Consider the following 70,131-nt stretch of genomic DNA (forward strand, 5'->3'; position numbering starts at 1 on the left):
TTGAGTGGAGGATGTGTGACATTACCTAGAACCCAGGGAAAGATGAAGCCACCGAAATATGGATTCTGGAGCAAGGACAGAGCTTCCACAGTGGAACTTTACACAGACAACAAATTTCCCTTAAATTGTTGTAAGCAAAAGAGAACGTGTTTGTCAATCCATGCAGAACCTCAGAAGCTAGTCTGTGACCTCTGACTAAAAGGAGACTTCAGAGCTGTGGATGGATGCCTGTGGCCATATGGTACCCCAGCAGGCATGGGGACTGAACATCCAAGGTGCACAGATGGGCCTGAGGGAACAATGTGGGGACATGTCAGCAGGGCAGATTCAGCTCTTCTGCTTGTCTTGTGACTAAGCCCACAGCGTCACATCTTCAGGTCTTTATATATATATATATATATATATATATATATATATATATATATATATGACAATTTAAATTTTTATGCATAAAAGTTGATGGAAAACCATTACTAGTTTAGAGATATTCTGATTGAGGGTCCCATTATGGGGATAACAAGAAACCTGGCACTAGAGAAATTCCCAGGAACCCACAAGGTTGACCTCAACTAAGACCCTAAGCAATAATGGAGAAGGTGCCTGAACTGGCCTTACCCCGTAGTGAGATTGATGAATATATTAAATATCACCATAAAACCTTCATCCTGCAACTGATGGAAACAGAGGCAGAGACCTGCAGTGGAGCACTTAGTTGAGCTCCCAAAGTCCAGCTGAAGAGTGGGAGGAGGGAGAATATGAGCAAAGAAGTCAAGACCATAATGGAGACACCCACTGAAACAGTTAACCTGAGCTAATGGGGGCTCACCAACTCCGGTTGGACAGGGAAGGAACCACCATAGGACCAAACTAGATCCTTTGAATGTGGGTGACAGTTGTATGGCTGGGCCATACAATTCAGTAGCACCAGGATTTGCCCCTGTTGTCTGTACTGGCTTTCTGGAACACAATCTCTTTGGATGGATACCTTGATCAGCCTGGATATAGTGGGGCAAGGCCTTGATCCTTCCTCAGAGCAGTTTGCCTTTCCCTCTCTGGGGAGTGGATAGGGGTGCGAAGGTGGGGGGGAGAAGGTGGAGGAATTGGGAGAAGGGGGTATTGGGAACTGGGATTGGTATGTAAAATGAAAAAAGATAGTTTGTTTTCTTTTTTAAAAGAAGTATTTAAAAATAAAATAAAAAGCTTAGAATTTAAATTGTAAAACATAGTAAGTCTACTTATTAAATACCATTTTCTAGAATACAACTTTCAAACATATAACATACTTGTTTGATCTCAGTACAATGGATTCAAGACCAGGTATACATGTTACATGCATCAAGGCTAGATTACAGCTTATCACAGTCGCCACCATCTTTGTAGTCGACAGCATCATCTCCACGCTTTCTTTCAAGCGCGTTTGTGGACTCATTGGCTGTATTTTGTGATACCGTAGTCGTAGTAAAAAGAATGTTTTTGGACCCAATTAATGACGGATTAGCCAGAACATTCTGAACCGCCGTTGCTGTGGGAATTGAAGCTTTCACAGCTGGGGACCGAGAAGAAGGATCTGTACTGTAAACCTTTGTCCTGTGAGGGACATTGGGGTGCCTACTTTAGTTGAGACAGACATGGTTTGTGGAGTTTGTGTGCCTAGTACGGGAGTACTCGGTCTGCTAGAAACTGAACCAGCACATCACCCATGGAACGGTTATTCTTCCTGCAGGAGTAGGTGCCTTTTTCTGTAATGACTGAAACCTGTAGATTGGGATAGTAGAGCAATAGATGTCAGGAAACAATCTAGGATCTGAGTATGGCTTGATCAATGGCAAAGGGGTTTGATTTCTTTGTCTTGCAATATCTAATAAAAGATCTATCCTGAGAGGGGAAGTGAGAGGCTGGTTGACCCGGGACTGGATTGCCAATCCCACATCATCTGTATCAATAGTAGCTTTCTTAGCATGGCTGGGATAAACTTTAGCATCATCTAGAATTGTGGTCACATATCAGAAGGCAAGCTCCAACGTCTGATTTATAACTCTCGGTGCATATTCTGTAATCCCCAGTCCCCTCAGGAACTGTACCATCGTCTGTGCTTCTTCCTGCACGCTTGTGGGAGAAGACATCCCGCCAGACTCCGTGCTACCCGGTGATCAGACCTCTTGGTTAAGTCACCCACATTAATGCACTTCAGTCCTGATCTTGAGGCAAGTTCTTTGCTAGTGTGGTTTTCAGTGTGATTTTTCCAGCCCCTGGTGTACCCATGAGCAGGATGTTTGGAGGGTTCATAGTCCTCCTTCAACCACAGTTGGCACCTTGGCTCACATGCCCAGCATGCTCTCCAGGTAGGAGTCGGAGAGCCTTATTGTCCTTATAATAGGTAATGAGACCATCCTAGATTAAGATCCTTTTCTGTAACAGTTTACTGTCCTGGCTGCAAAGTCTTTAAAACTCCCCTTGCTCATCAGGATCAATCTTCCTTCCCCTTGCGCCTGGGTGTTCTGGGACAGTTTCAGCCAGAAGATGGCGGTGTGGTTCTTAATCTTTCCTTCAAGAAGTATCTTATGGACCTCAGTCTAGGTTTTAGAACTGCCTACATTCAAGGTTGGTTGTCTCTCCCCATTCAAACTTCTCTGTACACAGCCTCACAGAGACACTTCTAGGGTGGTCTCCTGGGTGATTTCAAATCTAATCAGGCTGACAATGAAGATTGGCCATCATAAGCATTCCCCTTGTGTGCCTGTCTCTGTCTCTGCCTGTCTCTAACTTTGTCTCTGTCTCTCTTTGTGTGCCTGTCTACTTAAAAACTTTCTCCATGAATTTGATGCCAGGGATACACTGTATCAATATCTATCCATACAACTGGACCTCTGGATTTAAATCAACTGCAGATTCCCTCGATTTGGGAGGCTGACACTTGAGAGAGAGAGAGAGAGAGAGAGAGAGAGAGAGAGAGAGAGAGAGAGAGAGAGTCTGTAGTCAACTTGGACTATACAGCAAAACTCTGTCTTAGAAAAACCAAAAAGGGGTTGTAGATTCAGCTCACTTGGTAGAGTGCTTGAAACCTTCAGTATTCAGACCTTCATAAAACTGAGCTTGGTGGTGGAAGAAGTTCAAGGCCAGATTTAGTTACATGAGACCTTGTCTCAAACCTCTTTCTTGGAACCAGCACTTGGGGCTCTAGTAGTGTTGAGACAGGTGTCCCTGGCTGGAGAAATCCCTGCTCTGGCGTTCATAGCAGCGCTGCCCCAGGCTGAGCCTTTAGCCGCACTTCCCACCATCCTGGGCTTAGCCCGGGATACCCTGCACTCCTCCCTTGCTACTGCAGCCACTCTGTCTTTGACTACTCTCCTCTCCCATGATCCCCTGCAAGTCACTCATGTCCCAGATGAGAGGAGGAGTTTGCTGCATTCTGTATTTTTTTATCTGCCACTGCTGTCCTGTCTATCTGCGTCTCCCCTCGGGAGTCCCACCCATCTTTCAAGTTCACATCTATCATAGCATCTGTCTAGTGGAGGAAGTTCTCCACTCACCCAGCTGTGCACATGCAAGGACTCGGTCTTTTCAAATCCTCTTTTTTAAAATATGCAAAATTGAGAAATTGTTAAGGAAGTGAATGATTTAAAGAAAATTCAAGCTGAGCTTCAAATCCTTGCAGGGTGTTCTGTCACCACCAAGGACAGCAGAGAAGACAGGATCATGTGGCTGCTCCCTGCGCTGCTCCTCTTCCTCACAGGTAAGTAGCTGGGGCTTTAAGACGGCACAGTGAGTTCAAGGATAGTCTGGTCTACATAGGGAGACCTGTCTCAAAAAGCAAAAGAAACTGATAGAGTGCAATGTAGTGATACTTCATTTATATTTTAATGAATAAAGTTTCCCTGAAGATCAGAGAGTAAAACAGCCCCACTGGTCAGCCTTACAGACCAGGGGAAGGTGACACACACCTTTAATCCCAGTAGACACACTAGTTTGCCATAGAAACTGGGCAGTAGTGGTGCACGCCCTTAATCCCAGCCCTAGAGAGGAATATAAGACTGGAGGAGACAACTCTCAGACACAGTCTCATTCTGAGGATTTTTGAAAACAGGATCGCCATTACAGACTGAGATAGAGGTAAGAGCCAGTGGCTGGCTGTTTTGCTTTTCTGACCTTCATGCAAGCTTTATTCATTAAAATACAATAAAATATCACTACAGTACCATGTGGCATTTGCACTTGTGTGTACAGAATGTGGCAGTCAGATCATGGTAGCTGGCTTCTGTCACAAGCATTTGCCATTTCTCTGTACTAGAAGCATCTGACGTCTTCTCTATTCTCTATTCTGTTCACTACTTCTCTGAAGTCAACTTTTCCTCCTTTTGAAAAAAGTATGTCTGTGAGGTGAATGCATGTCTGTATGTGTGTGTTCAGGTACATATGTGTGGGTACACATATGGTGTAGGAGGTCCTTCTGTCTATTCGTTGCTCTCATTGGTTAATAAAGGAACTTCTTTGGGCCTATAGCAGAGCTATAGGGGAACAGAGCTAGGCGGGCGGGGCGGGGAACAGAACGGAATTCTGGAAGAAAGAAACAGAGTCAGGGAGAGAAGCTATGGATCCTCTCTGCCTGAGATGGACGGTGGTTACAATTTTACCTGGTAAGCCACTACCACGTGGTGATACACAGATTAATAGAAATGGGTTAAACTAATATGTAAGAGTTAGCCAATAAGAAGTTAGAGTTAATGGGCCAAGCAGTTATTTAATTAATATAGTTTCTGTGTGGTTGTTTCGGGGCTAAGGTAGCCAGGCAGACAGGACAAACAAGCGGGCCCTCAATCGATGAATAGATAAAGAAAATGTGCCACATTTTACAATGGAGTACTATTCAGTGGTAAAAAACAAAGACATCTTGAAATTTGCATGCAAATGGATGAAACTAGAAAAAAAAACCATCCTGAGTGAGGTAACCCAGATCCAGAAAGATGAGCATGGTATGTACAAACTCACAAGTGGATATTAGCTGGAAAGCAAAGGACAACAAGTCTATAGTCCACGACCCCAGAGAAGCTAAGTAACAGGAAGAACCCTAAGAGACACATACATAGATCCCCCTGGAAAGGGGAAATAGACAAGATCTTTTGAGAACTGTGTGCTCCATTTATTGCTCATGTGTGTGTGAGTGTGAGCATGCGTGCTTGCAGGCACACCTGCACACGGGTATGCACGCATACGAAAGCCTGAGGTCAAGAAACTGGGTGTCATTCTTTAATTGCTCCCCACCTTTTTTAAAATATAACTTTGTTTTTGACATAGGGTTTCACTGCATTGCTCTGGCTGGCCTACAACTCTTTATGTAAACAAGGCTGGCCTTGAACTCACAGAGGTCTGCCTGCCTCTGCCTCCTGGATGCTGCAATTGAAGCATGTACCATCATGCCCTACTCCCACCTTTATCTTTTGACATATGGTTCCTCACTGAAACTGAAGCTGTCTTGGATGGCCATGAAGTTTTCAGGATCCCCCGTCTCCTCTGACCACCTCTGTTGGGCTGCGGGGACACGACAGCACTCCTGACTTTGTACATGAATGCTGGGGACACAGACTCAGGTTCTTCATGCCTAGGCTTACACGGCAGGCGTTTCGTTGACTACCCCATCTCCACAGCCCTCAGCAGATCATTTTCAATAGGATTATGATTGCTGTTAGACTCTTTGAGCTGAATTCGTGCTCATATAGTCTGGAAATTGATCTCCTGTCAGATGCAAAGTCTGAAAAGATGTTCTCCCCTGCTGGAGGGTGTCTCTTCGCTCTGTTGGTGGAGTCCTTTTAGTTTGAAATAATTACATTTAGCAAATTTTGCTTTTTTTACTTGTGCCATTGGGAACATATGTTGTTGATGTTGAAGCCAATACTCTGAAGCTCTTCTTTTAACATTTTAAGCAGGTTTTTGTTATTGGTTGGTGTTCTGCATGCTATGTAAGCTCCCCACCTACTGAGCTGCATCTGCAGCCCTTACTGGGAGCTTTGGAACTCAGATTTACATGGATCTGAAAGAGAGAACAGGGTCTGTGTGCTGTGGGCTCTGTACCATACGGAGATCAGACTAATTGTTGTCATTTAAGTCAACTTCCAAGGCATTCATCCAGGGTGGTCCCCTACAGAACCCATAGAGACTGTGGACTACCTGAGGTGGCCTCTGCATGGCCATAGGATGTGGTTCTTCAGATGGACCTCCTGAGGGTCATGGGTACTGAAATGAAGGCAGGATCACGTCCTGTGTTTCCTCCATGGAAACACAAAGATGGTTGCAAAAAAGATCCTTTGAAATTACTTTTATTGGGCATTACGGCATGAAGAGGGGAGGATGACAGGAAGCCGTGATTGCTCAGTGTCACCATTTTAGCTTCTGAGACCCCTAACTAGGCTCTTCTGCCAAGTGTTGAGAACTTGACCAAGAGAATGATCTTGGGAAAGGGGTAGCCCTTCATTGATTGTTGTTGCTGAGTCGTGTCTCTCTTTGGAATTGGCACTGTGCTCTCCCCTTGGAGTGGGAGATCAGTGGTTCATGAGTTTATATTATCCAGGCTGTTCCACTGCTCAGGATGCAATCACAGGTCCAGACATGGTGAGCGGTCAGGAGCAGGGCTCCTTGACTGTGCGGTGCCCATATGATTCCTCCTGGAAGAATTACAAGAAGTACTGGTGCCGAGGAGCTGATTGGAGCGCATGTGAGACTCTGGTTAAAACTGATACATCGGAGAAGTTGGTGAAGATGGACCGAGTGTCTATCAGGGATGACCAGACAGACTTCATCGTGACAGTGACCATGGAGGAGCTGAGGATAAGCGACGCCGGCATTTACTGGTGTGCAATTGAGAGAACTGGATATGATCCCTGTTTTAAAGTTAATGTGACTATTGGCCTAGGTAAGAAAAAAAAATTCCAGAATATCATGGCTGGTGTGAGGATTCAGGGACCTTGAACTCATTGCTGTAAAATCTGACTGGAGAAAGTAAACACACTTTACTCTATTGGTCCTGTTTTCTACCGGGATACAAGGTGAGGTGGGGAGGCCTTGTCTTCCCACCCCCACATGTGTGCCTTGCATGTTCTCCTTGCACAGATCTGGGAACTGAACTCAGAGCCTCATGTGTGCTAGCCAAGCACTCTACCACTGAGCTAAACTCCCATCCTGAGACACCCCCCCAACCTCTACCCCTTTAACAATAAATAATAAAGGAAACCACAGAAACTCACTCCATTTCTGGTTAAGATAGAGTTAAGGATCAGATTAGTTTAAACAACTACAATCAAGAAAATAGACAAACTTGGGGTGGAGAGACGGCTCAGTGGTTAAGAGCACTGGGTACTTTTCCAGAACTGGGTTCAGTGCTCAACATCTTAGAGAAACTCACAGTCATCTTCAACTCCAGTCCCAGGGGATCTGATGGCCTCTTCTGGTCTCCATGGTCACCGCAAGCACATGGTACACATAGGCATGGGCAAGCAAACACCCATCCACATATAAATAAAGATTTTTAAAAAATAGATGAAACATGCAAAACTGAAGTTCTGCTTAGTGCACAACAGACAGCAATGAGCGAGCCCCGAGGAAGCGAGTGTCGAGGGGGGGGGCTGCTGCTCTGCCCTGTACATCATCTTTCTTTAGGAAGGACTTAGTGTAAAGCTTTGGATGGTGACTGCAGAGAAAGCTGTTTAATTCCTAGTGAGAAAAGCTTTAGGCCATGCCTAGAACTGGGCTGACCTCAGGAGCAGTGACCCTTGTTTATGTTTATATCTTTAGCCCCAGAAATTACAACTGTAATATTAACAACCATGGCTCCAGTTCTGACATCCACACCGTCAACCACCGAGAGCATTGCCAACCATGGAGAGATTCAAACCAGCACCCTCACTTGGTAAGCAGAGCTGGACTCTGGCATCTCTTTCCCAATGGGGTATCCTATGGCCTCTTGCCTGGGTGTTTGGCTCCAGACAAAACTCAAGATGCCCAGGACTCCTAGGACCCACGAAAACAGTTAATTTCTAGCCTAATTTATCCTAGCATTACATGGCTATATTAATAACTTTTAAAAAGTCTCTTATCAGAATACCAGATTGGCCTGGTCATTTTGTAATTTTATTTGCTGGATTCAGTAACTATCTTATAGAGACACTCAGGTGACTGTATTCTCATGACAAAGCCTGAGGTGGGCTCCCCAACCCTTTTACCTTTTAGTCTACCAAGACTTCCCCTCTAAGCCTCAGCTGCAGGAAGACAGCATCTTCATCTGGGTGGCAGAAGAGACTGAGCCTGGACCTCCCCAACGTGTTCCCCACAGAGCAGGACAGAGAGCCACAGTTGAGTCTCCTCTGAATTAGAAGAGATCCCTCTCTAACCACCTTCTGGCTCTAGCCCATAAATAAATCCCATTGTTCTAATGCAACTCTACGAAGGGTCTACGAAGTGCAGAGGAGGAGCATGGGAAACTGAGGACCGCACTGTGACAGTGTGATGCTCGTCACTCCTGAAGGTGTCCAGAGCAATTCCCAGCAGCATACAGCTACCTCGGCATAATTCCATCCCAGCCTGTTGGGGTCAAGTCTCCAGGTCAAGGACACAGCTGAACCACAACCTTCTGCTTCCCGCTACAGTGAAGGCAGGGGTCATCGCTCTTCCTCAGAACTTATAAATACCTTTCTCTCTCCCTTCTACTCTGTTCTTTCTGCCTATTAAATTTTCAGGTAAACAAACATGCCTCAAAGCATTCCTACCTTGTAGTTTCTCTTGAGGATGAGTTTTTAAATTTTCTTTCTCTCCTGGTGCTTTGGAAGTATTTCTGCTAGTTTGTTTTGCAAGTGGATGGAGGGTTAGCCATGGAGAGACAGAGGGTGCGAGGCTCCAGAAATGTAGAGTCCAAGAGCATGTGGAGCATGCACAGAGCGCTGTCCTGTCAGGACATTTGAGGCATGGTCTGCCGAGTGGCAGCTCTTCCATCTTCCAAGACACGTTTGTGCTGACCTGAGACTCACGGAGAACCTGCAGTTGTAGATACTTTCCATGAGCTGAGGATGGCCTCTGGCTGGGCCAAGGGAGAAACCAAGGATGGTCCAAGGAGGAAAATGGACACCTGGGTAGGGGAAAAGGATGACAGAGAGGAGGAGAAGGGGGGATCAATATTGTCAGGGTCTTTGGTCTCAAGGGATATAATAAAAGGAACACGATGTACTGCAATACTAATGCAAATTCATGTGACAGAGCAGAAACAGCCAGCAGCCATTTCTAGACGTAGGATGCCCCAAGTCTCCTAAGTGTGTATCAGGTACCACACAGTGATGATGCTGGGCAGGGCCATCTGGGTGAAGAATGCAGCAGAAGCCAAGGCCAAAAGGTCAGGGGTCAGGGATGCCTTCAACCTGGCTGGAATGGAGACCAGATGAGGAGGACTTCTCAAACAGGGAGGACAGTGGTCAAAGGGGAACTGAGGGACACCAGGCAAAGTTTCCCAGGGCAGGGAGCCCATCCTAGTAGCACCCCACGCTTGTCCTTATCTGACCATTGAAGGATGAGATACAGACACAAGGAAGACAGAGACTTCTATGCCAGGTGACTTCTTACTTTCTGTCTCCTTCGTTTCCCACAGGTTCCTGATGAGCAGCATCTACTTCAACCTCCTGGTCTTTCTGGAGCTGCCCCTGTTCCTGAGCATGCTCAGTGCGGTCCTCTGGGTGAACAGACCTACCTCATAGGTGCTCTGGGACAGGTGAAGTCAGCCTGGGGAAGGTCTAGAGTTCTGATTCTGCGAACAGAGAGAAACACCTCCCCGTATATAGGAAATAATCCCCCTCTTTCTTTTTCTCTCTCTGGTGTGTGTATGTATGTATGTATGTATGTGTTTACACATTGTAGTACATATGTGTATGTAGAGGACAAATTCAGGTGTCATTCCACTATTGTTTGAGACATTGTCTCTCGACAGCCCGTACCTTTGCCAAGTAAGCCAGACTAGCTAGCAGGGAACTCCAGGGACCTACCCACCTCCATTTCCTGTCTTGCCATCCTGAGCACACACAAGTGCCTCAGCTTTAAAACACACACACACACACACACACACACACACACACACACACACACACAAACCACAAAAACCCCATGGGTTGTGATGATTAAACTCATGTCCTTGAAAGGAAGATAAGCATATTATCGACTGAGCCATCTCCCAGCCTAGAAAAGAATATTTCTATGAAGCATACTATGACTCTGGGGTACTGTGGGCTCACCCTCAGACTGCTCCCCACTCCTCCAGCATGGACAGCTGAGGTTCTGGAACCCCTCAGGTTCTCCTTCTCTCAGAACATCCTACTGTGCCTGCCTGGGCCTTTCTTCCTCTGACGGTCTCCAGGGAAGTAGAAAATACAAAGAAAGGTCATGTTTCTTCTTAGGGTGCCAGTTCCTTTAGGATACAAGTCATCCCAAGTCTGTGGGCCACCAGCCATGTGTTTGACCAACTATCTGGGAAATGCAGCCTCACCAAGCGGCATAAAATTTGGCAACTGTCATATTGAATGTGTGTACCTTACAGATGGAACACACTGTATTTTCTTTATAGTCAACACAACCAGTGACTTAGTGCATCCCAAACACAGATGGAGCAGTTGACTAAGTCTCTGCACCGCCTAGTGCGGTTCCCATGGTGTAGCTCAGTCATGGTCCCTGAAGTCTTGGTTCTCCACCCAGGGAGACCAAATGGGGAGTTAACTGGTGAAGGCCGCTGTCCCCTCAGGAATCACAATCCCACACCACTCCGTTGACCCCTTTAGGGCCGGCCTCTGAGTCAGGTCTTTCAGTTTTCCTCCTGTTCCTTCAGAAGCATCCATTCAATATGTGAGTACCAGACACCGTCCAAATACAAGTTTCCAAATGAGAAAGACCTGGTTAAACTCCACGGAGGAGGCTGAAAGCTTCAAGGTAAATTCTCAGATGGAAAACAGTTGTTCCCAGCTCTCCATCCTCAGCTGAGTGCCACGCCCACAACATGGAGTCTTCTCATCCTCTCAGGCTCTGATGCCCACAACCCTAACTCACGCTTAGCACTTTGTGTGGGAAGAGACCCCGTGCTGGCATCTTCTACTTGACGACATGGGTTGGACCTCTAGGGAGTCTGCCTTTGTTGAGAGGTGGCTTTTCATATGTTTCAGGGGTATGGCTGCTGATCAGTTACCCATGTTCCAGTAATTAGCCTTCAGTTCACATTCAGACAAGCAATCCTAACTAAATTCAATGGAAAACACACACAGACACAGACACAGACAGACAGAGACAGACAGACAGACAGACAGACACACACACACACACACACACACACACACACACACACACACACAGAGAGAGAGAGAGAGAGAGAGAGAGAGAGAGAGAGAGAGAGAGGACGTGTACTCAAAAGAATGGCGATGGCCCGTTAGAAAGAGCTGCTGGCACACTCCTTTAATCCCAACAGAGGCAGGCAGATCTCTGAGTTCGAGGCCAGCCTGGTCTACAGCGTGAGTTCCATGACTACATAGAGAAACTCAGTGGGGTCCAGGACAGCCAGGGCTACATAGAGAAACCTTGTAAAAAAAAAGGGGGGGAGTAAAAAGAAAGAAAGAGGTAGGAACAGGAAGGGGGATGAGGACGGGTAATAGCACTAAAAATCACCCAAATTCATTGTATATACTTGTGAATCTGTAAGAGATATTTAAAAATAATATAATAAAAATTAGAGAGGGAGGAGCGCCTCATCTCAGCGTGCCTGCCTTCTTTCGCGGCGGACTTTGTCAGCACAGCATGTTTTACATGTGTGACATTTATTTCCCTTCTGCAAACAGCCCCCGTGGGCTAGTCCTCCGCCCTTCCTATTTGTGTGGATTCATTGCCCGCACAGCTTCTCCTTTTCTCGTTACTCAACTTGTTGCCTTGTTGGCCAACTTTCACCATGACGCAGTTTTGCCATCTTAGAGGGTCCGTGGGCACGGCACTTTTTTCTCCTCTTCTGCTGTGATTGTCTGAGGCTGGAGCCCTTGAAAGTCTGCGGTGGTGCTGAGATTGCCAGGACTCTGCTCATGCTATGGACATAGATCTTTTCTTAAGTCTTCCAGGATGAATGTCCCTGAGCAGAAATGTGAGGTGGACACTCTCCCTGGAGAGTAAAAGGGACAACTGGGGCAGGAAACCAACCAACCAATCACTGAGTACCCTGACTCTGAACCCAAAGCCAGTGAAAGAAACACACCCTGTATCTGAGACCTGAGCCAGGGAAAGAAACATCTTCATACCTTAACCCAGGACCAAAGAATCATTCCCTGACTCTGAAACCAGTGCCAAAGAAATATATTTTATTGTCCCTAGAATCAGAGTCAGTGAAAGAAATATGCCCTGGTCCTAAGATAAGAGTAAAAAAGCTAGAAAGAACCAGAGAAAGAAACACAGTTTGGCCATGAAGTCAGAGCCTTCTCTGCCTCTGACCAACTAAACTAACCAATCGCAGGGAAAAACTAACCAATCCCTCTTCTCCCTGGGAAACTGCCACCCCTAAGAAGCCCTATAAGCCTCTCTGCCTGTTCGATGAAGGGCTGCCATTTATCTCTCGCTGGAAGAGGCTGCTACTCAGAAACTCTCCTGGACTCCTCCTTCCCAAATAAATCTCTTTCTCAAAAGAGTCTTAGGTCATGCTCTTCTTTGGCTGGTGCAGAATAGAAGAACCTGGCTGGGACATCCGGTAGGGGACTAAGCTGGAAATCCTTGCTAAGATGCTCACTGGGGGCATTGGGGGGGGGGGGGATGTGCTGAGCAAGGCAGAGCCGAAAAAAATAACAACCTTTAGCTGGAGCTGGAGGAGACTGTTACATTTCTACGGGGGCTACCTCTTTAGCAGAGTGTTTGCAAAAGAAGTAACATCTTGGGTCTAATAAGCTGAATAAGCTGATAGCTCTGCTAGGCTGTTTCCTTAAGGGAACAGAGAAGAGCTCATCTGCAGCGGCTCTCCAGGAGAAGTACTGTCCTATTGCAGCTCTACCCTTCCAGAACTGTCCTATTGTGGCTCTAAGTATTTCCTGGCTTCTTGGTAAGTCAGGATATCTCTGCAATTCCACAGCTTTAACACACTCCCCTACACTCCCTTCTCCCCCAAACACTCCTGATCTGGCACAAACAGATCATGAAGAAACCACACAGCCCACTAATCCATCTTCTTTGCCACCCACATCAGAGGCAACCAGAATGTAGCATGCGGGCCTGCTAGTTGGGGTTTCTCCATTTCCCTTTTTTCTGTTTAAACAAAAAGGAAGGTTTTAACTTTAACATAGTAAAATTACATATAACAAAACAGTTATCAAGCAAGAATTACAGTTACAATATTTATATCTACTTTATCTTTTATCATAACTAAGGAAAATTATATCTATAAATTCTTCAACTCCACATCAAAGACTCCAGAAGGATATAATATTACCTATGTAAACTGGAAGTGCATTATAAACAAATTCCAAAACTCTAGAATTGACAGAGATATCTTGCTGCCTGTACAGTCACCCAAAGCTTTTCTGTACTGTTGGGGCATCCATCTTCAGCCTACAGGCCCATATTATACAGCAGACATTTCCATGAAGCAGGAAATTTTAAAGACAGTTCAGTCACTTTCTTTTGTGCCCTGCAGAATATCTCGCAGACTCTTTCATGAAACAGGAACCTGAAGGATCATCTCACCTTTAGGCAAGTTCAGCAGTCCTCTCTCTGCAGATTCTTCATGTACAGTTTATGCATCAGTCCAGACAAGAGCAGTTTCTTACCCAAATGGCTAACCAACTCCATAAGGAGCCTATTTGATGCCCATCTTCCTCAGGAAGTAGCTTGGTGCTGCCAGGAGCAGACGTGTCTCATTGTCATGAAAAGTCCTAAGTTATTAAAACATCTTAAAAGCCATATTCTGTAGTCTTTAAAAGATATGAAGAATGCCTACCTAAAATATATCTATGCACATCTAGAAAATCTAACTAACAGACTATAGACTTGACTATTATAGATATCTATTTACCTATATTTCTTAATTATACGTTACATTTTAAATGAACTACACAATCACAATATCTTAATCAAAAGCAAAAATGTACAGATAACAAGATTGATCTTAAATTTATATCAACAAAGCAAAATCCAATGCAAATTATTCATATCTATATCATATCCCTCTTTAAATGTAAAAGAACATTTATAAACAATATTTGGGAATATGGGCATAGTTTTTTCTCTCCAAACTGCTTTGTGCTGTATGGGGGTGCTGTTAATCAGGTCTTTCATGGTGTATCCTGTGTGCTAGGTTCATCTCAGCAGTTGGGTGGAGTAATTTTTGAAGGGTGTTTATGCCAACCTTTCAGGAGGGCATGGTCTATCATACCATATTAGTCTAGAAGGAATCCACAGGGTCTCATCCTCTGTGAAAACAAAAGAAGAACCTCTTTTCCAAAGCATCACATCCTTGGACCCAACTTCTGAAGTCATTATACCTTTATAATGTCCATGCTGGTTTAGCTTAGCCCATACAATGAAACGTCTCTCTGTACATAGCTCCTTTATAGTCAAAAAATTCAAAGAAAACACAATATACACAGAATCCAAACTCTCTGTGAATTTTTCATTTTTACAGGGCTTATCTTTTAATCTATAATTATCTGTACTCTGTCTCTTTAAAGACTTTACCTTTTTTTAAAGCATTAACTTTATTTTATGACTATACTCTTTTTCTTCTCTCTCAAGCCTACGTAAACTGTGACCCATTTAGAGGTCTTTTATGTCTGAATCTGTCCTATTGTGTATCTGTAATTCTCCACTGTCTTGAAGAGCTGTTAAAATGCTGAGTAGCTTGGTTGCAGCTGCTCCGGATGTTGGCTCCGCCTCTCTCCAATTTCAAAATGGTGGACGTACCATTTCTGCTAGCTCTGGGACTGCCAGGTAGGAGCCACACTCAGCACTTTAACTCTGGGAATGAGCGTGCAGCACATAAACTCTCTTTATCTGCATTACAATCAAATCTGCCATGCAGAGCACTGTGCAGCCTGGAAACATCTCTGTGTATAGTGGTGGGAATCCGCCATGCTCTCCCACCTGCCCAAGCCTGATCCCGCCATCTGCCCAGGCAGGAAGAGCTGAGCCACAGGCATGATCTCAGATACTTTCCTCCTGACTCTGAGTGGGCACAGAAACACCCGGGCCCACAAGTGCCATTGAAAAGCTTCGTAGCCAGAGTTCATGCTGGCAGCATAGCCCAGGAAGCCACATTTTAAAACCACACTTTTTTTTCCCCTCCGCTACAGCCGAATCAGGAAAATCTCTCTTAAAGCAGCTGTGGCAAGCTGCCAACAAACAGAAAAACGCTGTGTTAAACTCTGTATTCTTTTTGAAGCTCTCTCATATTTTACGTGTAGTCAGTTTACCATTGGGCACCACTCTGTTGTATGAGAAGTGGGCCTGCTTTTGTCCCGCCCAGCTAGCTTACTCCCGAAATAATCACACAGAAACTGTATTCATTTAAACACTGCCTGGCCCATTAGTTCTAGCCTCTTATTGACTAACTCTCACATTTTGATTTAACCAATTTCTGCCAATCTGTGTAACACCATGAGGTCATGGCTTACCGGGAAAGATTCTAACTAGTGTCAGTCTCAGGCAGGAACTTTATGGCATCTGCCACACTGCCCTTCTTCCCAGAACTCAGTTCAGTCTACTGCACCTATCTAAGTTCTGTGCTATCAAAAGATCAAGGCAGTTTCTTTATTAAACCAATGAAAGCAACACATAGACAGAAGGACCTCCTACACCACCAGAAGCAACTTGCTACACTGTTATTGGTAACTGAGGTCCATGGTCCCAAGTCTAGCTGCTTCCTATGCCTCAGCTGGTACTGTCCACTAAATATTTGTATTTTGACCACTCTGCTTTATGTCTTTGCCAATTCTATGAGGACACCATCCAAAACTCCAACATAGCAAATTAGCTCAGACCCCATACTATGTAAAACTTCCTTAATCACTGCCTGTCCTCTCAGACTCTTGGTAAGGACCCCTCCCCCAGAAGTCAGCCCCACTGCCATTTTGGACACTTGGGGGATTTCTTGTGAGACAGGATCTGGTCATTCCCTGCCCCCTGGCATGTTTCTTCTCCCTGGAATCTAGAACAGACTTTCTCTGACTCCTATGTGAGCCCTGTGGTTCCAGGTCTTCAAGGCCACAGAACTACTAACCTGGGGGCTGAAAAGGAGAAGAATTGGTGGGAGCCACAGGGTCCTGCCTCCCACTCATGGCCTCCTTCATCTGCAAACAGCTGTATCTCCAGATCTCAGCAAAGATCATCCACATCCTATCTGATTCGCCTTGGAATCTTGTCCTAAAAAAATCGTGTGTGTGTGTAATGGTGTGCACACACACCTACATATGCATGTGTGGGGATGCCATGGCACAAGTGTGGAGGTCAGTGTGTGCGCATGTGTGTATGTATGCGTAATAATGTGTACACACACCTACATAGGCATGTGTGGAAATGCCATGGCACAAGTGTGGAGGTCAGTGTGTGTGTAGTGGTGTGTAAATGCACCAACATATGTATGTTTGGGAATGCCATGGCACAGGTATGGAGATGTGTGTGTGTGTGTGTGTATGTGTGTGTGTGTAATGGTGTGCACACACACCTACAAATGCATGTGTGGGGATATCATGGCACAAGTGTGGAGGTCAGTGTGTGCACATGTGTGTATGTATGCGTAATAATGTGTACACACACCTACATAGGCATGTGTGGAAATGCCATGGCACAAGTGTGGAGGTCAGCGTGTGTGTGGTGGTGTGTAAACACACCAACATATGTGTGTTTGGGAATGCCATGGCACAAGTATGGAGATGTGTGTGTGTGTGATGGTGTGCACAGACTCCCACATATGCATATGTGGGCATGCCATGGTACAAATATGGATGTCAGTGTGTGTGCATGTGTGTATGTGTGTGTAATGGTGTGTAATGTGTGTTTAATGGTTTAATGGTGTGCACACACACCTACATATGCATGTATGGCATGCGATGGCACAAATGTGGAGCTCAGAGAGCAATGCTATAAAATCGGCCCTCTCCTCATCCTTTCCTTGGGTTTCAGGGATAGAACTCAGGGTGCTGGCTTTTGTTTACTCAAGAGTCATTCCACTCACTTACCTTTCTTTTTCAAATCCTTCCTCTACCTTTTCTTAAATTCTTCATCTTCTTCCCAATGTCAAACTGAAGTGGGTCAGTGCTCAGACACATGACAAATGAGCAACTGGTACCACGTGTAGGGGACGGGGTGGGGAGACAGGTTCTGGAGCCAGTGCATCATGGGAGTCCTGAGAATGCTGCTACGATACCGCCAGGTGACCCTGGTATGAGCTTATTCTTGTGATTAAAATTCTTGTTTTATGTGATGTATGGGCTTATACGTATGTTTTGTCTGTGTACTACGTGTGAGCCTGCTGCCCACAGATGCTCGAAGTCAGAGGATCCCTGGAGATAGAGTTATAGATGGTTGTGAGCTGCTGTACAATTGCTGGGAACCAAATCTGGCCCTGAGGAAGAGCCTCAGGAACTTGTAACTGCTGAGCCATCTTTCCAGTTCCTGGCCTGTGTTTTTTTTTAAACAATATTTATTATTATTATTATTATCCGTTGTGCCCAAATTACGAACCCCAGAGAGAGACCACCAGAGAGGCCCAGACTATAATAAGCAAGGTTTAATCAGCATAATACAAACATGTTTGAAACCCATCTTTGACCCCACTGCAGTGAGGTAGAGAGGAGTTGTATCTCCTCTGTGGGGTAAGCTTTCAAAGGCATAACTACAAAGAGACTCTTTGAAGCTGCTTTGGCATGGGTGCAAGGACTTTTGCTCCCTCCCATTTTGCTAAGTCAGCTTTTTCCTTGTTTTTAGAGCATGGCTACTTTTTCTGAGTTAGGCCATCTTTATCAGCCTGTACCAGGTGGCTGGCTTGGTTGAACTAAGTGACCTTGTGCTCGGAATCTCCCGGGTGGGAGAGGGGAAGGCCACTATCTTCCTGGGAAAACATTCTGCTACGAATTTTTTTCTCTCCCCTTCGAGAATAAGGGTTGAGGGTCCTACATTATAATTTTGAATTTGTGCGTCTGTGTGTGGGCATGTGCATGTGTGTGCAGGTGTCCACGGAACACAAAAAAAGGGTGCAGATTCCCTAGAGCTGGAGGTCAAGTGGTTCTGAGCCACCTGGGGTGGGTGCTGGGAACTGAGCTCAGGTCCTCTGCAAGAGAAGCACCCATTCTTTTTTTTACTCTAATTCTATTTATTTATTCATTTATTTCAGGTGTATGGGTCATTTGACTGCATGTGTGTCTGTGCACCATGAGCATGCCCAGTGCCACACAGAGGCAAGAGGAGGATATCAGCTTCCCTGAAACTGGAGTTAAGGATGGCTGTGAGTCTCTATGTGGGTGCTGGGAATTGAACTGAGGTCCTCTGGAAGAGCAGCAACTTAACCACTGAGCCATCTCTCCAGCCCCTGGAATGATTTTTGACAAGGACAGACACTCTTCATCATGTATCAAAACTGATTAGTAGTGAAAGGGGGATGATTATCGATTCCAAGTCCACTCAGAATTGTAAAGTCTCTCTAAGTAGTTCCTTTAGTATTGAACACATATTTATTAAGAGCCTAGTAACTGCCAAACCCAGGTATAACCAGAAAGGTAGAGTGGCTGCCCTCGTGGAGTTTACTTCCTGTCACAAGGAGTCAAACCAGCTGAAGAGTGATGTAGGGTGGTCATGCAAGTCTTCTCTGACATGGCTTCTCATCTGGGGCCTACAGGGAGGAAAATACTATAGAATGGCAGCCAAATAATCTACTTAAAAACCATGAACTGTTTTTTCAACTCAACTATGTTTATAGCAGCATTATTTGTAATGGCCAAAATCTGGAAACAACCTAAATGCTCCTCAACTGAAGAATGGATTAAGAAAATGTGGTACATTTACAGAATGGAATACTACACAATGGTAAAAATGACATCTTGAAATTTGCAGGCAAATGGATGGATCTAGAGAACATATTGAGTGAGGTAACCCAAACCCAAAAAGACAAATATATTATGTACTCACTCATAAGTGACTTTTAGACATAAGTCAAAGAAAAACCAGATTACAATTCATAATCCTAGAGAACCTAGACTCCAATGAGGACCCTAAGAGACACATACATGGATCTAATCTTCATGGGAAGTAGAAAAAGACAGGATTCCCTGAGTAAATTGGGAGCGTGGAGATCATAGGTGAGGGTAGAAGGGGAGGGGAGAGGAAGGGAGGGGAATGGAGAAAAATATATAGCTCAATAAAAACAATTTTTAAAAAAATCATGAAATCAGTCAGGCAGTGGAAGCACATGCCTTTAATCCCAGCACTTGACAGAGAAGGGAGGCGGATCTCTCTGAGTGCAAAGCCAGCCTGGTCTCCAGAGGGAGTTCCAAGACAGTCAGGGCTACAACAGAGAAACCCTGTCTAGGAAAAAAAAAGAGGTGATGAGGGAAGGGGACCAAACACAGGGAGAAACTGGATCATGAGCTAAGAGTCTTGGTCAAGTGCAAGTAGAAAAAAGGCACCTTGTGTGGCAGTCAAGGGATGTGATAAGCATATCCATCTGTCTGTCTGATCTATCCATCCATCTATCCATGCATCCATCCATGCATCCATCCATGCATCCATCCATCCATCCATCCATCATCTATTCATCATCCATTCATCCATCCATCTATTCTAGTCTGTTTCATGTTGCTGAGATAAGCCACCTTGCTGGGAGGCCTCCATGTCACAGTCCGTTTTGAAGGAAGCATGCAGGAATTCAGCAGGAACCTGGAGGCAGGAGCTGAAGCAGAGGCCACGGCGAACAGTGCTTACTGGCTTGCTCTACATGGCTTGCTCAGCCTGCTTTCTTATAGAACCCAGGGCCATCTACCCAGGCATGACATCACACACGATGGCCTGAGCCCTTCCATATCAATTTACAATCAAGAAAATATTTGGTTACAGTAATAATGAGAAAAATAACTAATATAAGGCCTCTGAAAAGGAAGGAAAGAAGAAAATAAGAATAGAAAGATAACAGCAGACAGACAGACAATGCCTAGTAAGTTTTTGTCAACTTGATACAAACTAGAGACTCCAGGAAGAAAGAACCCATATTGAGCAATTGCCCCATCATCTTGGACAAGTGGGCATGTCTGTAGGGATTTTTTCTTGTAACAATACAATATGAATGATGTCTTGGTTTCTCTCTCTCTCTCTCACATGCGTGCGCACACACACACATACACACACACAGGAACACAACACATCCAAACACACATATGCAAAAACATACACAATCACGTATATAGAATGTAGCTATCCTACCCCAAATCTTCCCTGTTTCTATGGAAACATTCTCTCTCTGTCCCCTTACTTCCTTGTCCATCAATCTCAACTCCTGGGTCTGGCAAAGGCAGTAGCACCCCTCCTCAGCCTCCTCTAAAATGGAGGTCACTTTAGGATCTGACCCTGGGGAGCCTCAAGCCTGGCCCACGTGAGAAGTCAGAACTAGAACTTATCTTTCCCAGAGCCCCTCATTCTGCTCTTTCCCACCACTGTGCAAGTCCCCACGGGGGAATTCCTGCGCACACCATATCTGAATGAAGACATGACAATGTGTTTACCATCCGTATTTACCACTCTGGAGGTTTAACAAGACCCAAGGTGAGAAGAGGAGACTGGCCAGGCATCCATCAGAACTGTCCCATGAACTTCCCATTCCCAGTGAACTTAAGAGGGTTTCACTGTGAATGATACAGACACATATAGTGTGGGCTTCACTGAGTAAAGGCCATGGTTCCTCTGCGCTCACAGAGATGGAGCAAGAGAAGATGGTCAACTCTCAAGTTCACTCAGGAAGTGACGTGTCACAGAGGTTGGGCAACTGAGAAAAGAAAATGCTCTCCAGAGCTCTGCCGGGATTGGGAAGGTTGTGAAACCCTCAGCTGGGGGTTGGGGAACTGGTGGCATCCTCAATCCATGGCCATGGATGCGCCCCTCACCGGGAGTGATAGGACTCAGTGTCCCTGGGACCTGGAGCATCTTCAGAGCACTTCCTGTACCAGTTCACCTGGAGCCTCACACAGGACCAGGAAGCAGAGGACAGAAAGGAGAACAAGGCACGTGAATATTCTTTCCAGAAAGACACGCCCCTTCTCTTCTCTTGGGTGCAGGTGACATCTGAGTTGAAGAAATGACCCCGAAAGTGTTGGCAGTGTGGCTGCCTTCAGCTCTGCTCCTCTTGCAGGTCCCAGGTGAGCACGGGGACTGGGTGGGGGCTTTCAGCTTTGAAAGGGCAAACTCCTGGTGTAAGTGAGAGGGCATGACAGTGGGATGGGAGGTGGGCGAGAGCAGCCAGCAGAGGGAAATGGGGCTTAGAGAGAATGCAAGAGAGGGATGGGCAGGAGTGGGCAGCCTGGTCTCACAGGTGTGGTCAGGCTCAGTACTGTCATGTCAGCCACACCTGAGAGAGTCAGCCTGCTGAGAGGGTTAGCTGTGAAGTCATTGCCAGAGAACCACATAGTCTCCACTGTGTACACACATGTATCTGTGTACATGTGTGTGCATACCAAACAAACACAAGCACTCAATCCCCACAGAGGCACATGTCCCACCCCCAGAGACATATGCACATATATGTTCATAGGTAAAATCTCTCTCTGTCTGTCCCTCTGTCTCTGTCTCTGTCTCTGTCTCTCACTCTCTCTTACACACACAGTGTTGTTTACTGCTGGGCCCTTCCTTTCTCTGAACAATATAGGTGCTGACCTCAGCCCTTGCTCTTGGGTCTGACAAAGCCTGTCTCCCTTCTCGCTGCTTACTCCAGATCAGAGTTCTCTCTAAGACCAAACCAAGGGAGGCCTGACCCCCATCCAGCTGTGAGGGTGCAGAATTGGTGTTTGTGTTTTCCAGACTGTGTCCCTCTGCGTGGCCCCAGCACCGTGACAGGCACTGTGGGGGAATCCCTGAGTGTGCGGTGTCAGTATGAGGAGAAATACAAGAGCAATGCCAAATACTGGTGCAGAGACTTGCTTCAACGATGTAAAGTGATTGTCCAGACCAGAGGCTCAAAAGAAGCAAGAAATGGCCGAGTGTCCATCAGGGACCATCCAGCCACCCGCACCTTCACGGTGACCTTGGAGAACCTCACCCGGGAGGATGCAGGCACCTACAAGTGTGTAGTGGATAGGCCATATATCAATGGCTCCTTGTGGGAGAGCGATCCCTCCTTGGGGATTGTTTCCTCCTTCAAGGTTGTGGTGTCCATGGTTCCAGGTAAGCCCCCTTCATGTCCTGGCATCCTGTGTCCAGGTCTGTCATTTCATCATGAAAGAAGGAATCCAGATACAATAGAATGGTGAGCTTGGTGAATCAGTGACTCAGACACATTGAGTGTGAGTCCACACGTGCCATTGTGAGAGCATGGGTCACCACCATGTATGATAGCATGTGTACACCATTACATACGTGTGCATGCACACACTGGCACAATGAGAAACATGAGTTCTTAGAACCTCTCTTTTTGTAGCATCAATCTATCTGTATGTCTGTCTGTCTGTCTGTCTATCTATCTATCTATCTATCTATCTTTCTATCTATCTATCTAGCTATCTGGATTTGCCAATGTTGTGTGTCAATCAGAGGAGAACGTAAGGCACATAGTTTTCTTTACCATACCATGGGTCCGGATGTTCAAACTCAGGTCATCAGGCTTGGAAAACATGGGTCTTTACTCACTGAGCTGCATCATCAGACCCTATTGGAGATTCTCTGTGTGTCCCATGTGACAGTCTCAAGCCTGAACCTTTCTAGGGACAGGCCCTAAATGACTGGCTCTTTGTGACTTCCTGTCCTAATAGGAGGCACGTCCTCTCTCCCAGGTATCATTTGGTCTGGTCCTCATCTCCATGTGGGAACAGAACCCCAAAACATCTGCTCCCCTCCATCAAGGGCTGCTCTGGCCTGGAACTGAGTGGACAACTCCCTTCCATGGAGGGCCTGAGGGACCAACTTCATCACAGTGGTTCTGGGGCTTCTGAGAGGGACCGGAGACACAAAAAAGAGTCTAGATTGTGTATCAGGGTTCTTGATCCCTGAGGAATCCATTCAACCCCTCCAAGTTCCCCTGTGTTTCCCTTTCCCAGGAACAAAGGCTTGCAGGAAGAAACTCAGAGAATCCCCCAAAAGTTCCCTTTTTCAGGCAGAGAGTCAAAGGGAATGGAAGCCAGGCTCTCGGTTACTTTGGTCCCAATGTTCTCCATGCCTGTAATCTATTGTCCACTAACAGAGGCTGCCTTGTTCATAGAACCCAAATTAGCACATCCGTTTAAGGGCAGGGTGGTGGCAGAGGCTGAAGGGCTGTTCTGCCCTGTTATTTCCAGTTTCTTTTTCTTTTCAGAGAAAGAACCACACTGTTATTCCCAGATTTTTATCTTTTCTGAGAGAGAGTGTAGCCCAGGTTGGCCATAAACTCACTGTGGAGCTGGGATTCATCTTGAATGACTGGTCTTCCTGAATCTGCCTCTCCCGCACTGGCATCCCCACACCCAGCTTCCTGTTCTGGTTCTCAGTGTTGGCTTCCCCCTCACATAAACTTCCCTCCAGCATCCTCTGTGGGTTTACACTGAGGAGTGCGCAACCAAATCTACTGGTATTACTCGTTCTCCACAGTAGAGGCCACTCTCCACAGGGTCCTTCAAGCATCTGCCTTTCTAGAACTTTCCATCTGGCTAAGCCTCAGAGATGACTGCCCAGTGGGCTGTCTGGCTGACTGTGGGAATGAGTGGGCCGGGCACACAGGGTCCCACCCCTCTGTGTCTGTTCCCACAAGGATGGAAGACAAGGAGGCAAAGGTGGGACTGAGGCCAGCTGGGACCTGGTGACACGTGTCTTGACACTGACACTAAACTCTCCTCTGTAGGAAGGCTGGCCTCGAGTTTGAAGGTGCCAACCAGCCACACTGCTCCATGGGAAGGGAGGCCCTGGCCAGGCCTTGGTGTGGTCATCAGCCTACAGGCCGTGGGACTGCTGTCCACCATGTGCCTAGGGACCTGTGTGAAGCAGAACTGCAGAGGTTTCAGCGGGTAGGAGATGGAGTGGCGGTCACGGGGACTGTCCCATGTTTCCATCCTTTATTCCTATCACAGGCTCTGTCCCTGAGGACAGAAGGAACACCCTGGGGTCTCCCACATCCTCACCAGTGCACACTCAGCCCAGCGTGACCACAGAGGACACAACTCCTGGTCCCAGTCTACAGCCTCGGTAAGGAAACCATATCCCTGAGGTCTCTGGATTGTGTGTGGGGGAGCGGGGCGGGGTAATGCTGAGAGGGTGGAGGGAGAAGGATTTGTATCCCTTCCTTGGGCATCTCCTGCATCTCTCAATCCCACACTGACCTGGGGGTGGGGGGGAGATGTCTTGTGAGTGTCAGTTGCTCATGTAAAGATTGGGACACAATAATTACACCCAGACACAGACCTGCTGAGACAGAGTTAGTTTCACGTCCAGAGCCTGGGGAGACGGCTCTGCTGGTAAAGTGCTCGTCTTACAAACACAAGGATCTGAGTTCGAGTCACAGTACACACAAGTCAGGCATGGTAGCATATACTTAAAATACCTGATCTCTGGAGGTGAAGACAGAGGATCCCTGAGACTCGCTGGACAGCCAGCCTAGCTTACGTGGCAAGTTACAGACCTCTGAGAGATCCTGTCAGAAAAGAAGAGAGATGAATCAGGTATGGTGGCTCCTGCCTTTAGTCCCTACACTTGGGAGGCAAAGTTATCGATCTCTGAGCTTAAGACCAGCCTGGACTACACAGCAAATTCCAGTCTAGCCAGTGGGACACAGTGAGACCTGTCTCAGAACAAACATAACAAGGTGATGACTCTGGAGAAATGGCTTCCAAGGTTATCCTAAGGTCTCCACATTCATGTGCACACATGTGCACCTCATACGCACAGATGAACATACACACACGCAGCTAAATTAACCAATTAACTAATTAGAATAAATATGGACACTAGGTGTGCTAGCACCTTTAATCCCAGTGTTTGGTAGGCAGAGGCAGGTGGATCTCTGTGAGTTCAAGGCCAGCCTAGTCTACACTGCAAATTCCCGGAGAGCGAGGGCTACATAATAGAGGGATTTTGTTTCGAAACAAATGACAAAATAACAAAATAACTGCCCCTAAGAGGAAAAGGGGAGGCCCAAGTTAAAGGAGAGCTGGGGCCTCGGTGGGGCAGGGGGGCACACCTGCCTTGTTACAGGCTTTGGGAGTTGAGGTCCATGGGATTGGCCTAGAAAGTGGGGGGCCAGGCCCACAGTGCAAGGCAATCGCTCTCACTGGCTGACTGGGTAGGAGTCTCTTGTCCCTGAAAAGAGCACATGGACACACACCTGGGTGAAAGAGACAGGGACGGTAAAGGGCATCCGCGCTGCATTCTGGGAAGGCACTTTACTGTGACCTTGTCCCCCACAGGTCCCTGCTGAGCAGCATCTACTTCCAGCTCCTGGTCTTCCTGGAGTTGCCCCTGCTCCTGAGCATGCTCAGTGTGGTCCTTTGGGTGAACAGACCTCAGAGGTGCTCTGGGGAGAAGCGGCATCGCCCCAATTAGGAGAAACAGTGACGTCTGTTGACAACAAAGCCCTGTCCATGTCCCCGCACACAGCTCCCCTGGTGCCAGAGGACAGTCTGTGCTTCTGAGAATACTGAGAAGTCTTAGAAGATCCTTTGTGCTGTGTCAAACACGTACAAGAATGTGCCCAATAAATACATATAAATATTAATAGAATATCTTTATTTATTCTTTGATAATTCCACACATGTACACCCCAACTCTATCATATCCACCTCCAAACTGACCCCCTCCCACTCCCTCGGCCAGTTGTTCCCTCCCCCGTCATGGTCTATCCCCCTATTTCCATTCTTCTTCTTCTTTACATAACCTCTGAGTCCAGTCAGCGCCGCCTGCTGGAATGCTCACTGACCTTGCTGTCCTGGTGCTGTGCAGGTGACCGCAGCTGCAGTGTCGTGAGAGCAGTGGCCGTGGCACAGCCGGAACACAGCAGATCACAGCCCCTCCCTCTCCCCTCTGGCTGTCAAGTTCTTTCCTCTCCCTCTTCCTTACATAATGCTCCTGAGCTTTGGGGTAGGGTGGGAGTGATGGGGTAGAATAGAATGCCATGTGTAGGGTCTGGGTACATTGGAGTACAGTGGGGGTACCTTGGAATATGATGGGAGTGCCTTGGGACAGGGTGGAGGTTTGATGTAGGTGTCCCATTTGGGCTGAGCACTAAATAGTCACATATTCTCAGCACTTAGACTACTACTTCTCCTGACCAAGGCTAAGGACAATCTAATCAAAGGATATAGATGTAGATGTTTAGAGGTCGGTTTGCACATTGTCCAATACAGTGACAGCACCTTACGTGGAAATACTCTTGGCACTGTGCTGCTGTGGGAGCTCCTTCCTCTAGCCCATTGGGGCGTGGTCTCTCTCTCTCTTTTGTAGTGAGGAGCTGCAGGCAGGCCTGCTTTTCATCCCGCCCGGCTCCCGCATGGCTAGCTTAGCCCTGGAAATAACAACACACAAATTATATTCATTTAAACACTGCCTGGCCCATTATCTCTAGAGAGTTAGTTACTGGCTAACTCTCACATCTTGATTAACCCATTTCTAATAATCTGTGTAGCACCACGAGGTGGTGGCTGACCAGTCAGCATGTCTGACCTGGTGGCTGACTCCATGGCATCTGCCTCATTGCCCTCTTCCCAGCATTCTGTTCTGTTTACTCCGCCTACCTAATTTTCTGTCCTATCAGAGGGCCAAGGCAGTCTCTTTATTAACCATTGAAAATAACACATAACAGAAGGCCCACCTACATCATTTCCCCTTTTTCTATTTAAACAAAAAAGAAAGGCTTTCACTTTAACATAGTAAAATTACATATAACAAAACAGTTCGGGCTGGAGAGATGGCTCAGAGGTTAAGAGCATTGCCTGCTCTTCCTAAGGTCCTGAGTTCAATTCCCAGCAACCACATGGTGGCTCACAACCATCTGTAATGAGGTCTGGTGCCTTCTTCTGTCCTTCAGGCATACATGCAGACAGAATATTGTATACATAATAAATAAATATTAAAAAAGAAAAAAAACAAAACAGTTCTAAAGCAAGAATTTTAGTTACAATATCTATGCCTATTTTATCTTTTATCATAACTAAGGAAAACTGTAACTATAACTAACCATTCTTCAACTCCATCAAAGACTCCAGAAGGATATAATATTACCTAAGTAAACAAGAAGTAAGCAATTTCCAAAACTCTAGAAATGACAGAGATATCTTGCTGCCTGTACAGTCACCCAAAGTTTCTCTGTACCGTTGGGGAATCCATCTTCGGCCTTCAGGCCCATAGTATCCAGCAGACATTTCCATGAAGCAGTAAATTTCAAAGGCAGTTCAGTCACTACCTGCTGTGTCCTGCAGAATGTCTCGCAGACTCTTTCATGAATCAGGAACCCCAAAAGACCATCTCACCTTTAGACAAGTTCAGCAGTCCTCTCTCTGCAGGTTCTCTGTGTCCAGTCTATGCAACAGTCCAGGTAAGAGCAGCTTCTTGCCCAAAATGGCTATCAAACTTCATAAGGAATCTCTTCGATGCCCATCTTCCTCTTGAAGTAGATTGGTGCTGCCAGGAGCAGACATGTCTCATTGTCATGAAAAGTCCTAAGTTACTAAAACATTGAAAATGCCATATTCTGTAGTCTTTGAAAGCTATGAAGAATGCCTATCTAACTAAAATATATCTCTATACCTAGAAAATCTAACTAACATGACTAAAGCTTGATTATTATCAATGATTATCCATTAACAACCTATATTTTTAATTATACATAGCATTTTTAAAAGAACTACACAGTCACAATACCTCAATCAAGATTAGAAATATATATACATATAACAAAATTGACCTTAAAATCCATACCAATGCAAATTATTCATATCTATATCATATCCCCCTTTAAATGTAAAAGTACATTTATAAGCAATATTTGGGAATATGGACGTAGTTATTTCTCTCCAAACTTCTTCCTGCTGTATAGGGGCGCTGTTAATCAGGTCTTTCATGGTATAAATTGTGTGTTGGATTCATCTCAGTCGGCAGTTGAGCAAAGTAATTTCTTGAAGGTATTCATAGCAACCTTTCAGGAGGACGGGGTCTATCATACCATATTGGGATAGAAGCAATGCTCAGGGTCTCATCTTCTGTGAAAACAAAAGAAGAACTTTTCCAAAGCATCATAACTTTAGATCCAAATTTTGAAGTCAAGGTATTTTCAACATATCTATCTTGGATTAGTTCAGCAGCATTTATAAACAAATATCTTTTAGCAGCTGTTGCTCCTTCCTCAGCATTCAAGCAATTGAAAGAGAGCATAATAGCATACAGTATCAAGATTCTCTGTGTATTTTCCATCTTTACGCTGCTTTATTGTAACCTCTATTTCTTTTTTTTTTAACTTTTACTTTTTGAGACAGGTTTTCTGTATATCTTTGTCCTGGAATAACTCTGTAGACCAGGCTGTCCTTGAACTCACAGAGATCTGTCTGTCTCTGCCTCCCCAGTGCTGGGATTAAAGGAGTGTACTACCACACCTTGAAGTCACAGAGGTCAATCTACCTCTGCCTCTTGAACTCACAGAGGTCTATCTACTTCTGCTTCCCAGGCATTGGGATTAAAGGTGTGTACAACCATACCCAACTACTCTCTTTCTTTCTTTTTAACTTTAGGCACTTTAACTTTTATCCTGCATATATTTTTAACACACTGTAAACCATTTAGATGTTTTCCTCATCTTTGAATCTATCTTTACTGTATATCTCTCTTTTTTCTGACCACATGAGCCTTTAAGGAGAGGATTGAAGTCATGGCTTTGTCGGCTGGATCCAGTCATTCCTTAGCTTTCCAGCCTTGTGGCTGAGGTACCGCTGGAGCCATTTTTATTGCCAAAACTCTATGGCGTTTTAAGGTCCCTGCCAGCAAGCAAACTGCAGCATTCTGCTCACAGACCACACTCAAATCCTCCATAGTCAGACTGCCTGCCTGAAAGAGGCAGAGTTTGCCCTGGCAGGATGGCCCAGAAAGCCAGCATTTGAAAACAGCGCAGCTTTTTTCCTGTTACGGCTGAAAACCCGAAAAGCATGCATTCAGCTTTTCATCAACTCCGTTTAAGTGTTTCGCAGCAGGACCTCTTAAACGAGCTACAAAATTTTGCAGCTAAAGCTGAGTCAGGAAGCCTCTCTTAGATGAGAGCGCTTGCTTGCCTCTAGCAAGCAGAGCAGACCTGAGAAATTACTGCTACCAAGAAAACATGCTTTACTCTATTCTTCCCCAAGCTTTCTCAGGCTTTCTGTGGATTCAGTTACCCACGTGGGCACCATCTGTAACATGAGGGGCCAGCTTGTTGGGGTTTCTGTTCCCGCCCAGTACCCCACAACCGGCAAGTCCCAGAGAAAATTACACACAGGACTCCATAAGATTATAAACTGATTGACCCATTAGGTCAGGCTTCTTATTAGCCCTTGTAACTTATATTAATCCATTATCATTATCTATGTTAGCCACATGGCTCAGTACCCTTCTCAGTGTGACAGCTCACATGTTGCCTCTTCGGTGGTCTGGGCAGGAATGGCAGAGGGAGCTTCCTGCTTCCCAGAATATTCCTGTTCACATCGCCCTGCCTCTACTTCCTGTCTGGTTGACCCACCTATACTTCCTCCCTGACCAATGAGCGTTTTATTAAAATACATGATTGACAGAATACAGACAATTCTCCTGCACCACTCTTTCTCACCGTTTTATTAAAATACATGATTGACAGATTCCAGACAATTCTCCCACACCATTTCCCTCTTTTTTTACACTGTGCCCTTCTCCAGGTCCGGTAACAGAACACGGTCCATACCAATGATCCTGGTGTCTGTATCACATTCCTGTTTTTTCCTTTCCTCACTGACAACCTCAACCTGGTATGTTTTATCTGATGCCTTTAGGACTCTGTCATATACATGCATATGGGTTTGCCAGGCATATACTGTTTAGGGTTTCTGTTTCTGATAGTTATAAAGACAGAACTATACTTTTTTTGAGACAGGGTCTCACATAGAGCCCTGGTTGAGAACTCACTATGTAGACCAAGCTGGCCTCTAACTCACAGAGACTCACCTGCACTCCATGCCTGGATGAATGTTACACTCTTTTCGCTCAGTGTTCAGGAGTAAACCCAAAGCCTGGCATGCAGAACAAGCAAGAGGACACAGAGATGCACTATAGCCTTCCGGATATTCTGGAACTTTATAGACCACGCTAACCTGGAACTCACAGAGACCCACCTGTCTCCACCTCCTGAGTGCTGGGATTAAAGGTGTGAGCCACCGTGTCTGCCTTTTATTGATTTTTCCATCAAGACTGAACTAATAATCAATATTTCTTTCTGTCAATCTAACACTGCCCACATCTTCCTAGCATCCTGCAATGCCAGCCAATTTGAAGAAGACACTGATGTATGGATACACTTGGATTTTCCCCCTGGCTTCTCTGGTTTGTTTAGTTCGTCTGATTTCTCACTCTGAACAGGTACACTGCTGTGTCCTTGCTAGAGCTTCAGTCTCAATCTTGATGTCAAGTCTCTCTTCTTGGACATCAGGAAGTCTCTGTAAACAATAGTTGGGTCACCTTCCATGTTCATCTTAGGGCTAGACAATCTAACTCCTAATAAACAAAATCCCATCTGAGCTAGAGAGATGGTTCCTTGGTTAACAGCAGAGGCTGCTCTGCAGAGGAACTAAGTTCAGTTCTTAGCATCCACACCAGGTGTCTCAGAACCCAGCTTGAGGGATCCAACGCCTCATTCTGGCCTCTGTGGGCACTACACTTACACGGAGGACATACATACGCACAGACAAAACACTCATACATGTAAAATAAAAATAAAACTTCAAAAAAGAAGAAACATTTCTGAGAAGTCGATGTTGGGATCCCCTGGCTCTGCTTCCCCCACCTTCAGGGCTGAAGTTACAAATGAGACTCACTGTACCCAGGTTCCATGTAGGTGCTGTGGACCTGAACTCAGGTCCTCATGGTTACATGACAAGCCCTTTACCCATCTTTCTTGCCTAAACTTTTTAAATTTTGATGAGACACAATTCACTATTTTTTTTAAAGGTTATGTTTGGTATCCTATATAAGAAATCTCTAGTTGTCTTTTATACATTCCAACTTTTAATAAGTTTTAAAGTATCTACTCCTCATTCATGTATTCCCCCGCTTTGCGCATGAGCACAGAGAGGCCATAGGAGGGCATGAGCTGTCTCCATCACTCTCCACCTTATTCCCTTGTGACGCGGTCTCTCACTAAACTAGACTCACCCATGTTAGCTAAACTGGCAGTCAAGAAGTTTGCGTTTTGCACTCTTTTATTTAACATTTGAGGTCATAAATTGTTATTTATTTGGGTTTTTTGTTTTCTCTGTGTGTGTGGGAGGACAGTTCTAGGCATTTGATTTTCTTGCATGTCAGTATCCAAATGTTTCAACAGTATTTCCTAAACTCTCCATCCTCCCAGCATTATTCTTCCTTGTTGTCAAAAACCAGTCAACACATTAGGGTGGAAGATGTGTGACATGACACAGAGCCTAGGGAGAGATGAAGTCACCAAATATGGATTCTGGAGCAAGGACAGAGCACAGTGGAATGCACACAGACAACGAGTTTCCCTTAATTGAGCTTGGGAAAACAGAACCTGTGTGTTCTTCCGTGCAGAACCTCAGAAGGTAGTCTGCGAACACTGACTAAAGGATGGAGACTTCGGAGCTGGGATGGATGCCGGGGCCATATGGTGCCCCAGCAGGCATGGGGACTGAATGTCTAAGGTGCACAGATGGGCCTGAGGGGTCAACGTGGAGACATGTCAGCTGGGCAGATTCAGCTCTTCTCCCTGTCTTGTGGCTGGGGCCTGTGTGGTGCCACAGCTTCAGGTCTTGTGTCCTCATAATAAGCACATAAGACGATCCAAGACTGAGACCCTTTTCTGTCAGTTTAATGTCCTGGCTGGAAATTCTTTTTTTTCAAAGTTTATTAAAATATAAAAGTTTCCATTTCCGCCCCTCCTCCCAACACCCTCCCACTCCCCCCACTCCCTCTACTCCTCCCTCTCCGTCCCTAAGAGCAGTCAGGGTTTCCTGCCCTGTGGGTAGTTCAAGTTCCTCCCCCCTCCCTCCAGGTCCAGGAAGGTGAGTATCCAAACTGACTGGATTCCCAAAATCCAGTATATGCAGAGGAAACAAGTCCCAGTGTCATTGTCAATGGCTTTTCAGAAAGACTCCGGGCCAGTCACATTCAGAGAATCCGGCCACATTCAGAGAATCTGGTTGGATCACGTGCTCATTCAGTCCCAGTCAACTGGCCTTGGTGAACTCTCATTAGATCAGTTCCCTTGTATCAGTGGGTGATAGCACCCCTCGCAGTCCTGATTTTCTTTTCCATGTTCTTCCTCCTTCTGCTCCTCATTTGGACCTTGGGGGGCTCAGTCCGGTGCTCCAATATGGGTTTCCGTCTGTATTGCCATTCAACGTCGGATGAAGATTCCCTCTGGTGTTGCCTTCTTTGCTCACGTTCTCTTTCCTTCTGCTTCTCGTTTGGACCTAGGGAGTTAAGTCCAGTGTTCCAATGTGGGTCTCTGTCTCTATCTCCATCCATCGCCAGATGAAGGTTCTATGGTGATAAGCAAAATATTCATTAGTATGGTTATGGACAACTATGAGATACCATTTTACACCGGTCAGAATAGCTAAAGTCAAAAACACCAATGATAGCCTTTGCTGGAGAGGATGTGGAGAGAGGGGAACTCTCATCCATTGTTGGTGGGAATGCAAACTTGTGCAGCCACTGTGGAATTCAGTGTGGCGGTTTCTCAGGAAACTGGGAGTCAACCTCCCTCAAGACCCAGCAATTCCACTCTTGGGAATGTACCCAAGAGATGCCCTATCATACCACAAAAGCATTTGTTCAACTATGTTCATAGCAGCACTATTTGTAATAGCCAGAACCTGGAAACAACCTAGGTGCCCCTCACTAGAAGAATGGTTAAAGAAGGTGTGGAACATATATACATTAGAGTTTTACTCAGCGGTAAAAAACAATGACATCTTGAATTTTGCATGCAAATGGATGGACATAGAAAACGCTTTACTGAGTGAGGTAAGCCAGACCCAAAAAGAGGAATATGGTATGTATTCACTCATAAGTGGATTCTAGCCATAATTAAAGGTCTTTGAGCCTATTATTCGTGATCCTAGAGAAGCTAAATAAGAAGGTGAACCTGAAGAAAATCATGCAGTTATCCTCCTGGAGATTGGAAATAGACAAGAGTCTCAGGTAACCTCGGGTGCATTGGGGAGGTGGGAGGGTTGTTGGAAGGGGAGAGGGTTAGAGAGAAGGAAATTCTTTAAAGCTCCCATTGTTCATGGGGCTTGAGATTCCTTCTCTTGAGTCTGGGTGTTCTTGGACGGCTTCAGCCAGCAGATGGCAGTGTGGATCCTACTCTGTCCTTCAATCAGCATCTTTTTCTAAAATTAAATTTATTCATTTATTTTACGTCCTGACCACAATTTTCCCTCCCTCCTCTTCTCCTATTCCTTCTCCCACCTCCCTTCAATCTCTTTCTCAATCTACTCCTCCTCTGTTTCTTCTCAGAAAGGGCCAGACCTCCCATGAATATCAGCAAAGTATGACATATCAAGTTGAGGTGGGACTAAGTTCCTTCCCTTGTATTAACGCTGGACAAGAAAAACTAGTATGAGGAATAGGCTCCCTAAACCCAGTCAAAGCATTAGCGACAGTCCCTGCTACCACTGCTAGGAGTCTCACAATTAGACCAAGCTACACAACTAATACTTGTATGTTAAAGACCTAGGCCTCTCCAATGCAGGCTCCCTGGCTGTTGGTCCAGACTCTGTAAGTGCCTATGGACCCAGGTTGGTTGTTTCTCTGTATTCTCTTGAGTTCCTTGTCCTCCTGGCTCATATAAACCTTCCTCCCTCTCTTCACTAGGATTTTCCATGCTAGTCCAAATGCTTTGGTTTGGGTCTCTATCTGTTTCCACCAGTTACTGGATAAAGGCTCTCTGATGGCAATGTGGGTAGTTGTCAGTCATAAGCATAGCAGAATATAGACTCAGCCTAGAGTTTTTTGAACTGTCAATATCCTCATTCAACCTTCTTTGTACACACCCTCAGTCACACCAACAGTGTATTCTTCTAGTTGATTCAAATCCAGGCAAGCTGACAATGAAGATTAAACATCAGAAGAATTCATAATTAATAAAAAAAGTCTCTGTGTCATTATTCATGAGCTGGAAGTCCAAAGAAAGACTTGTTACATTTGGCACTCAATGTGGTGCACATACAGCCAAGCGTAGGGCCTGAGAAAGCTGAAAAATCTACTAAAACCACAGTCTCTCTGGCAGGATTGTGAGTGCTTTGTGCACAGAAACCACCATTTCCTGTAGGGTCTGTCATGGCAGGTAACCTGGTCCTTTAGGGCTTGGTTCACACTGTCATAGAAAGACTGCAGGCATGCAGAAATTCCAGTTCAGACTGAGAAGACCTCTGAACAGGTGTAGTATGTTTGAAAATGTGCTTAGATGCTGAAGACAGAAAAAAATGGACATAGACAGTCATAGAAAAAATAGTTATAGATTGATAAAATGAAGTCTTAAAAGAAGGAGTAAAGTAATATAAAGAACAAGCCATATAAAGATGGGAAATATTATGCACAGGACATTTGGGCCCTACATAGTACTTTATTTATTTTAAATTTTTAAAATAGTAATGAACAAAAGACAACAGCTGTGAGAAGACAATGGAGAGTTAAAAAAAAACTGCTGAATTATTCCAGCATATATATTCTTAACTTCAGAATGGAAGTCCAGCTTCCAAGGCTACATCCAAGACATAAGTGGAAAGTAAATGAAGTTGAGAAATTGACTTAGAATTTCTTATATTAAGGGTAAAGACTCACATACATGATCTGAGGGCTGTTTTTTATTCTTATTTACATCTAATTCTGTTGTCCTAATTATCTATAATTTCTTAACTGCAATTCTTTAATTTCAGTTTAATTTCGGTAGTTGTAAATCTTTTTCTAATTCTCTGTTCCAAATCCTCTGCTTCTATATTCACCTAACCTAGACATACTTTTGTTTTTTTACAGGAGACTTGAATCAATAATAAGTAATTGCGAGAGTTGTTTCTCATTGGTCAAAAGCCATTCCTAGGGTAAGTGACAAGGAGCTGAGCCATTTCCATGACAACACAAAGTTTCAAGGTTTCAGGAGAAGGACTATGGTCAGAGTCTGGTGGTGCAGTGCCTGGTTAGATAACCCTCGAGACATAGTTCTTTCATCAGCTAGACTTGGAAAGTGAAGAATTGACACATTAGACTGTTTTGTGTTGTTCACCTTGATTAGACACCTGTGACTCTGCCCTTGTTCCCTATTAATCTCTGAGGGACTTTGATGCAGTAGGGCCAGACACCTGCAAGTCTGACCTTGTGCATGACTGTAAAGTTTTAAACGTAGGCTCTATATGCAGAGCTATTTAGTCTAGTTTGAACTTACTCTGAGGTGAAAATGAGCTAATTGTGTGCAGTTTGTCCTAGACTGTGGAGAAATTGTTATTTTCTTGTGTTAATCTCAGTAGAAGGAACAAAGCAGGCTTTTAAGTTCTTACAGTCCTCGTGGGACAACAGATCTGGTTATTAAGTATATCCTAGTATACTTTCTGTATATCAAAATCATACAACTAATGAGAAGTCATCTTCCTGACTATCCACGAATATATATACTCATAAGGTTGAGATGAAATCTTGAGATTACATATACATATCACATGAGATTACACACTACAATGCTGGTATTGGGGTGATATCAAAGCTGCATTTGCACAAATGAAATTACAGATAGGAGTAATAGCTTCCAGAGTCAATGGTCCCACAGGTCTTGCCCAGATGGGATTCTCCTCCATCAGAGAACGATTCCTCTGGTGAGTTGACTTCTGAACACTAGCTATCACCTCCTGTATACTTTTATGGCCATTGACAAGTCAGGGAATGTGTTGCGTTTGTGAGGGGCTATACCTTTGTTTCCATAGGAAATAAAAAAAAAAACTATGGATTCCTTCAAAATTAAGAAAGATCGTATTTGACAAGGGGAGACTTCCTGAAATCTTGACTGCAGACATGAAGGATGAAACCATGAAAAACTACAAGACAGGTAATGTATATGCTGATCCTCCTACATTGGAATGGGTCTGAGACTGGATGAGACTGATAAATCTTGTTGACTACAAAGTCCTCATCTCATGAAAGTTTGGGGATGCAATCTAAAAGAACTTATGGAGTTGGCAGGTGCCTTTTACCTGCTCAAACGTAGAACAGAGAATCATCTTCAGTGATTTGTACACACAACACATTCTACACTTTTGTTGATGCTGATATATGTTACTTTAAAAAATTTCTATGTGTTTCAGGACAAAAGGACCAGACAGCAAGGAAAGCAAGAGAAGTATCCTAGGTGATCCATCCTCAGAGAATGCATCTGTTGCCATTTCCTCAAAAATCTGTATCCAGGACAACTTCAAAGTGGCTAGCCAAGACGGTCCATCCTCACATACCACTACCCAGAACTTCAGCTATACCCTACACTTTCCCATCACACAGTAACTTGACAACAAATGATACAGCTAACTCTCTTAGGAAGTGACCATTTTCCCAAATTTCCTATGATTGCGTAAAGATGCCATCATCCCAAGACACTAGGAAACAATTTTAAGAGCATGACAGCTGTTATAGTTTTTAAAATACCATAAAGAGAAGTCTTGCCATGCAACAAGACTCACAAGATTTATTGGAAAAAAGAGAGAAGGGGCATAGAGTGGGGAAGAAAGAGAGGTGGGGGAAGAGAGGGGCCAGAGAGCAGGCAGAGATTAGTTACTGGGGACAAAGATGTTGGAAGAGAAAAAGAGAGAGGGGGGGGCTCTCCTTTTAACAGGGAACTTAGATTGTGCACAGGTAGTGCTCTTAGCGGCTACATATCAGGATGAAAGCTATCAGAACCCTAAGGGTAGGCCAGTATAGATGCCTGGATACCAACAACACCCACATTCCTGAGGGGTGGGGTGGGTGAGTTTTGATCATTTGGTGGATTATAGATGTTTGTTGTCATTTAGGGGGGTTAGTTACAAGTTGTTATTGATCACGGTCAGGAAGGACACTAAGAAAATGAGGTTAGATTCAGGGATTCCTTTTTTCCTTCCTTCCTTTCTTCCTTCTTTTCTTTCTTTTCTTTTTTCCATCCTCTCTCCTTCTTTTTCTCCTATCTAGTATTTGGGAAGGAAAGAGGATATGATATGAAAAAATGGATAATATAGAATGATTGAATAAAAGGATAGATTATTGAATCTACTTTTTAAACTAAAAACCAACTATTAGTGTCAAATATTTTACACTGGTATAAATTATTGTACAATGATACAAATTTAAGGCTGTTTTCATCCCAACATACTTTCTATTCTCCTTAAAATAATTGTACCTATGCAACTCACTGGAAAATGTTATATGGAGTTCTAGTCTTTAAAAGTTATTATTATAAAATCTTTGGGATAATTAAGAAATACAAGTTAATAATTAGTCACCTATAACAATCAAGCTTGTGTTTATGTTATGTTTTCTATTTTGGGTAGATGGGATGGTCTCAAACACTTCAGAGATCTATAGACTATGCCATTTAAGATGTTTTAATTATGTAAGATCTTTCATGACAATGAAACTATTCCTGCCAGAAAAAAAAATCTATTTCAAAAAGATAAAAGGCATCAAAGAACCTCCATATGGGGTTTGCATCAAATGTGGCAAAGCTAGCCATTGGGCAAGAAACTGTCTTTGCCTTGACTGCTGACAGTAGTATGCTGTCCAAATTGGACAGATACAACACCAAAGAAGCTGATTACCAAACTTTGCCAAAGCAAGGTAGGAAAGTCCTTCAAATTTTTTGCTCCAGATAAAGTTTGTCAGATATTCTGGGCCTGTAGGGTAAAAATGCGTGTCCTAAAGTTGTAGGGGGATTTTGAGTGACTGTCCAGGCAGCCAGCTGACTCTGTCATTTCTTAGTTTTGGAAGTTGCTTGCTCTGCACTTTCTGTTTACTCAGGTAACATTTTATCCTTCTCAGGTCTCTGATGGGAGTGAAGACTATATAGTTATAGTTTTACAATTTTCCTTGTGACCAAATTCAAAAAAGAGATTTGAAGTTTATAAAGTGTAAGGAGCCGTCATAACGTCGTCATTGTCTTATGGCGCTGGCGTCCTGCAGTTTGGTGGTAGACGGATCCTTTTGATGTTGCTGTGTGGGCTGGAGCGCCTTGGGCTTGTATTTTTGCATAACAGAGCCTTGGTTCCCTAGCCTATCTACCATTTGCTACAGCAAAATGGTATTAACCAATCAGCATATGAGCCTCTCCACCCTAGAAAAGCGGCTGCCTTTCGGTTTCACTCTCTCTCATTCCTCTCTCTTCCCCATTCCCCCTTTTCAACCGAGTGCTCTAATAAAATTGTGATTTGGGAAGGATTCTCGATTTTGTGGTCGTCCCTTCTTGCTAGACAAGGGGGGGCGTCTCACAATAAAGGTTGACAAATATAAAACTTAAAGTTTTTTTTCTAAGAAACTGTTTTAAGATCTAAAAGGGTATTTTTAGGCTGGTAATACAAGTTATGATTGTTAGGAATGTCTCCTAATGCTAGCTCTCCTCCAACACAAAATTCCTAATCAAGCCAAATCAAAACAAGCCAAATTAATAGACATTCAGGTTTAATGGGAGTTCTGTGCTCTAGGGTGGCCCCAAGGGTGAACTGGAAAGCCGTGCATTTGCAACCACCACAAGGGAGAAAAGTTGCTCCTCTTTTGAGAGTTCTCTTAAATACTCTTGGGAGTCGTCCTGACCTCCACCTCCCAGGGAGAGGTCAGGACCTGGCCTGCCAGGATTTGGAGTCCAGAGTGCTAACTCTCAGGCTCAGGGGGCTAGGATAGATGCAAGGGGCTGGGGCCTAAGCTCCCAACTTTACAGAGATAGGAAGCGATTTAGGTACAAAACTCTAGACTCGCCAAGATAGGGCAGATAATAGAATACTTTCTCCAAAATTGCCAAATACAAATGGACTAGACATTAGAAATATAATTCTTACCTGATAATGGTTTCTATTTTATTTAGTTTATTGATATTAGAGAAAGAGAATTTTATTCAATTTCTAAAGGGGATGTGGGAGCACACATGTGGCTCAGTTTCCATCTGGAGTCATTTCTGACTTAAAGAAGTCATTTGAGTTCAAGCTTTCCTGCTCTACTTTTTCCTATAACTTTGAGGGCTATGGAAGACTTCTGATTTAGTCCATGAGAAAAGAACACTCTATCTAGTAGAAAGTATACTGCTGATGAAAAACCTCAGGAACATCAAGATATATAGTAATGCTACTCCCAAGTAGCAAGTACATGTTGGAGAAGACGCTGCTCACTCAAGGACAGGAATGGTCTTCTGGTTAGATACTGACTGACTGTCTGTGCTGTGCTTTGTTTTGCTTTTGTATATAAGCAAGTTCTGAAACAAACTCTGGGATGTTTTCCTGCTTCAGCATAACCAGACAGACCTCCCAATTCCATCTTATCTTGCTTCTTTTATCTGACTTTCCTTTGTTCTTGAGGATCCCCTATCCAGGAACTGTAACTTAATGTGTAGGATTGGGCTCCTACAGAGGCAAATGTTGGGATAATACTTCTATTCATAGTGTGAAGATGTATCTCTCTCCTTTCTCAATGATTGGTTTAATGAAGACCTGAATGGCCAATAGCTAGACAGAAGAGATTAGGCAGGACTTAGGGCAGATATGAACTCTGGGAAAGAACTGGAGGCACACGAGATTCTCCAGTCAGACATGGAGGAAGTCAGACTTGGGGTACTGAGGAGAAGTAACAAGCTATGTGGCAGATTGTAAATTAACATAAACACAGTAATTTAGGTGTTAATAGCTGGTTGGGAACAAATCTAAGCCAAGGCCAAGATTTCATAACTAACAAAAGGTCTCTGTGTCATTATCTGGGAGCTGGCAGCCCACAGAAAGGTCCGTTACGTGCTCTCCTCTTTTATGATCTCTTACAACTCACGCATGTCCCAGGTGAGCAGAGGCGTTTGCTGTATTCCATAGTTGGCATCTCTCTCTACTGCCCTGTCTATCTATGTCTCCCCTCGGGTGTCCCATCCACCTTTCAAATTCAGATCTAGCATTGCTTCTGTCTAGTGGAGGAAGTTCCCTGTTCATCCAGCTGTACCACACATGCAAGGACTTGGTCCTATCAAAGACAGACATCCTCTTTCTCGAAATATACAACATTGAGGTTTCAGAATAATGAATGAGAGAGAACAAAAGGAAATTCAAGCTGAACTTTATGGTCTTGCAGGATGTTGGCATCTATCACCACCAAGGATGGGAGAGGAGACAGGATCAAATGGCTGCTCCCTGCTCTGCTCTTCTTCCTCCTAGGTAAGTAGCTGGGACTTTAAGATATCACAGTGTCAGTGGTAGGGGAGAACACAAATGTCTCCCCTGGGTTAGGGAAAACAGTAAGGACTAATTCATTAATCAAATCCTTAGTCCCTAAAAAATAGGCAAGACCCTAACATCTGATGGATCCTATGTGTGCTGCAGGAAAAACAAAATCAAAACCATAGTTTCAAAAACCTTCAAGAGTGTGTTTCTCAACACCAGCTGTTCCACAAAGGAAGATGAGTAAATGGATGAACTAATACTTTTAAGAATACATTTATAGTTTTATATTTGGCACTTTGAGATAGGATCTCATGCAGCCTAGGATGACCCTGAAGTTGTGATCCTCTGACCCTCGGAGTGTTGGTATTTCTAACATGTATCCCCATGTCCAGTTACAGTCTGATTTTATATATATATAGTAAAACATACTTATAGGGGCTGGGTGTGGCGGTGCACACCTTAGTGACCACACTCAGAAGGCAGATGGAGGTGGACCTCTCTGAGTTTAAGGGCAGCCTTGTCTACATAAGGAGAACTGTCTCATAAAGAAAAAAGTAACTTATAAGTACAATGTGGCATTTGCATATGCATACACAGGATGTGACGGTCAGATCAGGTCATCTGGGGTCACACATGGGACCAGGAAGCAGAGGACAGGAAGGAGAACAAGGCCCGTGAACGTTGTACGTTCTAGAAGGAGACACCCCTTCTCCCTTCTTGGGCTTGGTGTGGGTGCAGGTGACATCTGAGCTGAAGAAATGACCCCAAGAGTGTTGGCAGTGTGGCTGCCTTCAGCTCTGCTCCTCTTGCAGGTCCCAGGTGAGCACGGGGACTGGGTGGCGGCTTACAGCTTTGAAAGGGGAGCTCCTGGTGTAAGTGAGAGGGCGTGACAGTGGGATGGGAGGTGGGCGAGAGCAGCCTGCAGAGGAAGATGGGGCTCAGAGAGAATGCGAGAGAGTGGGGGGTGGGCAGGAGTGGGCAGCCTGGCCTCACAGGTGCTGCGAGGCTTCAGGACACAGTACAGTCATGTTTACCACACCTGAGACAGTCGGGGCCTACTGAGGGCTAGCTGTAACAGTCATTGCCAGAAAACAGCACAATCTCTACTGTGTATACACATGTATCTGCATACATATGTGTGCATACCAAACACACACAAGTACTCATTCCCACAGAGGCACATGTCCCATCCACAGAGATATACATACATACATGTACATAGGTAAAACATATTTCTCTCTCTCTCTCTCTCTCACGCACACGCACACACACACACATGCACATACACGTACTACATAGGTAAAACATATTTCTCTCTCTCTCTCTCTCACACACACACACACACACACACACACACACACACACACACACACACAGTGTTGCTTCTTCCTGGGCCCTTCCTTTCTCCAGGGACAAGCCCCCTCCCTGCCCTCTCTTATGGACAACAGAGGTCCTCACCTCAGTCTCAGTCCTGACTCTGGGGTCTGAGAAAGCCTGTCTCCTTTCTCTTTGCTATCTCCAGACCAGAGAGCTCTCTAAGACCTGACCAATGCCGGCCTGACCCCCATCCACCTGTGAGGGCACAGAAATGGTGTTTCTGTTTTCCAGGCTGTGTCCCTTTGCGTGGCCCCAGCACTGTGACAGGTGCTGTGGGGGAATCCCTGAGTGTGCGGTGTCAGTATGAGGAGAAATACAAGAGCAATGCCAAATACTGGTGCAGACGCTCACTGCTATCATGTAAACAGATTGCCAAGATCAGAGGCTCAAAAGAAGTTAGGAGTGGCCGAGTGGCCATCAGGGACCATCCAGCCACCCTCACCTTCACAGTGACCTTGGAGAACCTCACCCTGGAGGATGCAGGCACTTACAAGTGTGGAGTGGATATACCATTTATCAATGGCTCCTTAGGGATTGATGGTTCCTTGTGGGATATTGATCCCTCAATGGGGATTGATAACTCCTTCAAGATTGTGGTGTCCGTGGTCCCAGGTAAGCCCCTTTCATGCCCTGGCATCCTGTGTCCAGGTCTGTCATTCCCTCATGAAAGAAGGAAGCTAGATGCAGTAGCATGGTGAGCTTGGTGAATCAGACACAGGGAGTGTGAGATCACACGTGCCATTGTGAGAGCATGGGTGGTGTATGATAGCATATGTACACCAGTACATGCGTGTGCATGCACACACTGGCACAGTGGGGAACCTGACTTCTTAGAACCTCTCTTCAGTAAATTTATTTATTTATTTACTTACTTACCAGACTTGTCCATGGTGTGTGACAGTCAGAGGAGAGTTTCTTGGACTTAGTTTTGTTTTCCACAGTGTGGGTCTAGGGGCTCAAACTCAGGTCATCAGGCTTGGCAAGCAAGAGTCTTCACCCACTGAGTTGTCTCATCAGACACTGTTGGAGATTCTCTGTGTGTCCCAAGTGACAGTCTCAAGACTGAACCTTTCTAGAGACAGTCCCTGAATGCCTGGCTCTTTGTAACTTCCCGATAGGAGGCACATCCTCTCTCCCTGGTCTCATTTGTTCCGGTCCCCATCTCCATGTGGGAACAGTACCCCAGCACATCTGCTCCCCTCCATCAAGGGCTGCTCTGGCCTGGGACTGAGTGGACACCTCCCTTCCATGGAGGCCCTGAGGGACCAACTTCATCACAGTGGTTCTGGGGCTTCTGAGAGGGACCGGAGACACAAGAAGGAGCCTAGATTGTATATCGGGGTTCTTGATTCCTGAGGAATCTATTCAACCCCTCCAAGTTCCCCTGTGTTTCCCTTTCCCAGGAACCATTTACTGTAGGAAGAAACGCAGAGAATTCCCCAAAAGTTCCCCTTTTCAGGCAGAGAATCAAGGGGAATGGAAGCCAGGCTCTCAGCTACATTGGTCCCAATGTTCTCCATATCTGTAGTTCATTCTCCCCTAGTGAAACATCCTTTGTTTATGGGATTCCAATTAGCGCATCTCTTTAAGGGCAGGGTGTTGTATAATATTTTGTTTGTGTTCTGGCAAATAAAGGTTGCTGGGAGATCAGAGGGCCAGCTCGCTGCTAGTTAACCACAGAGGCCAGGCAGTACTGGCACACACCTTTAGTCCCAGATGAGAGGAGGAAGCAGGAAAAGCAGGATTCAAAGCCACCCAATCATGCAGGAGATTGAACCTAAAAGAGGAACAGAGCCCAGAGGTGGTGTATGGCTTTAAACCCAACATAGTCAGGAGATGAAGACAGTAATATAGAGTGAACAGAGACTGAATCTCACTCATTCAGTCAGAGGATTCCTAGAGACTGGATTATACCCATTTGGTCTGAGAGTTCATAGAGAAAAGAAGTTTCTAGTGGCTGGCCGCTCTGCTTCTCTGATCTTTCAATTTTCACCCTAATATCTGATTCCAGGTTTTTATTGCTAAGACTGATTGGGATCACGCTTCAGCAGGGTAGTGGCAAGGGCTGAAGGGGCTGAACCACACTATTATTCCCAGCTTTTTATCTTTTTTGAGAGGGGGTCTTGCGTAACCCAGGTTGGCCATAAACTCACTGTGTAGAATCCAGATGGGATTCATCTGGAATGACTGATCTTCCTGGCTCTGCCTCTTCCGCACTGGCATCCCCACACCCAGCTTCCTGTTCTGGTTCTCAGTGTTGGTTTTGCACCTCCCATAAACTTCCCTCCAGCATCCGCTGTGCGTTCACACTGAGGGGTGTGAAACCATATCTACTGGTATTACTCATTCTCCGCAGTAGAGTCCACTCTCCACAGGGTCCTTCAAGCATCTGCCTTTCTAGAACTTTCCATCTGGCTAAGCCTCAGAGATGACTACCCAGTGGGCTCTCTGGCTGACTGTGGGAATGAGTGGGCCGGGCACACAGGGTTCCACCATTCTGTGTCTGTTCCCACAAGGATGGAAGACAAGGAGGCAAAGGTGGGACTGAGGCCAGCTGGGACCTGGTAACACGTGTCTTGACACTGACACTGAACTCTCCTCCGTAGGCAGGTTGGCCTCGAGTTTGAAGGTGCCAACCAGCCACACTGCTCCATGGGAAAGGAGGCCCTGGCCAGGCCTTGGTATGGTCATCAGCCTACAGGCTGTGGGGCTGCTGTCCACCATGTGCCTGTGTGAAGCAGAACTGCAGAGGTTTCAGTGGGTAGGAGATGGAGTGGCGGTTACGGGGACTGTCCCATGTTTCCATCCTTTATTCCTATCACAGGCTCTGTCCCTGAGGACAGAAGGAACACCCTGGGGTCTCCCACATCCTCACCAGTGCACACTCAGCCCAGTGTGACCACAGAGGACACAACTCCTGGTCCCAGCCTACAGCCTCGGTGAGGAACCCATATCCCTGAGGTCTCTGGATCATTGAGTAGGGGGGGGGGGTAATGCTGAGAGGGTGGAAGGAAAAGGGTTTGGTGCCCTCCTTGGGCATCTCCTGCATCTCCCAGTCCCATACTGACTTGGGGAGGGATATCTTTTGAGTGCCAGTTGCTCATGTAAAGATTGGAACACAGTAATGACACCCAGACACAGACCTGCTGAGATGGAGTTAGTTTCACACCCAGAGCCTGAGCAGACGGCTCTGCTGGTAAAGTGCTCGTCTTACAGACACAAGGATCTGAGTTCGAGTCACAGCACACACATATCAGGCCTGGTAACATATACTTAAAATACCTGTTCTCTGGAGGTGGAGACAGGAGGATCCCTGAGACTCGCTGGACAGCCAGCCTAGTCTACGTGGCAAGCTACAGACCTCTGAGAGACCCTGTCAGAAAAGAAGAGAGACGGACCAGGCATGGTGGCTCCTGCCTTTAGTCCCTACACTTGGGAGGCAAAGTTATCAATCTCTGAGCTTAAGACCAGCCTGGACTACACAGTAAATTCCGTCCTAGCCAGTGGGACACAGTGAAACCTGTCTCAAAACAAACATAACAAGGTGATGATTCTTGAGAAATGACTTCCAAGGTTATCCTAAGGTCTCCACATTCATGTGCACACATGTGCCCCTCATATGCACAGATGAACATACACACACACAACTAAATTAACTAATAACTAATTAGAATAAATACAGACACTAGGTGTACTAGCATAAGCCTTTAATCCCAGTGTTTGGTAGGCAGAGGCAGGTGCATCTCTGTGAGTTCCAGGCCAGCCTGGTCTACATTGTAAGTCCCAGGACAGCAATGGCGATATAAAACCAAAACCAAATGACAAAATAACAAAATAACTGCCTCTAGGAGGAAAAGGGGAGGCTCAAGTTAAAGGAGAGCTGGGGCCTTGGTGGGGGGGCACGCCTGCCTTGTTACAGGCTTTGGGAGTTGAGGTCCATGGGGTTGGCCTAGAGAGTGGGCCAGGCCCACAGTGCAAGGCAATCGGTCACACTGGCTGACTGGGTAGGAGTCTCTTGTCCCTGAAAAGAGCACGTGGACACACACCTGGGTGAAAGAGACAGGGACGGTAAAGGGCACCCGTGCTGCATTCTGGGAAGGCACTTTACTGTGACCTTGTCCCCTACAGATCCCTGATGAGCAGCATCTACTTTCAGATCCTGGTCTTCCTGGAGCTGCCCCTGCTTTTGAGCATGCTCAGTGCGGTCCTCTGGGTGAACAGACCTCAGAGGTGCTCTTTGGAGAAGCGGCATCGCCACGATTAGGAGAAACAGTGATGTCTGTTGACAACGAAGTCCTGTCCATGTCCCCGCACACAGCACCCCTGGTGTCAGAGGACAGTCTGTGCTTCTGAGAATAATAAGGGGCTTCAGCCAATCACATTCTGTTCGTGGGGCGTGTCGCCCTTAGGCTAAAGTTTACCTATAAACCTGGCCAGTGTGCTTCCCCTAGCTCTCTCGCCTGGCTCCTGCATCCATACTGATCGGATCCTTTGGATTCTGGTGTAAGCTGGTGTAAGTCTTGCTTCTGTTTATTAAAGCTGTATATTTTGTATTAAGATAGTCTGGGGACTTTTCAATACCGATCGCCCTGCGGCATCATGAGAGTACTCTGAGAAGTCTTAGAAGATTCTTTGTGCTGTGTCAAACAAATAAAAGAATGTACCCAAAAAATACATATACATATTAATAGAGTGTCTTATTTATTCTTAGATAATTTTACAATGTACACCACAACTCTATCATATCCACCTCCAACCCCACCACCCACTCCCTTGGGCAGGTGTTCCCTCCCCCTTCATGGTCTATCCCCCTATTCCCATTCTTCTTCTTTACATAACCTCTGTGTCCAGTCAGCGCCACCTGCTGGGATGCTCACCGACCTTGCTGTCAAGAGGTTTGCGTTTGTGGTGTTTTATTTAACATTTGAAGTAGTGAACCATTATTTATTTGGAGTTTCATGTTCTGGGGGGGGACAGTTTTAGGCATTTGATTTTCTTGCATGTCAATATCAAAATGTTTCAACAGTATTTGCTAAACTCTCCATCTTCCCAGCATTATTCTTGCTTGTTGTCAAAAAAAAAAAAAGCCAACACATTTGAGTGGAAGATGTGTGACATGAAATAAAGCCTAGGGAGAGATGAAGCCACCAAAATATGGATTCTGGAGCAAGGACAGAGCACAGTGAAATGTACACAGACAACGAGTTTCCCTTAATTTATCGTGGGCAAACAGAACCTGTGTGTTCATCCATGCAGAACTCAGAAGCCAGTCTGCGACCTCTGACTAAAGGATGGAGACTTCACAGCTGGGATGGATGCCGGGGCCATATGGTGCCCCAGCAGGCATGGGGACTGAACTTCTAAGGTGCACAGATGGGCCTGAGGGGACAATGTGGAGACATGTCAGCTGGGCAGATTCAGCTCTTCTGCGTGTCCTGTGACTGGGGCCTGTGTTGTGCCACACCTTCAGGTCTTGTTGTCCTAGTAATAAGCAATAAGACGACCCAAGACTGAGACCCTTTTCTGTCGAAGTTTAATGTCCTGGCTGGAAATTCTTTAAAGCTCCCATTGCTCATGGGGATCGAGCTTCCTTCTCTTGAGTCTGGGTGTTCTTGGACGGCTTCAGCCAGCAGATGGCAGTGTGGATCCTACTTTGTCCTTCAATCAGCATCTTTTTCTAAAATTAAATTTATTCATTTATTTTACATCCTGACCTCAAGTTTCCCTCCCTCCTCTTCTCCTATTCCTTCCCCCACCTCCCTTCTATCCCTTTCCCAATCCACTCCTCCTCTGTTTCTTCTCAGAAAGGGCCAGGCCTCCCGTGAATACCAGCAAAGAATGATATATCAAGTTGAGGTAGGACTAAGCTCCTCACCTTGTATTAAAGCTGGACAAGGCATTGCAGTATGAGGAGTAGGCTCCCCAAATCCAGTCAAAGCATTAGCGACAGTCCCTGCTACCACTGCTAGGAGTCCCACAATTAGACCAAGCTACACAACTGCTACTCATATGTGAAAGGCCTAGGTCTGCCCAATGCAGACTCCTTGGCTGTTGGTCCAGACTCTGTAAGCCCCTATGGGCTCAGATTCCCTTGAGCTGTCCTTGTCCCCCTGGCTCATGTAAACCTTCCTCCCTCTCTTCACTAGGATTTCCCAAGCTGGACCCAATGCTCTCTGATGACAATGTGGGTAGTTGTCAATCCTAAATATAGCAGAATATAGACTCAGTCTAGAGTTTTTAGAACTGTCAATATCCTCATTCAACCTTCTTTGTACACACCCTCAGTCACACCTACAGGGTATTCTCCTAGTTGATTCAAATCCAGGCAAGCTGAAAATGAAGATTAAACATCAGAAGAATTCATAATTAATTTTAAAAGGTCTCTGTGTCATTATTCAAAAGCTGGAAGTCCAAAGACAGACCTGCTATATTTGACACTCAATGTGGTGCACATACAGTCAAGCATTGGGCCTGAGAAAGCTGAAAAATGTACTAAAACCACAGTCTCTCTGGCAGGATTGTGAGTGCTTGCTGCATGGAACCGGCACTTCTTGTACAGTCTGTCATGGTAGGTGACCTGGTCCTTTAGGGCTTGGTTCACACTGTCATAGAAAGACTGCAGACATGCAGAAATTCCAGTTCAGACTGAGAAAACCTCTGAACAGGTGTAGTATGCTTGAAAATGCGCTTAGATGCTGAAGACAGAAAAAAATGGACATAGACGGTCATAGAAAAAATAATTAGGGACTAATCAAGTAAAGTCTTGAAAGAAGGAGTAAAGTAATATAAAGAATATGTAGATATTCGATTCCCGCCATCCTTATCTCCCTGGATGCTCCAAAGGGGAAGCTTCCCCCAGCTAATCCCTCTCTCCTGCTACGCCATCCCAGCTTTCGGCCTGGAACCCCTCCCGTCCTCTCTCCCTTTTTCGGGGCTTAAATTCCTCCATCTCAGCCGGGATGGGCACCGCGGCCCGGGGCAGGCGGTGAGTGCAAAGGGACGGGAGTTCCTTTGTTCTGATAGCCGGTCTGCAGCAAGCTAAGACCGCAGGCAGGGACTCTTCTGACCAGCGAGGGGCTCTGATCCTGTGGAGGGGTGAGTGTGTTGACCGCCATACAAGTCCGGTAAGGTACACACGGTATTCCCGCCATCATTATCTCCCTGACTGCTCCAAAGGGGCAGCTTCCCCCAGCTAATCCCTCTCTCCTGCTACGCCATCCCAGCTTTCGGCCTCAAACCTCTCTCCCTTTTTCGGGGCTTAAATTCCTCCATCCCAGCCGGGGTGGGCACCGCGGGTCGGGACAGGTGGTGAGTGCAAAGGGAAGGAAGTCCCTTTGTTCTAATAGCCTGCCTGCAGCAAGCTAAGACTGCAGGCAAAGTGATTCCTGGATAGCAAGGGACACTAATCCTGTAGAAGAAGATCCAGCGGAGGAAAGAGCCGTTGGAGAGCATCTGAAGGAAGACATGGGCAGGCACCAAGGCAAGAATTCCTCCAACAATCTGAAAAACAACATGAGAACACCAGATCCCAGCGATCTTACGACAGAAGGACTTGAACGCCCTATTCCGGAAGAAGTGGAAAACAGTGTCATTATGAAAGCAATGGAGTCTCTTAAACTGGGTATGAATAACTCACTTAAAGAAATAGAAGACAAATATACCAAAAAGATGGAAGAAATGAGTAAAGAAATGGAAGACAAATATAACAAAAAGGTTGAAGAAATGAGTAAATTCGTAAATGATACCCTGGGAAACCAAGAAAAAGCAATCAAACAGGTAATGGAATCAGTTCAAGAACTGAAAAATGAAATGGAGGCAGTGAGGAAAACACAATCCGAGGGCCAGCTGGATATGGAAAATCTAGGTAAACGAATGGAGACTACAGACTCAAGCTTAACCAATAGAATACAAGAGATAGAAGAACAAATCTCAGACTATGAAGACACCATAGAGAAAATAAAGGCCCTGACCAAAGAAAACAGCAAATCCAACAAATTCTCATCACAAAACATTCAGGAAATATGGGACATAATAAAAAAACCAAATCTAAGAATAATAGGAGTAGAAGAAGGAGAAGAATTGCAGATCAAAGGTCCAGAAGATATATTCAACAAAATTATAGAAGAAAACTGTCCCATCCTAAAGAGGGATATTCCTATGAAGGTGCAAGAAGCATACAGAACACCAAGTAGATTGGATCAGAAAAAAACATCCCCTTGCCATATAATAATCAAAACACAAAGCAGTCAGATTAAAGAAAGGATATTAAGAGCTGCAAAGGAAAAAGGTCAAGTAACCTATAAAGGTAAACCTATCAGACTTACACCAGACTTCTCTATAGAAACCATGAAAGCCAGAAGGTCCTGGATAGAGGTACTGCAGAAATTAAGGGACCATGGATGCAAGCCCAGACTACTTTACCCAGCCAAGCTTTCGTTCACTATCAACGGAGAAAACAAAATATTCCAGGATAAAAACAAATTTAAACAATACGTAACTACTAATCCAGCCTTACAGAGAATACTAGAAGGAAAATTACATCCCAAGGAATCCAACATTGCCAACACTGACTACAATAATTCAGACATCTAGCAACCCTTCACTAGCACAATTCAAAGAAGGAAAACACATACATTCTATTACCCCCCCCAAAAAAAAATGACTGGAGTCAACAACCAATGGTCATTAATATCTCTTAATATCAATGGACTCAATTCACCTATAAAGAGGCACAGACTTAGAGATTGGGTACGAAAACAGGATCCAACATTCTGCTGTTTACAAGAAACACACCTCAACCACAAAGACAGACACCTACTCAGAGTAAAGGGTTGGGAAAAGGTTTTCCAAGCAAATGGACCTAAGAAACAAGCGGGTGTGGCCATTCTAATATCTAACAAAATCGACTTCAAATTAAAATCAATCAGAAGAGATGGAGATGGACATTTCATACTCATAACAGGAACAACTCATCAGGAAGAAGTCTCAATCCTGAATATCTATGCCCCTAATATAAAGGCACCCACATATGTAAAAGAAACTCTTCTAGAACTCAAGGCAGTCATCAAACCACACACGCTAATAGTAGAAGACTTCAACACTCCTCTCTCACCAATGGACAGGTCAATCAGACAGAAACCAAACAGAGAATTAAGAGATTTATTGGAGGTATTGAATCAAATGGACTTAACAGACATCTATAGATCACTCCACCCAAATAGGAAAGAATATACCTTCTTCTCTGCAGTTCATGGAACCTTCTCGAAGATTGACCACATACTCGGTAACAAAGCAAACTCCCACAGATACAAAAAAATATTAGTAACCACCTGTGTCTTGTCAGATCACCATGGATTAAAATTAGAATTCAACAACAATGCTACCCCCAGGAAGTCAACAAACTCATGGAAGTTGAACAGTCAACTACTAAATCACCCCTGGGTCAAGGACGAAATTAAGAAAGAAATTAAAGTCTTCCTTGAATTTAATGAAAACAAAGACACAACATACTCAAACCTATGGGACACTATGAAAGCAGTGCTAAGAGGAAAGTTCATAGCAATAGGTGCCCAACTAAAGAAAACGGAGAAAGCACACATTGGAGATCTAACAGCACACCTGAAAGTTCTAGGAAAAAAAAGAAGCTGATACACCCAGGAGGAGTAGAAGACTGGAAATAATCAAACTGAGGGCTGAAATCAACAAAATAGAAACAGAGAAAACAATCCAAAGAATCAATGAATCAAAAAGCTGGTTCTTGGAGAAAATCAACAAGATTGACAAACCCCTATCCAAACTAAGCAAACGGCAGAGAGAGCACATGCAAATTAATAGGATCAGAAATGAAAAGGGGGATATAACCACAGACATAGAGGAAATTCAGAGAATCATTAGATCTTACTACGAAAGTTTATATGCCACAAAGTTGGAAAATGTAAAAGAAATGGACATTTTTTTTAGATAAGTACCATATACCAAAGTTGAACCAAGAACAGGTGAACAATCTAAATAGACCTGTTAGTCGTGAAGAATTAGAAGCTGTTATCAGAAATCTCCCTGCCAAAAAAAAGCCCAGGACCAGATGGTTTCAATGCAGAATTCTACCAGAACTTCAAGGAAGAGCTAATTCCTATACTCCTTAATGTATTCCATAATATAGAAACAGAAGAGTCATTGCCAAACTCCTTTTATGAAGTTACAGTTTCCTTAATACCAAAACCACATAAAGACACAACCAGGAAAGAGAATTACAGGCCAATCTCACTCATGAACATCGACGCGAAAATTCTCAATAAAATCCTGGCAAACCGAATCCAGGAACACATTAGAAAAATTATTCATTATGATCAAGTAGGCTTCATTCCAGAGATGCAGGGCTGGTTCAACATACACAAATCTATCAGTGTAATCCATCATATAAATAAACTGAAAGAAAAAAACCATATGATCATTTCATTGGATGCTGAAAAAGCATTTGACAAAATTCAACACCCATTTATGATAAAGGTGTTGGAGAGACTGGGGATACAAGGATCATACCTAAATATAATAAAAGCAATATACAGCAAGCCGACAGCTAACATCAAATTGAATGGAGAGAAACTCAAAGCCTTTCCACTAAAATCAGGAACACGACAAGACTGTCCACTCTCTCCATACCTCTTCAATATAGTGCTTGAAGTTCTAACAATAGCAATAAGACAACATAAGGAGATCAAGGGGATTCAAATTGGAAAGGATGAAGTTAAACTTTCGTTATTTGCTGACGATATGATAGTGTACATAAGTGACCCCAAAAACTCTACCAAAGAACTCCTACAGCTGATAAACACCTTTAGTAACGTGGCAGGATACAAGATCAACTCCAAAAAGTCAGTGGCCCTCCTATACACAAAGGATAAAGAAGCTGAGAGGGAAATCAGAGAAACATCACCTTTCACGATAGCCACAAATAGCATAAAATATCTCGGGGTTACTCTAACCAAGGAAGTGAAAGACTTATTTGACAAGAATTTTAAGTCTTTGAAGAAAGAAATTGAGGAGGATACCAGAAAATGGAAAGATCTCCCTTGTTCTTGGATTGGGAGGATCAACATAGTAAAAATGGCAATTCTACCAAAAGCAATCTATAGATTCAATGCAATCCCCATCAAACTTCTTCACAGACCTTGAGAAAACAATAATCAAGTTTATATGGCAAAACAAAAAACCCAGGATAGCCAAAACAATCTTATACAATAAAGGAACTTCAGGAGGCATTACCATCCCTGACTTCAAACTCTATTACAGAGCTACAGTATTGAAAACAGCTTGGTATTGGCATAAGAACAGAGAAATCGACCTTTGGAATCGAATAGAAGACCCGGATATTAACCCACAAACCTATGAGCACCTAATTTTTGACAAGGGAGCTAAAGGTATACAATGGAAGAAGGAAAGCATCTTTAACAAATGGTGCTGGCATAACTGGATGTCAACCTGTAGAAGGATGAAAGTAGATCCATACCTATCACCATGCACAAAACTCAGGTCCAAATGGATTAAAGACATCAACATTAATCCGTCCACTTTGAACCTGATAGAAGAGAAAGTGGGAAGTAGTCTACAAGATATAGGCACAGGAGGCCTCTTCCTAAGCAGGACCCCAGCTGCACAGACAATAAGAGAAACAATGAATAAATGGGATCTACTGAAACTGAGAAGCTTCTGCAAAGCAAAGGACACTGTCAGTAAGACAAAAAGGCTGCCTTCTGACTGGGAGAAGATCTTCACCAACCCCTCATCAGACAAAGGTCTGATCTCCAAAATATACAAAGAACTCAAGAAACTAGGCACTAAAACTCTAATTAACCCAATTAAAAAATGGGGTACTGAACTGAACAGAGAATTCACAACAGATGAACTTCGAATGGCCAGAAGACACTTAAGGTCATGCTCAACCTCCTTAGCGATCAGGGAAATGCAAATCAAAACCACTTTGAGATACCATCTTACACCTGTCAGAATAGCTAAAGTCAAAAACACCAATGATAGCCTATGCTGGAGAGGATGTGGAATGAGGGGAACACTCATCCATTGTTGGTGGGAATGCAAACTTGTGCAGCCACTGTGGAAATCAGTGTGGCAGTTTCTCAGGAAACTGGGAGTCAACCTACCTCAGGACCCAGCAATTCCACTCTTGAGAATATACCCTAGAGATTCCCTACCATACTACAAAAGCATTTGTTCAACTATGTTCATAGCAGCACTATTTGTAATAGCCAGAACCTGGAAACAGCCTAGGTGCCCCTCAATAGAAGAATGGTTAAAAAAGGTGTGGAACATATACACATTAGAGTTTTACTCAGCGGTAAAAAATAATGACATCTTGAATTTTGCATGCAAATGGATGGACATAGAAAACGCTTTACTGAGTGAGGTAAGCCAGACCCAAAAAGAGGAACACGGTATGTATTCACTCATAAGTGGATTCTAACCATGATTAAAGGTCTTTGAGCCTATTATTCGTGACCCTAGAGAAGCTAAATAAGAAGACGAACCTGATGAAAATTATTTAGCTATCCGCCAGGAGGTAGGAAATAGTCAAGAGTCCCAGGTAACCTTGGGTGCATGGGGGGGGGTGGGAGGGTTGTTGGAAGGGGAGAAGGTTAGAGAGAAGGGAGTAGGGGAGGAATGGAGAAAGCTCGGTTGACCGGGATGGGGGGAAGGGAGGAAGGATGAATATGGGATCAGGGAAGAATATATTTCAACTAGGGGAGTCATTTTAGGGTTTATAGGAAACTTGATTATATATGGGATCCCAGGTCCAAGGAGAGATCCCCAGATTGTTCTCTGGACAGAGGAGAGGGTGCCTGAACCGGCCTTGGCCCATAATCATACTGATGAATATTTTGCTTATCACCATAGATCCTTCATCTGGCGATGGATGGCGATACAGACGGAGACCCACATTGGAGCACCGGACTGAGCCCCCCAAGGTCCAAATGAGGAGCAGAAGGACGAAGAAAATGACGAAGGACTGCGAGGGATGCTATCACCCACTGATACAAGGGGTCGGATCTAATGAGAGTTTACCAAGGGCAGTTGGACTGCGACTGAACGAGCACGTGATCCAACCAGATTCTCTGAATGTGGCCGGATTCTCTGAATGTGGCTGGCCCGGAGTCTTTCTGAGAAGCCATTGACAATGACACTGGGACTAGTTTCCTCTGCATATACTGGATTTTTGGGATCCAGTCAGTTTGGATACTCACCTTCCTGGACCTGGAGGTAGGGGGGACGAACTTGAACTTCCCACAGGGCTTGAAACCCTGACTGCCCTTAGGGACAAAGAGGGAGGAGGAGAGGGAAGGGGGGAGTGGGAGGGTGTTGGGAAGAGGGGCGTAAATGGAAACTTTTATAATTTAATAAAATTACTTTAAAAAAAAAATAAACACATCCAGAGCCTGGGGAGACGGCTCTGCTGGTAAAGTGCTCGTCTTACAGACACAAGGATCTGAGTTCCAGTCACAGCATGCACATGTCAGGCATAGTAGCATACACTTAAAATACATGATCTCTGGAAGTGGAGACAGGAGGATCCCTGAGACTCGCTGGGTGCCAGCCTAGTCTACGTGGCAAGCTCCGAGTCACTGAGAGATCCTGTCAGAAATGAAGAGAGATTGACCAGGCATGGTGGCTCCTGCCTTTAGTCCCTACACTTGGGAGGCAAAATTATCAATCTTTGAGCCTAAGACCAGCCTGACTACACAGCAAATTCCATTCTAGCCAGTGGGACACAGTGAGACCTGTCTCAAAACAAACATAAAAGGTAATGATTCTTGAGAAACGGCTTCCAAGGTTGTCCTCAGGTCTCCACATTCATGTGCATACATGTGCACCTCATATGCACAGATGAACATACACACACACAACTAAATTAACTAATAACTAATTAGAATAAATGCAGACACTAGGTGTGCTAGCACAAGCCTTTAATCCCAGTGTTTGGTAGGCAGAGGCAGGTGGATCTCTGTGAGTTCAAGGCCAGCCTGGTCTACATTGTGAGTCCCAGGAAAGCAAAGGCCACATAAAACCAAAACCAAATGAAAAAATAATAAAATAACTCCCCTAGGAGGAAAAGGGGAGACTCGTGTTAAAGCTGAGCTGGGGCCTTGATGGGGGTCACACCTGCCTTGTTACAGGCTTTGGAAGTTGAGATCCATGGGGTTGGCCTGGAGAGTGGGCCAGGCCCACAGTTCAAGGCAATCGGTCACAATGGCTGACTGGATAGGGGTCTCTTGTCCCTGAAAAGAACACATGGACACACACCTGGGTGAAAGCGATAGATACAGTAAAGGGCACCCGCGCTGCATTCTGGGAAGGCACTTTGTTGTGACCTTGTCCCCCACAGGTCCCTGCTGAGCAGCATCTGCTTTCAGCTCCTGGTCTTTCTGGAGCTGCCCCTGCTCCTGAGCATGCTCAGTGCGGTCCTCTGGGTAAACAGGCCTCAGAGGTGCTCTGGAGATAAGCGACATCACCCCGATTTGGAGAATCAGTGATGACTGTTGACAACTAAGCACTGTCCATGTCCCCGCACACAGCTCCCCTGGTGTCAGAGGACAGTCTGTGCTTCTGAGAATACTGAGATGTCTTAGAAGATTCTTTGTGCTGTGCCAAGCACATGAAAGAATGTGCCCAATAAATACATATACATATTAATAGAGTATCTTATTTATTTTTAGATAATTACAGCCATGTACACCCCAACTCTATCATATCCACCTCCAACCCGAGCCCCCCACTCTCTCGGCCAGTTGTTCCTTCTCCCTTCATGGTCTATCCCCCTATTTCCATTCTTCTTCTTCTTTACATACCTCTGTGTCCAGTCAGCGCCTCCTGCTGGGGTGCTCACTGACCTTGCTGTCCTGGTGCTGTGCAGGTGACCGCAGCTGCAGTGTCGTGAGAGCAGTGGCCGTGGCACAGCCGGAACACAGCATCTCCCAGCCTCTCCCTCTCCACTCTGGCTGTCAAGTTCTTTCCTCTCCCTCTTCCTTACATAATGCTCCTGAGTTTAGGGGTAGGGTGGGGGTCATAGGGGCAGAATGGGATTTCATGTGTAGGATCTCAGTGCATTGGGATACAGTGGGGGTACCTTGGGATATGATGGGGGTGCCTTGGGACAGGGTGGAGGTTTGATGTAGGTGTCCCATTTGGGCTGAGCACTAAATAGTCACATATTCTCAGCACTTAGAACACAACTTCTCTGGCCAAGGCTGAGGACAATCTAATCAAAGGATATAGACATAGATGTTTAGAGGTCGGTTTGACACGTTGTCCAATACGGTGACAGCACCTTATGTGGAAATACTCTTAGCACTGTGCCCCTCTCCACATCCAGTAACAGAACACGGTCCATACCGAAGATCCCTATGTCTGTATCGCGTTCCTACTTTTTCCTTTCCTCACTGACAACCTCAGCCTGGTATTTTTTATCTGCTGGCTTTAGGGCTCTGTCATATACATGCATATGGGCTTGCCAAGTGTATACTGTTTAGGATTTCCGTTTCTGATAGTTATAAAGACAGAACTATACTTTTTTTAAGACAGGGTCTCACATAGAGCCCTGGTTGAGAACTCACTATGTAGACTAAGCTGGCCTCTAACTCACAGAGACTCACCTGCACTCCATGCCTAGATGAATGTCACACTTTTTTTGCTCAGTGTTCAGGACATTGCAGAACAATGTCCTGACATGCAGAACAAGCAAGAGGACACAGAGATGCACTATAGCCTTCCAGATATCCTGGAACTATATAGACCACGCTAACCTGGAACTCACAGAGACCCACCTGTCTCCACCTCCTGAGTGCTGGGATTAAAGGTGTGAGCCACCGTGTCTGCCTTTTATTGATTTTTCCATCAAGACTGAACTAATAATCAATATTTCTTTCTCTCAATCTAACACTGTCCATGTCTTCCTAGTATCCTGCAATGCCAGCCAATTTGAAGAAGACACTGATTTCTGGGTATGCTTGGATTTTCCCCCTGCCTTCTCTGGTTTGTTTAGTTCGTCTGATTTCTCACTCTGAACAGGTACACTGCTGTGTCCTCGCTAGAGCTTCAGTCTCAATCTTGATGTCATTTCTCTCTTCTTGGACATCAGGAAGTCTCTGTAAACAATAGTTGGGTCACCTTCCATGCACATCTTGGGGCTAGACGATCTATCTCCTAATAAACAAAATCCCATCTGAGCTAGAGAGATGGTTCCCTGGTTAACAGCAGAGGCTGCTCTGCAGAGGAACTAAGTTCAGTTCTTAGCATCCACACCAGGTGTCTCAGAACCCAGCTTGAGGGATCCACGCCTCCTTCTGGCCTCTGTGGGCACTGCACTTACACGGAGGACATACATACACACAGACAAAACACTCATACATGTAACATAAAAATAAAACTTCAAAAAGGAAGGAACATTTCTGAAAAGTTTTCGTTGGGATCCCCTGGTTCTGCTTCCCCCACCTTCAGGGCTGAAGTTACAAATGAGACTCACTGCACCCAGGTTGCATGTAGGAGTTGGGGACCTGATCTGAGGTATTCATCGTTACATGACAACCCCTTACCCATCTTTCTTGCCTACACATTTTAAATTTTGATGACATACAATTCACTAAATTTTCTTTTAAAGGTTATATTTGGTATCCTGTATTAGAAATCTCTAGTTGTCTATTATACGTTCCAACTTTTAGTAAGTTTTAAAGTATCTACTCCTCATTCATGTATTCCCCCCCCTTTGTGCATGAGCACAGAGAGGCCATAGGAGGGCGTTAGCTGTCTCCATCACTCTCTACCTTATTCCATTGTGATGCGGTCTCTCACTAAACTAGAATCACCCATGCTAGCTAAACTGGCAGTCAAGAGGTTTGCACTTTGCAGTGTTTTATTTAACATTTGAGGTCATGAATTGTTATTTATTTGGGTTTTTTTTCTCTGTGTGTGTGGGGACAGTTCTAGGCATTTGATTTTCTTGGATGTAGGTATTCAAATGTTTCAACAGTATTTGCTAAACTCTCCATCCTCCCAGCATTATTCTTCCTTGTTGTCAAAAACCAGCCAACACATTTGGGTGGAAGATGTGTGACATGACACAGAGCCTAGGGAGTGATGAAGCCACCAAATATGGATTCTGGAGCAAGGACGGAGCACAGTGGAATGTATACAGACAACGAGTTTCCCTTAATTTAGCGTGGGAAAACAGAACCTGTGTGTTCTTCCGTGCAGAACCTCAGAAGCTAGTCTGCGAACTCTGACTAAAGGATGGAGATTTCGGAGCTGGGATGGATGCCGGGGTCATATGATGCCCCAGCAGGTATGGGGACTGAACATCTAAGATGCACAGATGGGCCTGAGGGGACAATGTGGGGACACGTCAGCTAGGCAGATTCAGCTCTTCTTCGTGTCCTGTAACTGGGGCCTGTGTGGTGTCACACCTTCAGGTCTTGTTGTCCTCATAATAAGCAATGAGACGACCCAAGACTGAGACCCTTTTCTGTCGAAGTTCAATGTCCTGGCTGGAAATTCTTTAAAGCTCCCATTGCTCATGGGGATCGAGCTTCCTTCTCTTGAGTCTGGGTGTTCTTGGACGGCTTCAGCCAGCAGATGGCAGTGTGGATCCTACTCTGTCCTTCAATCAGCATCTTTTTCTAAAATTAAATTTATTCTTTTTTTTTTCATCCTGACCACAATTTTCCCTCCCTCCCTACTTCTATCCCTTCTCACACTTCAGTTATATCCCTTCCTCAATCCCATCCTCCTCTGTTTCTTCTCAGAAAGAGCCTGATCTCTCATGAATATCAGCAAACATGATATATCAAGTTGAGGTAGGACTAAGCTCCTCATCTTGTATTAAAGCTGGACAAGGCAACACAGTATGAGGAATAGACTTCCCAAATCCAGTCAAAGCATTTGTGACAGTCCCTGCTACCAGTGCTAGGAATCCCACAAGTAGATCAAGCCACACAACTAATACTCATACGTGAAAGGCCTAGGTCTCTCCAACGCAGGCTTCCTGGCTATTGGTCCAGACTCTGTGAGCACCTATGGGCCAAGATTAGTTGTTTCTATTGATTCCCTTGAGTTGTCCTTGTCTCCCTGGCTCATGTAAACCTTCCTCCCTCTCTTCAGTAGGATTTTCCATGCTCGGTCCAATGCTTCGGTGTGGGTCTCTGCATCTGCTTTTCCAGTTACTGGATAAAGGCTCTCCGATGACAATGGGGGTAGTTGTCAGTCATAAGTATAGCAGAATATAGACTCAGCCTAGAGTGTCTAGAACTGTCAATATTCTCATTCAACCTTCTTTGTACACACCCTCAGTCACACCTACAGGGTATTTTCCTAGGTGATTCAAATCCAGGCAAGCTGACAATGAAGATTAAACATCAGGAGCATTCATAATTAATAAAAAGTCTCTGTGTCATTATTCACAAGCTGGAAGTCCAAAGAAATACCTGCTATATTTGGCACTCAAAGTGGGGCACATACAGCCAAGCGTAGGGCCTGAGAAAGCTGAGAAATGGACCAAAACCACGGTCTCTCTGGCAGAACTGTGAGTGCTTTGTGTACAGAAACAAACACTTCCTGTAGGGTCTATCATGGCAGGTGACCTGGTCCTTTGGAACTTGGTTCACACTGTCACAGAAAGACTGCAGACATGCAGAAATCCCAGTTCAGACTGAGAAGACCTCTGAACAGGTGTAGTATGCTTGAAAAATGTGCTTAGATGCTGAAGAGAGAAACAAGTGGACATAGATGGTCATAGAAAAAATAATTATAGATTAATAAAGTGAAGTCTTGAAAGAAGGAGTAAAGTAATATAAAGAATAAGCCATATAAAGATGGGAAATGTTATGCACAGGACATTTGGACCCTATATAGTACTTTATTTATTTTAAATTTTTAAAATAGTAAAGAACAAAAGACAACAGCTGTGGGAAGACAATGGATAGTTAAAAAAACTGCTGAATTATTCCAGCATATAAATTCTTAATTTCAAAATGGAAGTCCAGCTTCCAAGGCTACATCCAGGATTTAAGGGGAAAGTAAATGAAGTTGAGAAATTGACTTAGAATTTCTTATATTAGGGGTAAAGACTCACATACATGATCTGAGGGCTGTTTTTTATTCATATGTGTATCTAATTCTCTTGTCCTAATTATCTATAATTTCTTAACTCCAATTCTTTAATTTCAGTTTAATTTCTGTGGTTTTAAATCCTTTTCTAAGTCTCTGTTCCAAATTCTTCTGCTTCTATAGTCACTTAACCTAGACATACTTTTGTTTTTTTACAGGAGACTTGGATCAATAATAAACAATAACAAGAGTTGCTTCTCATTGGTCAAAAGCCATTCCTAGGGTGAGTGACAAGGAGCTGAGCCATTTCCATGACAACACAAAGTTTCAAGGTTTCAGGAGAAGGACGATGGTCAGAGCCTGGTGGTGCAGTGCCTGGTTAGATAACCCTCGAGACATAGTTCTTTCATCAGCTAGACGTGGAAAGTGAAGAATTGGCATGATATTTTAGGCTGCTTTGTATCAATCAACTTGATTAGACATCTGTGACTCTGCCCTTGTTCCCTATTAATCTGTTATGGACTTTGATGCAGTAGGGCCAGACACCTGCAACTCTGACCTTGTGCATGACTGTAAAGTTTTAAACTTAGGATCTATATGCAGAGCTATTTAGTCTAGTTTGAACTTACTCTGACGTGAAAATGAGCTAATTGTGTGCAGTTTGTCTTAGACTGAGGAGAAATCATTATTTTCTTGTGTTAATCTCAGTAAAAGGAACAAAAACATGCTTTTAAGTTCTTACAGTCCTTGTGGGACAACAAATCTGGTTATTAAGTATATCCTAGTATACTTTCTATATATCAAAATCATACAGCTTAATGAGAAGACATCTTCCTGACTATCCACGAATATGTATACTCATAAGGTTGAAATTACAGGTTGAATATGAGATTACATATGTATATCACATGAGATTACACACTACAATGCAGGTATTGGGGAGATATCAAAGCTGGTTTATAGCACAAGTGAAATTACAGACAGGAGTAATAGCTTTCAGAGTCAATGGTCCCACAGGCCTTGCCCAGATGGGATTGTCCTCCAACAGAGAACCATTCCTCTCATGGGTTGACATCTGAACACTTGTTATCACCTCCTGTATACTTTTATGGCCATTGACAAGTCAGGGAATGTGTTGCATTTGTGAGGGGCTATGCCTTTGTTTCCATAGGAAATAAAAAACTATGGATTCCTTCAAAATCAAGCAAGATAAGATTTGGCAATGGGAGAATTTCTGAAATCTTGGCTGCAGACATGAAGGAAGAAACCAAGAAAAACTACAAGATGGGTAACGTAAATGCTGATCCTTCTACACGGGAACTGATCTGAGACCAAATAAGACTGATAAAGTTTGTTGACTACAAAGTCCTCATCTCATGAAAGTTTGGGTATGCATTCTAAAAGGACTTACGAAGTTGGCAGGCACCCTTTACCTTCTCAAACATAGAATAGAGAATCATCTTCAGCTGATTTGTACACACAGCACATTCTATAATTGTGTCAATATTGATATATACATTACATTAAAAAACATTCTATGTTTTTCAGGAAAAAGAACCAGAGAGCAAAGAAAGCAAGAGAAATAGCCCAGGTGATCCATCCACAGAGAATGTATCTGTTGACATTTCCTCAAATTCTACATCCAGGACAACTTCAAAGTGGCTAGCTAAGATGGTCCACCCTCACATACCACTAGCCAGGGCTTCAGCTATGCCCTGCACTTTCCTGTAACACAGTGACTTGACAACAAATGATACAGCAAACTCTCCCAGGATGTGACCGTTATCCCAATTTTCTTATGGTTGTGTAAAGATGCCATCATTCCAAGACACCAGGAGACAATTTTAAGAACATGACAACTGTTATAGTTTTTTAAATGCCATAAAGAGAAGTCTTGCCATGCAATTAGACTCACAAGGTTTATTGGAAGAAAGAGAGAAGTGTCAGAGGGGAAAAGAGAGTGAAGTGGGGACAGAGAGGGGACAGAGAGGAGGCAGAGACTAGTCCCTGGGGACAAGGATGGTAGAACAGAAAGAGAGAGAGAAAGTGGGAGAGACAAGACAGAGAGAAAGAGACAAGAGGTAGGCAAAACTCACTTTTTAAAAGGGAACTTAATGATTGTGCATATGGAGTGTTCTTAGTGACTATATATGAGGTTGTAAGCTGTCAGTACCCTAAGGGCAGGCCAGTACAGACGCCTGGATACTAACAAGACCCACATCCCTGAGAGGTGGGTTGGGTGGGTTTTGATCATTTGGTGGATTATGGGTGTTTGTTGTTATTTAGGGGGGTTAGTTACAAGTTGTTATTGCTTATAGTCAGGGAGGACACTAAGCAAATGAGGTCAGATTCAGGGATTCCTTTTTTCCTTTATTCCTTTCTTTTTCTCTTTTTCCTTCTTCTTTCCTTCTTTCTCTCCTATCTAGTGTTGAGAAAGGAAGGAGGATATGGTATGAAAAAGGGATAATATAGAAATGATATAAGGATATATTATTGGATCTACTTTTAAACTAAAAATCAACTATTGATGTCAAATATTTTACGCTGGTATAAATTATTCACATAGCTACAAATTTAAGGCTATTTTTATCCCAACATAATGTATAGATGTTTCTATTCTTGATTAAAAAATTGTACCTATGCAACTCACTGAAAAATGCTATGTGAAGTCTAGTCCTAGAAAGCTACTGTTACAAACTATTTAGGATGATTAAGAAATACAGGTTAACAATTAGTCACATATAACAATCAAACTTTTGGTGATGTTAGGTATGCGTTCTATTATAGATAGATGGATAGTCTCAAATACCTCAGAGATCTATAGAATATGTCATTTAAGATGTTTTAATTAGGTAAGACTTTTCATGGCAGTGAGACTATCTGCTTCTGCCAGAACCAATCTATTTCAAAAAAGACAAAAGTCATCAAAGATCCTCTATATGGAGTTTGCATCAAGTGTGGCAAAGTTAGCCACTGGGCAAGAAACTGTCATCTCCTTGACTTCTGACAGTAGTATGCTGTTCAAATTGGACAGCTACGACACCAAAGAAGTTGACTGCCAAACTTTGCCAAAGCAAGGTAGGAAAGTCCTTCAAATTTTTTTGCTCCAGATAAAGTTTGTCAGATATTCTGGGTCTTTTAAGGTGAAAATGCATGTCCTAAAGTTGTAGGGGGATTTTAAGTGACTGCCCAGGCAGCCGGCTGACTCTGTCATTTCTTAGTTTTGGCAGTTACTTGCTCTGCACTTTCTGTTTACTCAGGTAACATTTTATCCTTCTCACATCTCTGATGGGAGTGAAGACTATATAGTTATAGTTTTACAGTTTTCCTTGTAACCATATTAAAAAGAGAGATTCAAAGTTTATAAAGATTGACAAATATAAAACCTTAAGTTTTTTGTAAGAAAATGTTTTAAGGTCTAAAAGGATATTTTTAGTCTGGTAATACAAGTTATGATAGGAAATGATTTAGGAACAACAAAACTTTGTACTCACCAAGATAGGACAGATAATAGAATACTTTCTCCAAAGTTGCCAAATACAAATAAACTTGGCATCAGGAATGTAATTCTTACCTGATAATGGTTTCTATTGTATATGGTTTATTGATGTTAGAGAAAGAGAATTTACTTTAATTTCTAAAGGGGACGTGGCAGTCCACGTGTGGCTCAGTTTCCATCTGGACTCTTTTCTGACTTAAATGAGTCATTTGAATTCAAGTTTATCTTCTCTACTTTTTCCTATAAACTTCAGGGCTATGGAAGAATTCTGATCTATCCCATGAATACTTTTATCTAATAGAAAGTATACTGCTGACAACAAACCTCAGAGACATCAAGATTGAAAACAAAACTGCTTCCCAGCAGCAAGCACATGTTGGAGAGGAGGATGCTCACTCAAGGACAGAAACTGTCTTGTGCTTAGATACTGACTGACTGTCTTTGCTGTGCTTTGTTCTGCTTTGGTACATAAACAAGTTCTGAAATAAACTCTGGGATATTTGTCTGCTAAGGCATGACCAGACTGAGATCCCAATTTAATCCTATCTTCTGTTTCTTCCATCTGATTTCCTTTGGCCTTGAGGATCCCCTATCCAGGAACCCTAACTGACTATGTAGGATCAGGCTCCTACAGAGGCAAATGTTGGGATACTCTTTGTATTCACTGTGTGAAGATGTAACTCTCTCCTTCCTCAATGATTAGTTTAATGAAGACCAGAATGGCCAATAGCTAGACAGAAAAGATTAGGCAAGATGTCTGGGCAGAGATAGGAACTTTGAGAAAGAATTGGAGGAACACGAGATTCTCCAGTCAGACAAGGAGAACATCAGATTTAGGGTACTGAGAAGAGATCACAAGCTATGTGGCAGATTGTAAATTAATATAAACACAGTAATTTAAGTATTTATAGCTAGTTGGGAACAAGTCTAAGCTAAGGCCAAGATTTTTTTCTTTTCTTTTTCTTTTTTTGGTTTTTTGAGACAGAGTTTCTCTGTAGCTTTTGTAGCCTGTCCTGGAAGTAGCTCTTGTAGGATAGATAGGATGGCCTTGAACTCATAGAGATCTGCTTGCCTCTGCCTCCAGAGTCCTGGGATTAAAGGCATGCACCACTACCACCCAGCTTCCAACTTTTAAAAAGTATTAAAGTATCTACCTATATATTTGTTTAGTCCTCCTTGATCCTCTGTGTGTGTGTGTATGTGTGTGCATGCACACGTGTACTCACATGAACATGAAGAGGTCATAGAACTATCTCACTCTAACACTTATTCCCTTGAGATAGTGTCTCGCTGTCTTTTTTGTTTAGTTTAGTTTTGTTTTGTTTTGCTAGATTGATAGCCAACAGAACTGTGTTTTGTAACTTTCTATTTAACATTGGAGCTCATAAATTGTGATTTATTTTGGATCTCTTTTTCCATTGCCTAGGGCCCAGGGAAAGATGAAACCACCAAAATATGGATTCCGAACAAAGGGCAGAGCACCCACAGTGGAACTTACACAGAAAACAAATTTCCCTTAAATTATTGTGAACAAAACAGAACATTGTTTGTGGGTCCATACAGAACCTCAGAGCTAGTCTGTGAGCACTGACTAGAGGTTGGAGACTTCATACATGTGGGTACATGCCTGGGGACAGATGGTGTCCCCAGCAGGAATGGGGACTGACCTAAGGTGCACAGATGGGCCAGCAGGGATGAGGTGGAGACCAGTCAGCAGGGTAGATAAAACTCCTCTGCCTGTCTTCTAACGGTAGCCTGTGTGGTGTCACACCATCAGGTCTTGTTGTCCTTACAATAAGCTATGAGATGTCCCTAGACTAAGATCCTTTTCTGTAGCAGTTTAATGTCCCAGCTGTAAATTCTTTAAGACTCCTATCATCTGTCAGGCTCAGTCTTCCTCGCCTTGGGTTAAGTCTATAGCTTTTGAGATAGTTGCTATTAATGTCTCCCAAAAAATTAGCACAAGCTCTTTGCCATGGTCCACTGTCTTCCCATAACTTTTTTATTTCATCAGTAATGAAAGGTACTATAATTTCTGCTGGATCTATACCTGCTAATTGACAAAGTCTCAATTTACCTTTCGTAATTAATTCAGAGACTTTTTTCACACAAGTTTTTAATTTTATTTTACTTTGTTTATGTGATAAATAAGATCCATTCTAAAATAATATCATCCCTTTGCTTTAAAATTTCCGTTGAAGAAACTCTGGAAGGCAATATGACTAGAAGACAACTAAGATTTGGATTCAACCTATCCACATGTGCCTCCTGTAATTATTCCTCAACCATGGTCAATTCCTTTTCTGCTTCAGCTGTTAATTCTCTGGGACTATTCAAGTCTTAACACCATCTAAGTCTTTAAATGAATTATTAGATCAGGTTATTATCCCAACAGCCATTCGTAGACTGGAAATGTCTCCTAACAATCTTTGGAAGTCATTACGAGTCAATAACAAGTCTCTCCTAATTTGGGCCTTTTGGGTCTTAATTTTCTACACATCTATTTTATAACCTAGGTAATTGACTGGATCTCCTCTCTGTATTTTTTCAGGATCAATTTGTAATCCGCATGTTGTCAAAACTTTCTGTGTTTCTTCAAACATTCTTTCTAAAATATCCATGTTTGAATCAGATAGCAAAATGTCATCCATGTAATGGTAAATTATAGACTTAGAAAATTGCTTATGTATTATTTCCAATGGCTGACTTACAAAGTATTGGCACAAGGTGGGGCTATTGAGTGTTCCTTGTGGGAGGATAGTCCATTGATATCTCCTAGTAGGCTGAGAATTATTATAAGTTGGCACTGTGATGTCTAATTTTTCTCTATCCTTTTCTTGTAACAGTATAGTGAAGAAACAATCTTTCAAATCAATAACTATAAAAGGCCATCATTTTGGTAATTGGGAGGGCAGAGGAATTCCAGATTGCAGAGTCATGACTAGAAGCAATGCAACAGTGACAGGAATGGTCCTGGGCTGCTTTAGTTTCCACCTTGGTACTGGTTAAATACTGAGAAATATGTGTTGCTTGACAAATTAAATGTAATTAAATTGATTCCATACACAAAGCAAGAAACCCAGAATCCAGGGGTAGGAAAAAGAAACCCAGAAATTGTACAAGTCACCAACATGGCAAGAAATCGCCCCTGGTTGGGGGGGGGTACAGCAGGGTGCCTGGGAAATTTCCAAGTTGCCACACGCACAAACTCTGCTGTGACAAGAGAGTGAATTGTAGGGACACAAGACTCTCCAGTCAGACATGGAGGAAGTCAGGCTTAGGGTACTGAAGAGAGGTAACAAGCTATGTGGCAGATTGCAGATTAATACAAATGGGTTGATTTGAGTGTTAATAGCTAGTTGGGAACAAGCCTAAGCTAAGGTGAAGCTTTCACACTTAATAAAAAGTCTCTGTGTTATTATATAAAAGGTGGCAGCCCACCGAACAGTCTGTTACATGCTCTCCTCAAACCTGATTTCTTGCAACTCGCGCACATCACAGGTGAGCATAGGAGTTTGCTGTATTCCATGGTTGACAGCTCTCTCTCTATTGCCCTGTCTTTCTGTGTCTCCCCTCAGGAGTCCCACCCATTGTTCTAATTCCGATCTATCATAGCTTCTATCTAGTAGAAGAAGTTCTCTGTCCATATAGCTGTACCACACATTCAATGACTTGGTCTTATCAAAGACTGACATCCTCTTTCTTGAAATATGCAAAATTGAGACGTTGTCGAGGAAGTGAATGATTTAAAGGTAATTCAAGCTGAGCTTCAGGTTCATGCAGGGTGTTAGTTTCTGTTACCACCAAGGACAGCAGAGGAGACAGGATCATGTGTCTGCTCCCTGCTCTCCTCCTCTTCCTGGCAGGTAAGTATCTGGGGCTTTAAGAGATGGCAGTGTCAGGATGGGGGAGGACACAAACGGTCTGCCCTAGGCTGTGGAAAACAGGAAGGGCTGATTCATTCACCAAATGCTTACTCCCTAAATAAAAGGCAAGTCTTCAGCATCTGATGGATCCTATAGGTGCTGCAGGAGAAGCAAGAACAAAACTAAAATTTCAAAACTCCACGGAACGACCAAGCTGTCCACCCAGTGGGCGTGGAGTTTGAAACTACGTGGGTGCCAAGTGTGGAATGAACCAAGTGATGAATGGATGTTTGAAAAACATCCCACACTAGCTCAGAAATGAGAAATAGGTATTTATTTAGGGGTAAACTCACAAATCAGAATCCTCTGCTTGACCAGTTGAATCCTGCAATCCAAATGAGCAGCCGGTGGAAAGGAGGAAGGAAAAAAGGGATGAACACAGGTTCTACATCCACATATATAGTATAAGAGGCCACACACCAGTAGGTGGGTAATCATAAGCTGTAGGTCTTCCTACAGCATATGGTGGATTATGTTGACAGATTTTCATATGTTGAACCATTCCTGCATCTCTAGAATGAAGTCAAGTTGATCATGGTAGATGATGGTTCTGATGTGTTCTTGGATTTGATTTGACAGTATTTTATTTAGTATTTTTACATGAATGTTCATGAGTGAGATTGGTCTGTAATTCTCTTTCTTAGTAATGTCTTTCTGTGGTTTGGGTACCAGGGTAATTGTAGCCTCATAAAAAGAGTTTGGCAATGTTCCTTCTGTTTCTGTTGTGTGGAATAATTTGAGGAGTTTGGTATTAATTCTTTGAAAGTTTTGTAGAATTCTGAGCTGAAGCCATCTGGCCCTGGGCTTTTTTGGTTGGGAGACTTTTGATGACTGTTTCTATTTCTTCAGCAGTTATAGGTCTATTGAATTTGCTTATCTGATCTTGATTTAAATTTGGTAAGTAATATTTATCCAGAAGCTTGTCCATTTCCTTTAAGTTTCCTAATTTTGTGGAGTACAGGTATTTAAAATATGACCTAATGATTCTCTGTATTTCTCTGTGTCTGTTGTTATGTCCCCCTTTTAATTTCTGATTTTGTTGATTTGAATATTCTCTCTCTACCTTTTGGTTGGTTTGAATAAAGGTTTGTCTATTTTGTTGATTTTCTTGAGGAACCAACTCTATCTCATTGATCCTTTGTATTGTTTTCTTTGTTTCTATTTTGTTGATTTCAGCTCTCAAATTGATTATTTCCTGCTGTCTAGTTCTCTTGGGTGAGTTTTCTTCTTTGTGTTCTAAAAATTTCAAATGTTCTGTTAATTCATTAGTGTGGGATTTTTTCAGCTTCCTTATGTAGGCATTTAGTGCTATGAACTTTCATCTTAACACTGCTTTCATTGTGTCCCATCAATTTGGGTATGTTGTGTGGTCATTTTCATTGAATTTTAGGAAGTCTTTAATTTCTCCCTTTATTTCTTCCTTGACCCATTGATGATGCAGGTGAACATTGTTTAATTT

General features: G+C 44.1%; 3 protein-coding genes and 1 pseudogene across 6 annotated transcripts; 3 read left to right on the top strand and 1 right to left on the bottom strand.

Annotated features, from left to right (window-relative positions):
• Positions 1 to 1,346: 1,346 nt before the first annotated feature.
• On the bottom strand, positions 1,347 to 2,129 carry LOC125411754 (transcription initiation factor TFIID subunit 9-like; annotated as a pseudogene).
• A 1,439-nt stretch (positions 2,130 to 3,568) lies between these two features.
• On the top strand, positions 3,569 to 12,673 carry LOC125411755 (CMRF35-like molecule 3). Of its 2 annotated transcripts, none has more exons than XM_087909802.1 (4): positions 3,569 to 3,733; positions 6,563 to 6,904; positions 7,783 to 7,897; positions 8,218 to 8,411. In XM_087909802.1, the coding sequence occupies exons 1-4, from the start codon at positions 3,697 to 3,699 to the stop codon at positions 8,237 to 8,239; spliced, it is 516 nt and encodes a 171-aa protein (XP_087765928.1). In that variant the 5' UTR covers positions 3,569 to 3,696; the 3' UTR covers positions 8,240 to 8,411. The 2 variants fall into 2 exon arrangements, with proteins under 2 accessions (XP_087765928.1, XP_087765927.1); XM_087909801.1 differs by lacking the exon at positions 8,218 to 8,411 and adding an exon at positions 9,623 to 12,673 and having other exon boundaries at positions 3,573 to 3,733.
• An 8,417-nt stretch (positions 12,674 to 21,090) lies between these two features.
• LOC148120753 (CMRF-35-like molecule 4) lies at positions 21,091 to 25,887 on the top strand. The gene is made up of 4 exons (XM_087909806.1): positions 21,091 to 21,368; positions 22,027 to 22,389; positions 24,261 to 24,375; positions 25,593 to 25,887. The coding sequence occupies exons 1-4, from the start codon at positions 21,308 to 21,310 to the stop codon at positions 25,726 to 25,728; spliced, it is 675 nt and encodes a 224-aa protein (XP_087765932.1). The 5' UTR covers positions 21,091 to 21,307; the 3' UTR covers positions 25,729 to 25,887.
• A 15,516-nt stretch (positions 25,888 to 41,403) lies between these two features.
• On the top strand, positions 41,404 to 56,843 carry LOC125408091 (CMRF-35-like molecule 4). Of its 3 annotated transcripts, none has more exons than XM_087909803.1 (4): positions 41,404 to 41,585; positions 42,375 to 42,755; positions 44,968 to 45,082; positions 56,536 to 56,843. In XM_087909803.1, the coding sequence occupies exons 1-4, from the start codon at positions 41,525 to 41,527 to the stop codon at positions 56,681 to 56,683; spliced, it is 705 nt and encodes a 234-aa protein (XP_087765929.1). In that variant the 5' UTR covers positions 41,404 to 41,524; the 3' UTR covers positions 56,684 to 56,843. The 3 variants fall into 3 exon arrangements, with proteins under 3 accessions (XP_087765929.1, XP_087765930.1, XP_087765931.1); XM_087909804.1 differs by lacking the exon at positions 56,536 to 56,843 and adding an exon at positions 46,272 to 46,833; XM_087909805.1 differs by lacking the exon at positions 56,536 to 56,843 and adding an exon at positions 46,300 to 46,833.
• The last annotated feature ends 13,288 nt before the right edge of the window (positions 56,844 to 70,131 follow it).

Source organism: Myodes glareolus, chromosome 9 (assembly GCF_982192425.1).
Source record: "Myodes glareolus chromosome 9, mMyoGla1.1, whole genome shotgun sequence".
Lineage (NCBI taxonomy): Eukaryota > Metazoa > Chordata > Mammalia > Rodentia > Cricetidae > Myodes > Myodes glareolus.

Coding starts and splice junctions, on each gene's coding strand:
- LOC125411755 (XM_087909801.1), top strand. CDS start 3,697: ATGTGGCTGCTCCCTGCGCTGCTCCTCTTCCTCACAG. Junction 6,905..7,782: donor TAATGTGACTATTGGCCTAG/GTAAGAAAAAAA, acceptor TTATATCTTTAG/CCCCAGAAATTACAACTGTA. Junction 7,898..9,622: donor CAAACCAGCACCCTCACTTG/GTAAGCAGAGCT, acceptor CGTTTCCCACAG/GTTCCTGATGAGCAGCATCT.
- LOC148120753 (XM_087909806.1), top strand. CDS start 21,308: ATGACCCCGAAAGTGTTGGCAGTGTGGCTGCCTTCAGCTCTGCTCCTC. Junction 21,369..22,026: donor GCTCCTCTTGCAGGTCCCAG/GTGAGCACGGGG, acceptor TGTGTTTTCCAG/ACTGTGTCCCTCTGCGTGGC. Junction 24,376..25,592: donor GGTCCCAGTCTACAGCCTCG/GTAAGGAAACCA, acceptor TGTCCCCCACAG/GTCCCTGCTGAGCAGCATCT.
- LOC125408091 (XM_087909803.1), top strand. CDS start 41,525: ATGACCCCAAGAGTGTTGGCAGTGTGGCTGCCTTCAGCTCTGCTCCTC. Junction 42,756..44,967: donor TGTGGTGTCCGTGGTCCCAG/GTAAGCCCCTTT, acceptor TTCCTATCACAG/GCTCTGTCCCTGAGGACAGA. Junction 45,083..56,535: donor GGTCCCAGCCTACAGCCTCG/GTGAGGAACCCA, acceptor TGTCCCCCACAG/GTCCCTGCTGAGCAGCATCT.